This window comes from Culex pipiens, chromosome 1, assembly GCF_016801865.2.
Source record: "Culex pipiens pallens isolate TS chromosome 1, TS_CPP_V2, whole genome shotgun sequence".
In the NCBI taxonomy this organism is placed as follows: domain Eukaryota; kingdom Metazoa; phylum Arthropoda; class Insecta; order Diptera; family Culicidae; genus Culex; species Culex pipiens.
In genome coordinates this window covers 81,412,619-81,484,707 of record NC_068937.1, presented here as the reverse complement: position 1 = coordinate 81,484,707, position 72,089 = coordinate 81,412,619, and the positions used below count along the sequence as shown (strand labels likewise).

Genomic DNA, 72,089 nt, shown 5'->3' with positions numbered 1-72,089 from the left:
TTGAGATTACCTACATCAGCTACACTCGCCGCATCTGCTAGAAGCACTCAGTCGTGCTGATCAATAATTACTACCTGCCGTTCTGTAAGATGAATTATTTTTATAATTTTATACGATTTTGAGATAATCAATACCTTGAACAATCTATTTTTTGTTTAAGGAATATTTACTGGGTAATTTTTAATGCACTGTTTTTCCTGATCTCACTGTCATTCATGAGCATGAGCATGAGAGACCACCCATGGTTGTCCTTCTCCGTTGCTGAACAGGACCGTAATATCCTATCAATACAACTGACCATACGCTTAAACGATCTAATGGTGTTTCCCTTATCAACAGCATGTATGAATGCGTTGAAAAGATAAAACATCAAGATCATCAAAACTAGATCTGGAGCAAAAAGGTAACAGTCGTTGGCCACCAACGGCGCCCGCCATGTCAGTTTGTAGATCTCGGGGGATTGGGACGGGAATGTTAGTTAGCACAGGTTGCTACCAAGGGTGGGTTCTATACGATATCCACACCCCCACGTGTGCCGGAAAACTACTTCTACTTGGGATTTTGTTAGTGGGAAAGGGTAATGGCCAGGATTCATCATAGAGGATGATGATGCGACCCAATAATCAATAAATTTTGTTTAATGATGTGATGTATTATGCATTCCCAAGGCAAACAGTCGGAGGATGCGGATGAGATTATTCCCGGTTATTTGGTGTTAAGTTTAGCATAAATGATTCAATCTTAGACAGCCGGCTGTGGAAAGATAAAACCAAATAAAACGCGAAACCGCACGGACCGAAAAACACACACAAATGGGGGGTGGGGGGGGGGGGAACAAAGACGGAAAAAAATTTTCCAAAGCAACTGTCAAACATCGCGAAATCGTCCGGGTCGAAATACACACACAATCGGGGGGAAAACAAAGACGGAAACGGCAACGAAAATCCGGCTTGTTGACCGCGACGCGAACCGTTCAAATTCTCCAAAGCAACTGTCAAACATCGCGAAATCGTCCGGGTCGAAATACACACACAATCGGGGGGGAAACAAAGACGGAAACGGCAACGAAAATCCGGCTTGTTGACCGCGACGCGAACCGTTCAAATTCTCCAAAGCAACTGTCAAACATCGCGAAATCGTCCGGGTCGAAATACACACACAATCGGGGGGGAAACAAAGACGGAAACGGCAACGAAAATCCGGCTTGTTGACCGCGACGCGAACCGTTCAAATTCTCCAAAGCAACTGTCAAACATCGCGAAATCGTCCGGGTCGAAATACACACACAATCGGGGGGCAAACAAAGACGGAAACGGCAACGAAAATCCGGCTTGTTGACCGCGACGCGAACCGTTCAAATTCTCCAAAGCAACTGTCAAACATCGCGAAATCGTCCGGGTCGAAATACACACACAATCGGGGGGAAAACAAAGACGGAAACGGCAACGAAAATCCGGCTTGTTGACCGCGACGCGAACCGTTCAAATTCTCCAAAGCAACTGTCAAACATCGCGAAATCGTCCGGGTCGAAATACACACACAATCGGGGGGCAAACAAAGACGGAAACGGCAACGAAAATCCGGCTTGTTGACCGCGACGCGAACCGTTCAAATTCTCCAAAGCAACTGTCAAACATCGCGAAATCGTCCGGGTCGAAATACACACACAATCGGGGGGAAAACAAAGACGGAAACGGCAACGAAAATCCGGCTTGTTGACCGCGACGCGAACCGTTCAAATTCTCCAAAGCAACTGTCAAACATCGCGAAATCGTCCGGGTCGAAATACACACACAATCGGGGGGAAAACAAAGACGGAAACGGCAACGAAAATCCGGCTTGTTGACCGCGACGCGAACCGTTCAAATTCTCCAAAGCAACTGTCAAACATCGCGAAATCGTCCGGGTCGAAATACACACACAATCGGGGGGAAAACAAAGACGGAAACGGCAACGAAAATCCGGCTTGTTGACCGCGACGCGAACCGTTCAAATTCTCCAAAGCAACTCTTTTTCCTGATCTCACTGACATTCAACCATATTAAGTAAAATTTGAACTTTTAATATTTATTTGCAAATGCTATAGAGTTTTTAAAATACAATTTCCAACAATTTATCATTATTTATCTATTATTTTTATATTTTTCCTAATTCCTCATTTATCAAATTATCTTTTATATCATCTTTTATTTGAAGCGAGTAAAAATGTAGAGCTGGCTGTAGTAGATGAAATAATTCGTATGGGTTCTAGAGCTTTTGCCATGTGCGGTAGCGAAATAGTGCCATTCAGCAAAACCCCCAATATCTGCCTGAAAGATTGATCAAACCGATTTTTTATATTGTGAGCCAGTTTCATCTGAATAATTGATGATTTTTTTCAATTCTGGTACATTCCCGGGCGGAAAGTGAGTTGGTGGCGATAACTTCGAACTATCTTGGCTTGTTTATTTGCATCTTGTTGTAAACTCCTCGAGTTATGACGACTTTTGAAACCGACTGCGTATCATGGAAAGTATATTCCATGATCATACTGCATTATCTACAGTTGATATTGAGCTGTTAGTGGTAGTTTTTTTGGACTTAGCAAAAATTTCGAAAATTTTATTTTTTCTAAAATTTTACCCGAACATCATGAAATGATTATATTGACTTTATTTCAAATTTATACAGGACTTAGCAAAATTTGCAGTCACTGACAGAATTTTCAATTTCTAACACTTAGAATAATTTTTAAGGGCTGATATTTTAAAGTTTGATTTTATTTTTGCTGGACTTTGACATTTTTGCGTATATTTTTTAATTCTTTACTTTTTACAGAAAAAGCATTTTATTGGGACTTAGAAAATTTTCGGGAGTTTGGAAACATGATAAATTATTTTGATGTTTATTTTTGCTTTGAATCGAAATTTCGGAAAAATCGACGAAATTACAGGAAATTTTTGTCCGATTTTTACATAAACATCAATTTGTTCCTAAAATAATGTCTCTAAAAAACGTCTTCATTGAAATTTTGAAATACGAAAGTTGGTTTTTAATAATTATTGATATGAAACGAAGTTGACTTTATAGCTGTCGGCCACCATTGCTAGTACCAACCACTAGTGTCTTCCTTTTTATCTACAAGGACTTCGCCGCCCTGGGCTCCTAAGTGTATGAAAGTATGGCACGGAGCGACGGCGCCGAATACCCATATTTACACAAAGAATTTTAGAGCGCCCGCTGTGGGATTCGAACCGGCGACCTCTGGATTGTGAGTCCAGTGCGCGGTCCGATTGATCCACACGGGCGGGTATTGATATACCCCCTACAAAAATCGTTCCGGCACTTAGAAAATTTACGGGATCCGTATCACGACAAGATTTTTGGTAGAATTTATTAGATTTTCAGGACTTTGCGAATTTTTTGCTCTCAGGCAGTTGAATATTTTTCAACATTTTGAAAAATTATTTTGATAAGAAACATTACCAGGCTTTTTGAAATTTTACTGTGGATTTTTGGACTTATGCAATTTTAGAAATATTTTCATAAACTTTTATTATTAATTAAAAAAAATGGAATGTAGAGACTTTGGATTTTTCGTGATTTGGAAAATTATTGTGACATTTTGGCAATTCAACGCTTTCTCCACAATTTTTTAATGAGTTTTTAAAGTAAAATAATTTTTCAACTTTGAAAAATCTTGTTTTAATGTAAGTGCGTATATTCCTGCAATATTACTCATATTTGTGAAGAGGATGAAGGAGGGGGGGGGGGAGGGAGGGGGGGTTCGAATTGTGGCGGGGTGCATTAAAAACCAATAAAATTATTTTTGGGATCAAAATCTACTTTACGAACTTGATATGATTTTTGGAAGATTTCAGTTGTTTGCTACTATAAACTCAACTTGATGTGGCATTGTTGGTCAAATAAACTCAACAAGATTTTTCGCAGATACGCCTCGAACAATTTATGTTCGTGGCCATGTTCGGTTATCTCTTAACCATACCCTGGGGTGAACTTGACTTGTTCGTGTTTTTACGAACATGGGTAGATTTTTCCAAGATGCAACTTTCTGGAATATACGCACTTACATCAAAACAAGATTTTTCAAAGTTGAAAAATTATTTTACTTTAAAAACTCATTCAAAAATTGTGGAGAATGCGTTGAATTGCCAAAATGTCACAATAATTTTCCAAATCACGAAAAATCCAAAGTCTCTATATTCCATTTTTTTTTAAATTAAAAATAGAAGTCTATGAAAATATTCCTAAAATTGCATAAGTCCAAAAATCCACAGTAAAATTTCAAAAAGCCTGGTAATGTTTCTTATCAAAATAATTTTTCAAAATGTTGAAATATATTTAACTGGCTGAGAGCAAAAATTTCGCAAAGACCTGAAAATCTAATAAATTATACCAACAATCTTGTCGTGATACGGATCCCGTAAATTTTCTAAGTGCCGGAACGATTTTTGTAGGGGGTATGTCAATAATTATTAAAAACCAACTTTCGTATTTCAAAATTTCAATGAAGACGTTTTGTTAGGGACATTATTTTAGGAACAAACTGATGTTTTTGTAAAAATCGGACAAAAATTTCCTGTAATTTCGTCGATTTTTCCGAAATTTTGGTTCAAAGCAAAATAAACATCAAAATAATTTATCATGTTTCCAAACTCCCAAAAAATTTCTAAGTCCCAATTTTTTTTTGTTAATTTTCCTGCTCTCGAAAAATTTCTAAGTATTGAATATATTTTACCTGGTCGAAAGCCAAAATTTTGCTAAGTCCAAAAAATCAAATAAATTCTACCAAAAATCTTGTCGTGATACGGATCCCGTAAATTTTCTAAGTGCCGGAACGATTTTTGTAGGGGGTATATCAATAATTATTAAAAACCAACTTTCGAATTTCAAAATTTCAATGAAAACGTTTTGTTAGGGACATTATTTTAGGAACAAACTGATGTTTTTGTAAAAATCGGACGAAAATTTCCTGTAATTTCGACGATTTTTCCGAAATTTTGGTTTAAAGCAAAAATAAACATCAAAATAATTTATCATGTTTCCAAACTCCCAAAAAAATTCTAAGTCCCAATTTTTTTTTGTTCATTTTCCTGCTCTCGAAAAATTTCTAAGTGTTGAAAATATTTTACTGGCCAAAAGCCAAAATTTTGTTAAGTCCAAAAAATCAAATAAATTCTACCAAAAATCTTGTCGTGATACGGATCCCGTAAATTTTCTAAGTGCCGGAACGATTTTTGTAGGGGGTATATCAATAATTATTAAAAACCAACTTTCGAATTTCAAAATTTCAATGAAGACGTTTTGTTAGGGACATTATTTTAGGAACAAACTGATGTTTTTGTAAAAATCGGACGAAAATTTCCTGTTATTTCGACGATTTTTCCGAAATTTTGGTTCAAAGCAAAAATAAACATCAAAATAATTTATCATGTTTCCAACCTCCCGAAAATTTTCTAAGTCCCAAAAAAATGCTTTTTCTGTAAAAAGTAAAGAATTTAAAAATATACGCAAAAATTTCAAAGTCCAGCATAAATAAAATCAAATTTTAAAATATCAGCTCATGAAAAATTATTCTAAGTGTCGGAAATTGAAAATTCTGTCAGTGACTGCAAATTTTGTCCAGTCAAAATAATCATTTCATGATGTTCGGGTAAAATTTTGGAAAAAATAAAATTTTCGAAATTTTTGCTAAGTCTAAAAAAACTACCACTAACAGCTCAATATCAACTGTAGATAATGCAGTATGATCATGGAATATACTTTCCATGATACGCAGTCGGTTTCAAAAGTCGTCATAACTCGAGGAGTTTACAGCAAGATGCGAATAAACAAGCCAAGATAGTTCGAAGTTATCGCTACCAACTCACTTTCCGCCCGGGTATCTCCCCGGGCGGAAAGTGAGTTGGTGGATATAACTTCAAACTATCTTGGCTTGTTTGTTCGCATCCAACTCACTTTCCCCGGGCAGAAAGTTGCATCTTGGAAAAATCTACCCATGTTCGTAAAAACACGAACAAGTCAAGTTCACCCCAGGGTATGGTTAAGAGATAACCGAACATGGCCACGAACATAAATTGTTCGAGGCGTATCTGCGAAAAATCTTGTTGAGTTTATTTGACCAACAATGTCACATCAAGTTGAGTTTATAGTAGCAAACAACTGAAATCTTCCAAAAATCATATCAAGTTCATAAAGTAGATTTTGATCCCAAAAATAATTTAATTGGTTTTTAATGCACCCCGCCACAATTCAGACCCCCCCCCCTTCTTCCTCTTCACAAATATGAGTAATATTGCAGGAATATACGCACTTACATCAAAACAAGATTTTTCAAAGTTGAAAAATTATTTTACTTTAAAAACTCATTAAAAAATTGTGGAGAAAGCAATCGCCAAAATGTCACAATAATTTTCCAAATCACGAAAAATCCAAAGTCTCTATATTCCATTTTTTTTTAATTAAAAATAAAAGTTTATGAAAATATTCCTAAAATTGCATAAGTCGAAAAATCCACAGTAAAATTTCAAAAAGCCTGGTAATGTTTCTTATCAAAATAATTTTTCAAAATGTTCAAAATTTTTCAACTGGATGAGAGCAAAAATTTCGCAAAGTCCTGAAAATCTAATAAATTCTACCAAAAATCTTGTCGTGATACGGATCCCGTAAATTTTCTAAGTGCCGGAACGATTTTTGTAGGGGGTATATCAATAATTATTAAAAACCGACATTCGAATTTCAAAATTTCAATGAAGACGTTTTGTTAGGGACATTATTTTAGGAACAAACTGATGTTTTTTCAAAAATCGGACGAAAATTTCCTGTAATTTCGACGAATTTTCCGAAATTTTGGTTCAAAGCAAAAATAAACATCAAAATATTCTATCATGTTTCCAAATTCCCAAAAATTTTCAAGGTCCCAATTTTTTTTTCGGTTTCCTCATCTCTAAAAATTCTAAGTGTTGAAAATATTTTACTAGCCGAAAGCCAAAATTTTGCTAAGTCCAAAAAATCAAATAAATTGTACCAAAAATCTTGTCGTGATACGGATCCCGTAAATTTTCTAAGTGCCGGAATGATTTTTGTAGGGGGTATATCAATAATTATTAAAAACCAACTTTCGAATTTCAAAATTTCAATGAAAACGTTTTGTTAGGGACATTATTTTAGGAACAAACTGATGTTTTTGTAAAAATCGGACGAACATTTCCTGTAATTTCGACGATTTTTCCGAAATTTTGGTTCAAAGCAAAAATAAACATCAACATAATTTATCATGTTTCTAAACTCCCAAAAATTTTCTAAGTCCCAATTTTTTTCAGTTTCCTGTTCTCGAAAAATTTTAAGTGTTGAAAATATTTTACTGGTCGAAAGCCAAAATTTTGCTAAGTCCAAAAAATCAAATAAATTCTACCAAAAATCTTGTCGTGATACGGATCCCGTAAATTTTCTAAGTGCCGGGACGATTTTTCTAGGGGGTATATCAATAATTATTAAAAACCGACTTTCGAATTTCAAAATTTCAATGAAGACGTTTTGTTAGGGACATTATTTTAGGAACAAACTGATGTTTTTGTAAAAATCGGACAAAAATTTCCTGTAATTTCGTCGATTTTTCCGAAATTTTGGTTCAAAGCAAAAATAAACATCAAAATAATTTATCATGTTTCCAAACTCCCAAAAGTTTTCTAAGTCCCAAAAAAATGCTTTTTCTGTAAAAGTAAAGAATTGAAAAATATACGCAAAAATGTCAAAGTCCAGCATAAATAAAATCAAACTTTAAAATATCAGCTCATGAACATTATTCTAAGTGTCGGAAATCGAAAATTATGACAGTGACTGCTAATTTTTCTAAGTCCAGCATAAATTTGAAATAAAGTCAAAATAATCATTTCATGATGTTCGGGTAAAATTTTGGAAAAAATAAAATTTTCGAAATTTTTGCTAAGTCCAAAAAACTACCACTAACACCTCAATATCAACTGTAGATAATGCAGTATGATCATGGAATATACTTTCCATGATACGCAGTCGGTTTCAAAAGTCGTCATAACTCGAGGAGTTTACAGCAAGATGCGAATAAACAAGCCAAGATAGTTCGAAGTTATATCCACCAACTCACTTTCCGCCCGGGTCCGCCCGGGTATCTCCCCGGGCGGAAAGTGAGTTGGTGGATATAACTTCAAACTATCTTGGCTTGTTTGTTCGCATCTTGCTGTAAACTCCTCGAGTTATGACGACTTTTGAAACCGACTGCGTATCATGGAAAGTATATTCCATGATCATACTGCATTATCTACAGTTGATATTGAGCTCTTAGTGGTAGTTTTTTTGGACTTAGCAAAAATTTCGAAAATTTTATTTTTTCCAAAATTTTACCCGAACATCATGAAATGATTATTTTGACTTTATTTCAAATTTATGCTGGACTTAGAAAAATTAGCAGTCACTGACATAATTTTCAATTTCCGACACTTAGAATAATGTTCATGAGCTGATATTTTAAAGTTTGATTTTATTTATGCTGGACTTTGACATTTTTGCGTATATTTTTCAATTCTTTACTTTTACAGAAAAAGCATTTTTTTTGGGACTTAGAAAATTTTTGGGAGTTTGGAAACATGATAAATTATTTTGATGTTTATTTTTGCTTTGAACCAAAATTTCGGAAAAATCGACGAAATTACAGGAAATTTTTGTCCGATTTTTACAAAAACATCAGTTTGTTTCTAAAATAATGTCCCTAACAAAACGTCTTCATTGAAATTTTGAAATTCGAAAGTCGGTTTTTAATAATTATTGATTTACGGGATCCGTATCACGACAAAATTTTTGGTACAATTTATTTGATTTTTTGGACTTAGCAAAATTTTGGCTTTCGACCAGTAAAATATTTTCAACACTTAAAATTTTTCGAGAACAGGAAACTGAAAAAAAATTGGGACTTAGAAATTTTTTGGGAGTTTAGAAACATGATAAATTATGTTGATGTTTATTTTTGCTTTGAACCAAAATTTCGGAAAAATCGTCGAAATTACTGGAAATGTTCGTCCGATTTTTACAAAAACATCAGTTTGTTCCTAAAATAATGTCCCTAACAAAACGTTTTCATTGAAATTTTGAAATTCGAAAGTTGGTTTTTAATAATTATTGATATACCCCCTACAAAAATCGTTCCGGCACTTAGAAAATTTACGGGATCCGTATCACGACAAGATTTTTGGTAGAATTTATTTGATTTTTTGGACTTAGCAAAATTTTGGCTTTCGGCTAGTAAAATATTTTCAACACTTAGAAATTTTTAGAGATGAGGAAACCGAAAAAAAATTGGGACCTAGAAAATTTTTGGGAATTTGGAAACATGATAAAATATTTTGATGTTTATTTTTGCTTTGAACCAAAATTTCGGAAAATTCGTCGAAATTACAGGAAATTTTCGTCCGATTTTTGAAAAAACATCAGTTTGTTCCTAAAATAATGTCCCTAACAAAACGTCTTCATTGAAATTTTGAAATTCGAAAGTCGGTTTTTAATAATTATTGATATACCCCCTACAAAAATCGTTCCGGCACTTAGAAAATTTACGGGATCCGTATCACGACAAGATTTTTGGTAGAATTTATTAGATTTTCAGGACTTTGCGAAATTTTTGCTCTCATCCAGTTGAAAATTTTTCAACATTTTGAAAAATTATTTTGATAAGAAACATTACCAGGCTTTTTGAAATTTTACTGTGGATTTTTGGACTTATGCAATTTTAGGAATATTTTCATAAACTTTTATTTTTAATTTAAAAAAAATGGAATATAGAGACTTTGGATTTTTCGTGATTTGGAAAATTATTGTGACATTTTGGCGATTAAACGCTTTCTCCACAATTTTTTAATGAGTTTTTAAAGTAAAATAATTTTTCAACTTTGAAAAATCTTGTTTTGATGTAAGTGCGTATATTCCTGCAATATTACTCATATTTGTGAAGAGGAAGAAGGGGGGTCTGAATTGTGGCGGGGTGCATTAAAAACCAATAAAATTATTTTTGGGATCAAAATCTACTTTATGAACTTGATATGATTTTTGGAAGATTTCATTTGTTTGCTACTATAAACTCAACTTGATGTGGCATTGTTGGTCAAATAAACTCTTCCCGGCCCGGGCAGAAAGTTACATCTTCCTGAAAACTTGTCATGTTTGCAAAAACACAAACATGTCAAGTACCTGTTAACTTCCAGTTAAGAGTTAATCAAACATAAACGCGAACATAATTTACTCTACGCATATCAAAAAATTATCAACTTAAGTTCGTGTTGGAAACTTCAAATTATCATGCTATGGTGCGGAAAAATATCATCCATAAACATAAAATTATCCCGACCAGTTCATTTTTTTCCTGGAAAAATATGGGGCGAAAAATATCATACAAAAACATAAAAGTTTCATAACAAGTTGTGATGTTTCCAGATATTTTTTTTTCTGTAATAATTTGGTTGCTTTAGAAAGCGTAATACACAGTAAGAAAATATAAGTTTCATATAGACTGTTTTTCAATTGTATTTAAGAGGCAGTATTTGTAAATTCTGCTCGGTTTGTTCTAGGGGTCGTATCGAGGTGCTCCGATTTGGATGAAACTTTCAGGGTTTGTTTGTCTATACATGAGATGAACTCATGCCAAATATGAGCCCTCTACGACAAAGGGAAGTGGGGTAAAACGGGCATTGAAGTTTAAGGTCCAAAAAACATGAAAAATCTTAAAATTGCTCGCATTTCCGTAAAACTTCATCGATTCCAGTTCTCTTAGATGCATTCGAAAGGTCTTTTGAAGCCCTTTAAAATGTGCTATAGACATATAGACAGCTATAGGTAATTTTTGCCCTGTAGGCCAAGAAGACGGCATTTTTTGGTCTCAATTTTGTCATATTCGGAATCCTCAGAAAATTTTACATTAGATTGAGGTGTTGGAATTTTGAATTTGATTTGAAAAATAATTAAATAAAACATTTTTGAAAAAAGAAATAGATCTTATTTACCCTATGATCAATACGTCAAATGCTGTATCAAGTAGGCGAAAACTTGTTTTACCCCTAATCCGACAAAATGCTAAATAATATTTTAATTAATTCTAAATGGCATTTTTTTCAATCAAATTCAAAATTCCAACACCTCAATCTAATGTAAAATTTTCTGAGGATTCCGAATGGGTCCGTGGGTCTCGTGGCGCAGGGGTAGCGGCTTCGGCTGCCGATCCCGATGATGCTATGAGACGCGGGTTCGATTCCCGCCTTATCCACTGAGCTTCTATCGGATGGTGAAGTAAAACGTCGGTCCCGGTTTCTCCTGTCTCGTCAGAGGCGCTGGAGCAGAAATCCCACGTTAGAGGAAGGCCATGCCCCGGGGGGCGTAGTGCCAATAGTTTCGTTTCGAATATGACAAAATTGAGACCAAAAAATGCCGTCTTCTTGGCCTACAGGGCAAAAATTACCGTTGTAAAATGTTTGTTCTAGAAAAATCGAAAAACTATGAGAAAAACTGCGATTGGCCAAAAAGTTAACACCGTAGGCTTATAGTCCATGTAATTACCTATCTTTTGACCTATGGGAGTATGGGTGTTGGAGGCTGTTGCAAAAAGTTATTAAGGTTTTAAAAAAATCCATTTTTAACAGTAATTTTCAAAAGCTATGAGAAAAAGTCAAACCAATCCTGGATGTCTATAGCACATTTTAAAGGGCTTCAAAAGACCTTTCAAATGCATCTTAGAGAACTGGAATCGATGAAGTTTTATGGAAATGCGAGCAATTTTAAGATTTTTCATGTTTTTTGGACCTCAAACTTCAATGCCCGTTTTACCCCACTTCCTTTTGTCGTAGAGGGCTCATATTTGGCATGAGTTCATCTCATGTATAGACAAACAAACCCTGAAAGTTTCATCCAAATCGGAGCACCTCGATACGACCTGTTTCACATCGGTGAAAAACTCGCTCTTAAATAAAACAAATTAATTTAATGATATAATGTGATTTTCTAGTAAATTTTTTTTTTATTGAATAAGCCTAAAATTAAAAACTCTAGCAAACAAACTGCTGGAAGACTCAACATAATGACAATCTAAATTTTTTTTTAATATTTGTATACAGTCATCCCTCATATTCGGAACAGTTTACAGATCGGCCAATGTTCAAAAAATCATAGAAAATCGATAATTGAACATAATGATTCGCTTTTACCTTCATTTGAAAGCTGTTTTTGCGATCTTTCGAATGCTGTATTGAACAACTGCAAATTTTAACATTTTATATCAAGTTTTTGAAGAAAAACTTTGACCCTTGAAATCCACAAATTCGGAACACTTTTTTCTTACGATGTAAACAATCTTTTTTATCGCTCCTGGGGTACATATTTAAAAAAAGTTCAAGATGGTATGTCAGAGACATAACCGAAAGACATAGGACCAAACAATTTTAATTAGATTGTTGATGTTTTTGGATTGCTAGTGAAATTTAGAATAAGATTATTTTATTTTGTTTCATAGATTTGTCGGCAAAATTGTCATAAATGTTCCCCAAGGTGAACCTTCCATGAGGGCACCGACCACTCCAGTTTGTGGCCACCACTGTCGAAATTGCCATTTTCATGTTCAGTATCAAAAACCACGAATTTTGATACCCATATTGCCACAACTTGTATGGTTCTTTAAAAGTCCCCCCGGGCCCCGGGGGAACCTGCTTCGAGGGCACCGGCCACTCCAGTTTTTGGCCATCACTGTCGAAATTTCAGGCCATTTTCATGTTCAGTATCAAAAACCATGAATTTTGATACCCATATTGCCAAAACTCGTATTGTTCTGTGGAAGGCCCTCCAGGTCCCGGGGAAACCTGCTTTGCGATCACCGGCCACTCCAGGTTGTGGCCACTACTGTCGAAATTTCCATTTTCAAAAACCATGAATTTTGATACCCATATTGCCAAAACTCGTATGGTTCTGTAAAAGGCCCTCCGGGCCCCGGGGGAACCTGCTTCGAGGGCACCGGCCACTCCAGTTTTTGGCCACCACTGTCGAAATTTCAGGCCATTTTCATGTTCAGTATCAAAAACCATGAATTTTGATACCCATATTGCCACAACTCGTATGGTTCTGTAGAAGGCCCTCCGGGCCCCGGGGGAACCTGCTTTGAGATCACCGGCCACTCCAGGTTGTGGCCATTACTGTCGAAATTGCCATTTTCATGTTCAGTATCAAAAACCATGAATTTTGATACCCATATTGCCAAAACTCGTATTGTTCTGTAAAAGGCCCTCCGGGCCCCGGGGGAACCTGCTTCGAGGGCACCGGCCACTCCAGTTTGTGGCCACCACTGTCGAAATGGCCATTTTCATGTTCAGTATCAGAAACCTCGAATTTTGATACCCATATTGCCACAACTCGTATGGTTCTGTAAAAGTCCCCCCGGGCCCCGGGGGAACCTGCTTCGAGGGCACTGGCCACACTCCAGTTTTTGGCCACCACTGTCGAAATGGCCATTTTCATGTTCAGTATCGAAAAACCACGAATTTTGACACCCATATTGCCACAACTCGTATGGTTCTGTAAAAGTCCCCCCAGACCCCGGGGAACCTGCTTCGAGGGCACTGGCCACTCCAGTTTTTGGCCACCACTGTCGAAATGGCCATTTTCATGTTCAGTATCAAAAACCACGAATTTTGATACCCATATTGCCAAAACACGTATGGTTCTGTAAAAGGCCCTCCGGGCCCCGGGGGAACCTGCTTCGAGGGCACCGGCCACTCCAGTTTTTGGCCACCACTGTCGAAATGGCCATTTTCATGTTCAGTATCAGAAACCTCGAATTTTGATACCCATATTGCCACAACTCGTATGGTTCTGGAAATGTCCCCCCAGACCCCGGGGAACCTTCTTTGAGGGCACCGGCCACTCCAGGTTGTGGCCACCACTGTCGAAATGGCCATGTTTCATGAGAACCGCCACATCATGGTGACTTCCACCGGTCCGCTTGGTGCGCCTTTGTAAGAATTTCCTCCTTCTGCTGCTGGTGGTTCTTCCTTCTGGTTGCTGGTCCTCTTCTTCTATTGGCTGCTGCTGCTGCTGCTCCGCGCTGGCTCGATGTACCCGGTTCGAGTGCTCGTTCCAAAGTGATTTGCTTTTGCGAAATTTTCTGCTTAAATAGCGGCACAGCCGGAGAACGGCACAAAAGGGGCGCGGCCTCGAATGCATACGCTCGCTCTGATTGGTCATCTGTCCGATTTGAACTGAAAAATTACTCATTTTGATTGCATGTTTTAAGCGCTTTAACTATGTTTAGTCAAAGTTATTATGTAATAAAACGATAGCTTAAGTCTTCCCCTTTCGACTGTTGATTGAATCTTCTGGATTAATCGAATGGGGGGAACGATATAAGCGTTTGAAATATGTCAATTTTTTTCGCACGCTTGTGACGGTTTGGATCGAATTTCTGAACTGGCCCCCCAATATAGTAAGTAGAGACATAGTCCTATGTCAAAAAAGTGACTTCACATTCTGAAACCAATAAAACTCATGCTTCGTAATGTTTTATGAATGGTCTGCTAACTTTTTTTGTGAAAATATCACACAATTATGGAACAGGCAATTTGGATGCAGCGTTTTGCTGCTCTGAATAAAATGGTCTCGAAATGCAGTTTTTTGTTTAAAAGTTCTACTTACATTAATGAAATAGCAAAAGAATGTCCAAATAAAGGTACACAGAAAAGATGCATTTGGCATGCTTTTGACAAATTACATAGCATAGCATAGCATTGGTGTCTACCCGTAGTTGCTACTCTGTTATTGACCAGGACCTCCAAGAATTGCTCCGTGGACCACAGATGAAGAGTAGGAACCAATCATCACCACTTCGCAACTTTCAAATGTCCCTATCATGCTAGCCAATCACAGCGCCGGCCACGACCAGTGGTAAGACACGGGGGAAGTGGATAGGAATTTTAGTCCGATACTTGAGTGATGAAGACCGCTAAATCAGCTGCGTCTTCGACAAAGTATCACGTGAGGTTTGAGGGTGTTAGTAAGATGGGTGTGAAGCCAGGATTCACCGTGGTAAGTGATGCGGCCGGTCAAATCTATTTATAGTCCTTAATTCTTCGTATGTTCTAGGATTCATTGCCAAAGCTTTCCAAATTCGGTTCACCAAGCTTTTTGTGGTGAATTCTGGTCGTGTTGAAAGTTCAATATTCGCCTAACAATTATGCAACCAGTGTCCTTGAATTCAACTTGCATTCAATATTGCATTTTTCCTGTTCTTAAGTTCACACAGATTCCAATCAAGTTTCTTGGATTCTTATAGCATTCTTAATCCTTCTTGACAACTAAGCCTCAATGGTCTGGTGGATAGCATTTTTGTCTGCTGACCCAAAGGACGGGGGATCGAACCCCGCCGCGAGCTAATGAATTTTTCGTTCATATTCAAGTGTTCAGAATTATTCCTTCTTTCCATAATTTCTCGATAGGGGCAGATGGAAATCGAACCCAGAACCTTCCGCTTACAAAGCGAACAACGTAACCATTCAGCCACGCCTACCCCGATTTGGCATGCTTTTGACAAATTATCACAAAAGTGTTCCGAATTTGTGGGTGTTCCGAATATGTGGGATGACTGTATCATTTGCCGTATAATTCGAATTAATTCAAAGTTTAGTGTGAATAAGTAAGGCTGGTACAAATTTTATTTAAAGTTTTCGTCACTTCTCCCTTCGAAGTTTGCCCGAAAAATCAGGGGGCAGCAAAAAATCACATCCAAAATTGCATACTACTAACAATATTAAAACAAATCAAACTTTTTGTAAAGCCAAGTCATAGAAAAAGCTTCGAAAATCTGTACAATTGAACTAAACAAATCAATAATGCACTAATTTATTTGCATTAGCCGCTGAAAATTTTCCTGAAATTCTAGCAAACCTATTTGAAAGTGTAGAAATTTGTAAATATTGTCAAGGCGGAAGCGTTACAACTGGGCAACGTGGCTCGGTCTTATACAAACATTTAAATTTATAAAATTCCCAAACAAAAAAAAAATAAACAAAAATATGGTCTTTAAAGGAAAGAATAAAAAAAATATATGCAATCCTTATCAATAAATAATTTATTTTCAGAATTTTATATCAATCTGTCAAAAGTCAATAATGTGTATTCAAAATCAGCATAAATAACAGAATGAAAAACTGAACTTTGCTAAACAAACATTGAAATGTTTGAAAGAATTTCTAAACTGAAGTGATAGGTTCACTTTGAAATAATAATTCTCGTACATACCTTGTTAATCCTCATCCAATCCATCCAGAGAGCATATGATTGCAGCACAATTCATTTTTGCAGCTGATTGGTCAAAGTAAACAAAATTCTAGAAGCCGAATGTCCAGAAAATGCCCGTTAGTAGATCTGTAAAAGAAAATAAAACACAAAGCATCAATTCTCAAACAAAATTTATGGAATAATTAAAAATTCAATAGTAAACAAAGAAAAAGAAAACAAGCAATACTTATCTGAGTTTTAAAAATCGTCGAAAAATATTTGTCGGCTTGACTAGTAGAAACAACATCTGTAGCCGCTTCAGGTGGACTCATCCTCCTCCGTGAAACTGCTTTCGAGCCACTCAATTGAATCACCTCCTCCGGAATCACAAGAGGAAGGTTCATCCTTCTGTCGCTGACACTCCAAAACGATAGAAACAATGTCACAGTGTCACGTCCAGTCCCCAATCACCACCATGATGCAGAAACGTAAACAATCACACGCACACTCGCGAAAACACACGGATCAAATACGGTTTCCCCACAAATCGCGATTCTGATGACGCGACGACAAAAACCAAAACAAATCGACACTGCTGTTTTCCTCCACCGAAAACTGTCAAAATCGCCAAAATCATTCCGGCGTTGATCCACGTCTTAACATCACCGGAAGGAGGAGGAGGAGGAACGATGAAAAGCGGCATGTAGGCAGGAGGATTTCGCTAACGTAATTTTTTTTTCCACAAACATTTCGCAACTCTCACATAAAACGACACCAACGAACGCACATTCCCACGGCCAAAATACGCACTTACAACCCGCGGCGATTCGCAGGCTGTTGTTAATCAGTGGAAAACTACTGCACCAAAAACGTAAACAAACCCTTGTCCTTGTCCTGGCGAATCCGCCAAAATCCTTTCCTCGTTAATCCACAGCAGCATCTTGAGCAAGAGGATTACTTTTCTGGGGCAGCGGCTTGGCCGAAACTTTCCTTGCACCCGTCAACACGGAGCGAAACTTTTTCTTCGCCCCCCAGCCACAAAAACACAAACAATCACTTAACCACAACATATCACGGTCTCGAACACCACGGAACGAACGAACACACACTACCTCGGCCACAGAACGTACTCACAACCCGCGGCGATTCGCGGACTATAATTCATCCGCGGAAAACTACTGCGCGAAAACGTAAACAAACCAGCCCGCCACGAACGCAAAAGCTGTCTGTCTGCCGATTGCCGATTCCTGTCAAGACAGGTCGCGCGCGTTGCGTGCGAGCAGTGAACGAAAGAAGAGAGAAGAGAGAGAGAGAGCGAGCGCGTGGGCTCATTTTTGCGCTTTGCGATGAAATTTTATATGCGGTAAAATACTTTTTAATGTGATTAGTTTAACTAGTGTATTTGAAGTAAATTAAAGTGAAAAAAAATTCAATAAAAATGTCCATTAACAAAACTGCCATTTTAGGTAAGTCCCGCTTGAAAAAAATTTAATTTTATAAATCATCTCATAATCCAGGGTTTTCAAAAATATTCTAAGTGTCGGAAAAGTGAAATTTTGTCGAGGAGTGAAAATTTTGCTAAGTCCAACAAAAACAAGATAAAACTAGAAAATATCATCTCATGATAAAGAGGTCGAGATTTTTTCTAAGTCCCAAAATAATTTGGCTTTCGAAATTCTGCTAAGTCCAGCAAAATCAAGATAAAACAAAATAATATCATCGCATGATAAAGATTTCGAAATTTTTTCTAAGTCCCAAAATAATTTGGCTTTCGAAATTTTTCTAAGTCCAGCAAAAACATGATTAAACAAAATTATATCATCTCATGATAAAGAGGTCAATTTTTTTTCTAAGTCCCAGAATAATTCGGCTTTCGATTTTTTTCTAAGTCCGGTAATATCATGAGAAAATGAAAGTTTATCAACTGATGATAAAAGGTCTACAAACATAGAAAGGAACATAGATTTCGGCGCGCATTTTAAGAGTTTTTGGAACAAATATCAAACATGCCATGATATCAAAAACAACTCAAGTTATTTTTTTATTCGTCCCATGATGCGACTTTCTGCCCGGGGGGCAGAAAGTTGCATCTTGGAAAAATCTACCCATGTTCGTAAAAACACGAACAAGTCAAGTTCACCCCAGGGTATGGTTAAGAGATAACCGAACATGGCCACGAACATAAATTGTTCGAGACGTATCTGCGAAAAATCACATTGAGTTAATTTGACCAACAATTCCACATCAACTGATGTTCGCAGTGGAAAACAGCAATAATCCCAAATAAATCATGTCATGATCGTAATTTAGATTTTGGACCTAAAAATATTTTTAGTGGTTTTTAATGCACCCCGCCGCTATTCAGACCCCCCCCCCTCCCTCTTCACATATCTGGGTAATATTTCAGGAAAATTCGCTCTTACATCAAAACAAGATCTTTGAAAGTTGAAAAACTTTCAAATTCAACTTTCAACTATTTAGCGAAATTTTGCAAATTTTCAAAGCACGATACCATCATTAGGGCGAATCGGGACTACAGTCTGAATTAAAATATGGAAATTGATGTACACATTTTGTTGGTCTGAGTCTATTCTAACCGAAACCAACCAGAAAAATAAAAATATTGTGCTCCTACATGGTTAAATCAGCTGTCCCAATTCGCCCCATGTGCTCCGATTCCCCAGTTGACGGTACAGCTTAGGGTAAAATGAGGTTGTTAAGTTCATTAAAGTTTTTTAGGGATTTAGCAAAAATGAAATATTATCTAAGCTTTCTCCATTGAGCCAAAAATGAAAAGAAGTATCTTGTTTTAAAAATTTGGCTGGGTTCCCACAAACTTTACTTTACTTTAAAAACTCATTAAAAAATTGTGGAAAAAACGTTGAAAGCCCCTTTAAGCTCTTGAGGGGAGACGGAGGAGGTGGGATGTAGCCTGATACGGGGAGCGATATTTGAGCATTTATATGTAAATTGGGTGGTACCCGGACCCGGAGGAGCGTAAAACAGTGTTTTGAGGTACATTCTCTGAAGGTTTAATCTGGTCTGACTTACCTTGTCCATCGTCATTGTCCACTCAGAATACTTTGGATTTACTGATGCAAACGTCTTTCTTTTTCCCCATCTTTAGCTGCTTTTTTTTGTTGTTTTTGATCCACGTTGAGTTTTAACCTAAAATATAGAAAATTATCACAAAGTGTCTAAATCTTTCAATTAAAAAATTTAGCACTTATCTGACTTATCTGTTTTTTCTGGTGATATTCATCACAACCGAGAAAAAAATCAGCACGCAGTGTGCGTAATTTCTTTGATGGTGCTGCTGCCGTACGTGCCTTTGATGAAAATTTGGACGATCTGGAATGTTTGGAAAGGTTTAAATATATTTTTTATATTTTTATTAAGAGGCAGTTCTTGTAGATTTAGCTCGGTTTGTTTTAGAGGTAATAAGTACGCGAACTCCCGTTTCCCCTCCTAATTCGTCAAATTGGTAAAAAATAGTTTAATTCATAACAATTTTTTTTTTTCATAATCAACGTGAACGTGGAAGTTTCCCAAAGATCCCGATTATGTCATAATTTAAGCCAAAAATTTACCACCTTGGTCTACGGGTTAATGTGCTTCAAATGCATTTCAAATGCAACAAAAACAATGGAAATTCATAAAGTTTTACGAAAATGTGAGCTATTTTAATATTTACAATGTTTTTCGCTGCTTCAATGCTAATTTTACCCTAATTTCCTTTGTCATATAGGGGAAATATACCCATTATAATCACTCTAAGCCGTTCGACAAATTATCATCACTTTTGCCGTCTAACGCTATTAAATCAACATTTTCAGATGTATCTACAATGGAAAGTTGCTTGCTCACTTTTATTTGAGCTATTTATTACTCTGGAACAGTCAAGAACACTTTATGAAAGCTGTAATTCATGATCAAAGTGCTAATAGGCCGATAATAGAAATGGGCTGATAAAGGGTATAGTTCCCCTAGAGCTCATATTATTTGGCATGAGATTAGACAAACAAATGCTGAAAGATTCATCAAAATCTATAACAAATCTGGAGCAGCATTTGAAAGGGCCGGTACGACATTGCTCTTACGGCCTATTAAAAAAATGAAAAGCCCTAGGAGCAATCTCGTACCGCTCCTTTCAATTGTTGCTTCAGAAATCGAGTAAAATTTACGAAAACTGCCTCTTAACTAAAAAGTACTTAACTGAGTTTCCGTCTCCAGTTTTCCAAAGGCTCAACTGCACCGAACATTCTCCAAAAGCAACAAACTCCTGACAGAGCTGTTGAATCCGTTGAATCAGGCTGCTTATTACTCCGACTCCGTGTCCGATACTGATTCCTCACAGCCAGGGATGATGATTTCATGTTATACCTGAAAAAGGAGTAATGGACAAGTTAGATAAAATCCCTTGGTAAAATAGTTGCAGCTGTCAAAATGATTATGCGCACTTTTCAATTGTCGCTCCAGAGTTTTTCAATCAGCAGAACTCTAAAAACACATTTGCCCATTAACATGCCAATGTGAGTGAGAGTAAACAAAGACCTGCTGCTCCTGCTCACTTCTTATGTAAACATATACTGACGTAATCAGGAAACAATCTATGTCTACAAACTCACAATGGTTTTTGGAAAAAAAAATCAAAACAAAACAAACTAAGCGTAAACAATACCTGACATTTTTCTCAATTAGTGAGATTGAAACAGAATTGAAACTCCCCAAGCAAAACTTACCTTGAAATATATCACGAACTGCGTGTCCTTGTAGATTCCCACGTCCGAGAAGATCTGCTCCGGGTCGAAAACTAGGGAGCGCCTTGGGCAGGATCAAACAAATAGGTTTGTTTTGAACGCACTTGCTGGATTAGAAAAAAGGCTATTAAATCAGACGTGGTGGAGGGCAGGAGGGTTTTCCCTCCTGATTATTCAAATTTTTCACAAACCTGCACTACTCCTTCTTCATTTTGCCCAACACCGATTGTAAATAAACAAACACCACACACGCGAAAAGACTAGAGAGCCTATATGGAGAGGCGAAATGTCACTCTCAGGGTTCCAATCGAACTGTCAATTCGGGGTTCCAATCGAGCAACAAGGTCATGTAAGAGCAAGGTCGGAATCAATTTAAAATCATTTTGGCAAAAAAACGAGACTTATAACAATCAAAAGTATTGTAAAACTGTTGTTGATAATAATCTGATAGTTTTTGTTATATTTGTGCTTGTTCGGTACAAGAAAAGTGCCAGCACCAAAGAAAAACTACAAGGTTTTCAACCTTAAATTTGAATGACTTTGAGTGTTTGAAATTTCTCCCAGAACATTTCATTTCCCTATGTAGGTCCCTAGAAAAGACGAACGCGAAGTTCGCAACAGCTCGCGGCGACGACCGACGTAAACAAAAAGCCAGCTGCGATTGTTGTTTTGACATTTTCCTGTGCGAGCGCTCGCACACTCGTCGGCTCATGGCCTATCTACAATCACTTAGCTTAGAACATCTAAGTAAAGTAGTTACTTAGGAAAGTACGCAACTTACGGCCGTCATCCACAATCAACTTAGAAATTTTGCTGGGCTGATATACGTTGCTATGCAGTTGTTTGTTTACCTTTGATATTGAAACGTCAACTTACCGTAGATTTTGAAATTTTTCAAACCATACGTCAGTTTCTAATTTGATTACTTTTCCATTGTAGAAGCTCGGCTTCATTTCCATTGATTCAAATTCCTAAGCTAAGTGAAATTTTCTATGCTAAGTGATTGTAGATAGGCCATCAAACGATGCGCGGGGGGCAGAAAAAGACAAAAGAGAGAGAGCGGTATTGCGCGTTGCACGAAAAATTTTACTTGCGGACATTAAATGATTTTGATTATCTAATAATTGCCACTGTTGTTCTGACTAATGTTTATGTTTATTTTTATGTAGAAAATGAAAAATAATATTTTGACTATTGTATTCAAACCAACAAGTTGCCAGATAGTTTTGTTTATGAAGCCAACTGTTACTTGACTTAAGTAAAATTTATTGCTTCTTGAAAATAATTGCAAAGGACAATACCACCATCATGTCACAGTACTGCCATCTTCGGTCAACATTTGATTGAGGTTTGTATCTTGGCTTAACGTTATCGATTAGTCTGTTTAAATACGACATGAGGTGGCAGCACCGTTTCGCACAGTTGAAGATTTTCCAAAACAAATGGTCAAAATAGGTCCAAATGAGAGTGGTAAATTTCAAAATTATGTTATGCCATATTAGGATAACCAAATTGTGGTCTAGTTTTCTCCAGTGTCGTCGTGGTAGTTACCAAAATTGTGAAAATACTTCCCGCAACAATAACAGTAGGTAGGTATTGTACGGGGTTTCGTCCAGAAATTTGTTGATCTCATTAAATTTAATTCCGTCTGTTTTCTTTGCAGTGACGGCAAGCGCCCGGCAAGCTGAAGGCTCGCGACAACCGCAAGCTGTTCGGCACGGACAAGGGGAAGACGGTGCTGAATGAGTGGAGATATATCTTGTAGGAGAAATAGTTGGTTTAATTGAGTCCTTCCCCTTCAACAGCGCCCCAGTCGCCAGTGTACAACGAGCTCGGCCAGGAGTGTGTCGTTGCGGACGTTTCCGTAGATCTGTTTACCATGAGCAACCCGTACATCGATCTGGCGACCATCGGACAGGTGCCCGAATGACCGGACGTGATATCTACAAGTACATTTTCTACCAGATAAGCCTGAGTGTACTGTTTCGCTTCAACCTTATTTTTCGTAAGCCGATATCGCACGCAGCGGCTGAAGAACGACCTGATCAAGAACACTTGCGGCTGATCGCGATCGACACGGAGATGCTCGTGCGTACGTCCACCGGCATTCGGGCGACCGATTTCTTTGGGCACTTCTCTATGTCAAACACGGATTGTGACTAGTCGGTGGCGATCGAGATCAAGTACGACGACAAGCTGACCGACAAGAACGTGTTCTAACAGGTGGTGCTGCTGTTCACTTCCTACTCGGACCAGCACCAGCTGCGTGTGCTTAAGGGGGCGTGAGCCGTTATTGTTAGTTACTCGATTTATCAAATGATATCAATCAAGTTGACTTTGACACTTGTCAGTTACTTTTAGTTGGTCGTGATTGATATGTTCCGAAATTAAATCTTCAAATCTTCAGGGTTCATGAATTATTTAAAAAAAAAATAGGTTTCGCTAACATTGAAAATATGTTTGTTTAATTTTAAATATAAGTCATGAGTTTGTCGGAGAAATACTAGAAATTTTATCCCAATTTATAAGTCCAGCCAAGAAAAAGTGGTTGTTTTTGTCTTTCAATGAGCCAAAATTTTGCCAAGTCCAGAAAATCTCATAAATTCTAACAAAAATCTTGTCGTGATACGGATTCCGTAAATTTTCTAAGTGCCGGAACGATTTTTGTAGGGGGTATTATCAATAATTATTAAAAACCTTCCCATGCGTCAGTGCCAACGCACACCGCGGGTTTGGTTTTCTAGCTTCGGTACGTGCCTGAACCCATTTGTGTATTGGTATCTTGGTACATCGTACCAGCGCACCACGACACTCTCGGCTCGCCCCATCGGTTTTGTGTCTGGCACTCACCCATGGCATGAACCCAGCGTGCCGTGGTACGTGTCGTGGTATTGAACCCGTTTTGTACCGCCAGCGCGTACCACGGCACGTACCTCGGCTCGTAACGAGTGAAGCACCTTGGCTCATATACCGGGTTCATGCCATGGGTGAGTGCCAGACACAAAACCGACGCGGCGAACCGAGAGTGTCGTGGTGCTCTGGTACGATGAACCAAAATACCCTCGGTTCGTGTGAGTCGGGTACGGGTGTAAACCGAACAAAGCAGGCGCAAAGCAAACCCGAGGTACAAGCGAACCGCGTGTACCGCACGGTGCAGGGAAGCTTGTTAAAAACCGACTTTCGAATTTCAAAATTTCAATTAAGACGTTTTGTTAGGGACATTATTTTAGGAACAAACTGATGTTTTTTGTAAAAATCGGACGAAAACTTCTTGTAATTTCGATGATTTTTCCGAAATTTTGGTTCAAAGCAAAAATAAACATCAAAATAATTTATCATGTTTCCAAACTCCCAAAAAGTCCCAAAAAAAATGCTTTTTCTTCAAAGTCCAGCATAAATAAAATTTAACTTAAAAAAAACAGCTCATGTTGAGAGCATATGAAAATTATTCTAAGTGTCGGAAATTGAAAATTCTGTCAGTGACTACAAATTTTGCTAAGTCCAGCAAAATTTGAAATAAAGTCAAAATAATCATTTCATGATGTTCGGGTAAAATTTTGGAAAAAATAAAATTTTGGAAAATATTGCTAAGTTCAAAAAAACTACCACCAACAGTTCAATATCAACTGTAGATAATGCAGTATGATCATGGAATATACTTTCCATGATACGCAGTCGGTTTCAAAAGTCGTCATAACTCAAGGAGTTTACAGCAAGATGCGAATAAACAAGCCAAGATAGTTCGAAGTTATCGCCACCAACTCACTTTCCGCCCGGGTTAACCATACCCTGGGGTGAACTTGACTTGTTCGTGTTTTTACGAACATGGGTAGATTTTTCCAAGATGCAACTTTCTGCCCGGGTTTGATTTCAAAAACAAATCCATATACTTCTGATACATGTGGACAGCAGCTGTATCGTTTTCCAAGATTTCGAAATGGTTGAAAAACAAAAAAAGATTATTGTTCGGACGGAGTCGAAATCAACACAACTGAATTTGATCTTCATCAGGTAATAAATCAGATTAATCTTTGTGATTTTCTTACATTTTTCAGTTTTATACTTTCCAGAAATCCTCCTCATTAATCAGGCGTCACAAGAGTTTTATTCATATTAATTCATAATTTTTAATACGATAATGTATCGTACACTTTTTCTTAAGTGTTACTTACAAGATCAATTGCAATTTCCTGCTAGCTCTGCGGGAATTCCATTCTGCCCTGTATTGCGTGTTGTTCTTGCTCTGTCCTGTGGGCTAATTTACTAATGATAATTTGGGATGAAATCTTATTTCAATAAATAACCAGGTAGCAGTTATTGATCAGCGCGCCCGAGTCTAGCAGATGCGGCGAATAAAGCTAATTTAGGTAATCTCAAAACTTTAAAATTCGATATCTCTGGAACGAAACATATTCCTTTCTGTCGATAAGTGATTCTTAAGTAAAATTGGCCTGGGAATACGATGGTGAGGTCAAATTTATGAAATAAATAGGGCTGTTTTGAGATACGGCCATTTAAAGTTTTCAATTGCGCAATACAGGTAGAAACAATATTTTAATCTAAATGTTGATCATGGAAATGGATTCTACGTCCAATTTCCATCAAAATTGAGTCTAAGATTTGTGGGGTTTTGCTCAAAAATCGTCAAAAAGTCGATTTTTTGGGAGGGTACAAAAATGGAGGGGGTGGTCCGATTTGGAACGAAATTCGGGATTTTTGCATGTTTTGATAGCCTCAACAGCTCTGCCAAATTTGAGCAGAATCGGAGATGGTAATTTTCAAATTTGCATTTTTTCTTGCACACTTCAGGTGGAATGACCCATATATGATAAGTAGTCAGAAAAAGCATTGTGGTTTGAAACCCTGACCTTTACCCTTTTATCAGACAGAAGCCGTGACCACTACTGCGACACATCTTTTAGAATGTAGCAAGTTAATAGTCAGGACCCGGTGCCTGCGATTCCCGTTACAGTTTATATGGAATTCCAATAAGAATGTAACAGCAAAATCAGGCATCGGGTCCAGACTGTTGATACACATAAATATGGTATTTTTTTATTTGCCAATCATAAGAAAAGCAATATGCACTATTTCACATTTTATAACATGATCAAACCATCTGACAACTAAAAGTTAAACCCAAATTGGCTGCACTAACTAATTTTAAACTAAGAAAATTGTTTTCTGACATGAAAAAAAAATATATTGAGGCACCCAGTTTTCGTTTTCAAAAACAACATTGTTACACAATTGTTGACCGTATTACTTACTAGCATTTTCTTCTTGTTTAGTTGTTTCGATACTTTTTCCCAATAAAATGTTGTTAAAAGAAGTTATAAAAGTCTGACACTACTTAAATTCTGTCTATAGTTTCCAGCCAAGGCTGTCAGCAACCAATGTCAGCTTCCATCCATGGATTTCTACCTAAGGTACTCGCGATTTAGTATGTAGTGGTGTGGTTGTCAAAATCGCTATATCTGACTCTGTCACTCCGATGAAGGTGACTTTGTTTATTTTTTGGTATTCTTGGCACGGTCCATTGTTCGTTTGTTTTTGTTTTGGTTTTCGTGGCACAGCAAGGCTGTATATCATAGGTACTCGCGATCTTGCTTTGCATTAGTGTGAGTGCATGGCTCCGTGCCACTAAAACCAAAACAATAACAAGCGAACAATGGACCGTGCCCGGAAAACCAAAACATAAACAATAGGTCTATTCCCGTACTGCAGAATTCGTCGCTAACATTTCAAAAAGCTTCATAGGCTTTGCGTGAGACTGAGACGCTTATTGAAATGTTAGCGACGAATTCTGCAATTCTGCACGAAATTGGCAGCAGAGCGTTCCCGTACTTTTCTGCAACAAAAGTAATTTTTCTCTCAGGCAGAACTTCTACAATGAGAGAGATAGAAGTTGCAGCGAAACCGTTCCCGTACTTTTCTGCAAGCTCTCTCTTCTCTTTCGTGCTGAAAAGTATCTGCAAGTTTTTTTTTTTTTTTTCATATCTTATTTTTATTAGGTCCTTTTAGGTGCTGTGACCAGGTTAGGACCGAGGATCAGAAGTACAAAAAATAAAAATAAATAAATAAAAAAAAAACGTCTTAGATGATCATTTTCTTGTGCCATGTGTCAGCAAGTGTGCGATCACATCAATCTGTTCCTCGGGTGTCTTGCACTGCCTCAAGCGAACTCTGTACTCTCGGTAAATGGACCACAGCTACGACTCGCTGTACAGCTTCGGTTCGCCTTGATCCTCCTTCGGGGTTGCACCGGCGCCGGCGCCAGTATTATCTGGACTTCTTCCTGCGGGACGAGGAGGATGCACCGCTCCAGGTAGCGGAGGAAAATCCGCCGCGGTGAACGCGGCTCCTGCCGGAGTCTGTTTGTCCTTCTTCCATGCTGGCGGCTTCGGCGTGGACGCCTGCTGCCTCGACTGTATGAACTGCGCACGTTTGGGACAGCTGCGGTCCAGACCCTCGTGAGATCCAGAGCAGTTGACACACTTCTTGGCTTGGGCTTCTTCTGCTTTGCACTTCTCTGTGCTGTGGGCACCCCCACAGCTGCTGCACCTAGGCTTGAGATGGCAGTTACTGGTTCCGTGACCGAACTGTAAGCAGTTCTTGCACTGGGTCACGTGCGGTTCCTTGTTCCGGTAGGCCACCCACCGGACGACGACTGGTCCCACTTTCTTTACCTTCATTCTCAACTCCTTGAGACTGGTGTGTCCCTTGGGGAAGAGCACGATGAAAGGCGTCTCATCGATGGCGGGAAGTTGTTGCTTCCGCTTGATGGCGTGTACTGCCAAGGCGTCCAGTTGATGTTCCGTCTTGAGCAGCTCCTTGATGTAATCTGGTTCCACGTTCGGGAGACCTCGCAACACTACTCGGTGCGGTCTTGCACTGCGCTTTCCGTGCGTGTAGAACTGCACCTTGTTCTTCATCAGGTGGGCTTGCACCGTGTCAAAGTCGTCGCTCGAGAAGCACGTAATTTGGGTGCCGTACCGCGTCAGTTTGTGTTCCGGCTGGACATCACATGACGACATCACCTTCGCAAGGCTGGCGAAGCTCCCCAAGTAACCATCCAGCACTAAAACAAGCTGTTGTTAAGCATGAAAAGCGCTTTTACAGCTACGAGCAAAAGCTAACATGTTTTCACATTTGCATTAAATGCGCTTTTACAGACGATTTGCAGCTGAGTTTGGACTTTATGTTTCTGATTTAGTGCTGGGCCCCTACTGTTGTTGATCCACCCCTGTAGAAATGTCAAAATATTTTTTTGACAAACGTCACAAAATTTAGCGCGGCGAGAGTGAGAGAGGCGACAATCGAAAAAAAAAACTGTCTTTCTTTTGCCAATTCTGTTTTCTGGTCTGTTTCGCATTTTCGAGGCATTTTTTTTAGCTAGCTTTCTCCCTCCCACTAACTGCAAACTCTTGCGGCTCAGTGTGTTGCTGCTGTCACGTTTCGTAATTTGAAGTTTTTTGCTGCTATCTGCTGAGTAACGGTCCTGATCCTTCGTCCTTTACATTACCTTTTAGGCGCTCGTTCATTTGATCCATCCGGGCTCGGTTGGGTTCACTTAGTAGCTGGAGATATTAGTACTTTCACGGTGAGTAATAAATAGATCATTCATTATTTTCAACTATTTACCAAATGAATTGATATTTTTCCAGAAAATCATGTCGGCCAAGAAGAAGGAGCCTACGCCGGAAGAACTTTTTAAAACGATTAGAGAGCAGCAGGCTAATCTTGCTTCCCATTCCGGCGAACCTATTTCGGTGGCACAATTGGCTGAAATCGTGTCAAAAACTCTAACAGCTGTGACCGGTTTGGAACCATTGATTAAGACCCACACCAGGATGCTTTCTGAGCTCCACGTAAAAATTGACACGATCGGTGAGAACGTGGACAAACTCATAAAATATTTCGGCAGCGTTGGAACCGGAAGTGCCCACATTACCCCTCAAGCAGAACATCGAGAACCGAAATTCGCGCCGGTTAAATCTCTTGAAGGATTGAAATCCCTCGAATCCAAAAGCGCGGATCCAAAGTTTGTGCAGGAGACTGTGTGGCATTTTTCGCGTTTGCACGGTAAAGATAGATTTGTTGGAAAAGGTTTAGACGTGTGCCATCAAATCGTCAACAGCTTTTTTGATCCCGAGTTTTTGATCAGCTGCTCCTGGACTGGAGGAGGCCGAAATGTGAAGAAGATTCCATTCATGGTGTTTGGGAAAGTGATTGATCTTTTCCTACAAGTCGTGCTCAATTCTGACCCACAATTTTCCATGGATCAATTGAAAGGATTCTTACACCAATGTTTGCGCAATGCAAAGCAGCGCGCTAAGAATTTGGGCGGCAAAAAACCCATGTCCCGGAAGCGGAAACTCCCAGATGGATTACTGGAAACGTCGTCGGAGCAAGGACCGGAGCTCCCAATGGCTGATGAAGAAGGATACGACGAAGTGGACGATGAAGCGGACGACGAAGAAGAAGCATTTGGTCAACAAGACTTAAGCGAACCATCGTTGAAGATAGAGATCCTCGACGAGGAGATCCTTTAGTAGGGCGGCAACAATTAAGTTGTTCTTTTATTATAACTAACCATAAAAACTAATTTTAAGTTGTTGTTTTTTTATTATTATACGGACCATAAGATCAAACTAGTCAAGATCCATTGCAAGTAATACAGGTTGTATTAAATCTATAAGTAGTTCTATTTGTGGGAATAAAACTCATCAATTCAATTCAGTGCATTTTATTTTAACTCATTCATGACAATAAATCGATCCATTCACGGTAATGAATGAACAAGCGGTACAAAGGTAGTTTCTGATCTCACAGTTACAGCAACTAGTTTACAAAATATATTCTCTAATTTGTACTCCACTTCTGGTTCAAACTTATCAATTGTCTTAGTGCAGTACACGTTAATATAATCTGACGGCAAAGGTTTTTCGAAAACTTTATAAGTATACTTTAATTGTGAACCATAAACAGAATGGTTGTTGGTAGCAAAGTTGATTGATGCAACCTTAAAATCGTTAGTAAGAAACCATTTGTCAGCAAAATGATTAGCTTTTAGGGTAAATCCATCCCTTATAACAATGCACGAAAATTTAGTACAATCATGTTTGAATGGAACTACAACTAGCGGGAACTTAAATATTAAAGGTTTTGTTTTCTGGGCAAGTAACTCTTTCTCGTGAATTCTGTTAATTATCTGGTTAAGGGGTAGCCTACCAGACCGTACCATATTTTTCAACTGGTATAAATGATTTTCAAATGGATAAGACGAATTTTTTGGTAACGGTCCAAACCTTTCTACCTCTTCTGCGACGTGAATCAAGTTGTGTGTGTTACTTGTTATACATTTGAAAAACTTCTTGTAGTTCTTTACATAGTTTTCAAAGAGAGTTTTAGCGACTGGAATAAATGCTTTGTAGTGATCTGACGAGCATATTGTGTTTGCACAAAACAAGCTCAAAAAGTGTTCGTAGTGTTCAGTACTAAGAAACGGTTTAAGAATAGCAATTCCAACATAGTTAAGAAAAGAAGCTAACTCTGTCCCTTTCCAGTGGCATAAATAGTTTAGGCTTCGCATCTGTCTGTGTATTTCTACTGGTAACTTGGTGTAAGCTAAAATTTCATTTAGTTCCTGCAGCGTAATTGGTGTCCATTTTTGCAGGTACATATTGCCATCTTTATACATTGAAAGCAATTTCTTCATTCCTCCCAAATGAAGCAGGTGCAGCGAATCCCCCACAATAATGTCTTCGATCATGTTGATGTTAAGGCGCAACAAAGGGCTCTCCACGTACGTTTGCTTTATCTTGCCAGCTTCTTTGTATTTGTACACTTGGTGATGACCGTCGTAACATTTGTTACGGTAGCCCTGGTCCGTCCTCTTCGGGGCTAATGCTAGCGGGTAGGTATTAGTTCTCTGTTCCGGGCAGCGTTTTCCAACCGCTGTGCACTTGATGCACCCGTGGAAGGAGTTAAAGTTGACACAACCTGTTTGTAAAAGTATGGTTTAGAAATTAGTTATATAATACTAAGAATTACTTTCTTACCTTTGATAAATGATCTCGCCGGAGAGTCACAAATAAACATTCGAATTTCAACAGAAAGCAAGTGTCCGTTAATCTCGATTCCATTTTGAAAAATTAATTCACATTCTGAAACAAACTGATCCAAAAACTGTTCGATCAGTTTTGGTTTCGTACGACCGCAATAAACACCAATTATCATGGGCTTCATGGTAGGTTCCTCGTGGACGTTGAACAGTATTGGCCAAAGTTGGTCTGTCCCGTTCTTGAAGATGGGAAGGCCATCAATATTGATGTTGATCGAGATGTTCCGAGGATTCGATAGTTTGTTGAACGCAATCCGTAGACTGTGCTCTGAAATATGTTTTTTTAATTAAATAAAAGTTTTTAACTAAAAATAATGCCAAGTTTTACCCAATCCATGGTGCCAGTACTGGCCACCCTCAATCTGAATCAATTCAGGTTCCTTTCGGGGAGTCCCCAGCAATCGTCGCGGGTCTGTTGATAACGTTCGATCTACCAAACTCAATCGATCTAGTAAGGGCTTCAAGGCAGAGTGGGTGATTTTGTGTTCCAGACTCCAGCGTTGTAGAAAAACCTCCAAACTCTCAGGTTCAGTGTCCTCGATAGTATCTTCCTGGTCAGACCATTCATCTGGACTGTAATCGGCGGAATCGTCCGCAGGCTCCTCGGCATCGTCCGCTGGCTCCTCAGCATCGTCGTCGATGGTTTCGCCGGAGTTTTCAACAAAAAAATCGTCGACTGCGGCGGCGGCGTTCTCAATAAATGCAGATTCCTGAAGCGATTCTTCGTGTTCCTCTGGAGAATCCGGAACCTGGGTGTCTTCGGAATAACGCGTCTTCGATAGATATTGTTGCACTTTCCGTTTAAAGTTGGTACTTTTCACGAATGTTTCCCAGCAACCAGAGTTTTCCATGGTCGAAAAAGTGTGAAAATACTGGAATTGAACAGACAGATTTGCTCGATTTGCTGGATTTTTACGGTTTGACAAGCGAGACAAAGTTGCCAGTTTGTCAAAAATCTATATCGCTAGCAGTGTTTCCAGTTTTTGCAGGTAATCAGCAATAAATCAGCTGAGGGTAATGCAAATCGATTTAGAGCTGATTAGCTAACACTGTGCTGTTATATGACTGATTTGCTTTAGCGTGCTGGTTAATTACAGATTTATTACTAATCGTTAGTGCTGGATGGTTACTTGGGTCGTGTCTTTCACCACCAGCGGCGGCTGCTTCTTCTCCCTGGCCGACTTGCCGGGTGCTGGTACCACGGGGGTGGTTTTTTCTGCTGCTGGGTTCGCATTGTTGTTGTTGATCTTCTCCGCAAGCGGGCTGAACTTGTTGTTGCTGAGCAGTTTCTCCACTTCCTGGCCATCACCGACGTTGATCTCCTCCTTAGCCTTCCTGCGCCGAACCTTGATCACGGGACGAAATTCGCCCCCGTCCTCTCCTCCTCCTTCGGAGTCTTCCACCTCCATGCCCGTCACCGCCTGCTTTTTGGGTTGGAACCCGTCCGGTTTCTCCCACACACTTTTCTTCATGGCCGCGTTCCAGTAGAACGGCCTTCCATCCTCAGTTCTATGCTCCGTCCACTCACTCTCCGCCGTCGCGGCCGCCGCCATGGCCGTCGGCGAAAGTTAAAAAAAAAACACCGTCAAAAACGCGCTAAGCTCCAATCAAAGGACACACGTCTGCTCTGGGCGAGCTGTCAAACTGGAATGAAGGATTTGTATCTGCAAGTTGGTGTGATGGATGTTGAGTACACGCTTACATAAAATATGCAAATTAGGTGAATGCATGTTATTGTGGTTATTACGGTTATTATGAGTTATAATAAATTTGATGTTTTATTATTACTTAATTGAGGTAGTCTTTCTGAAAGGGACATTTGTATATTTTGACTTGATGGATTTTGGGGTAGTTTTTTTTAATGCCTGGTTTTATTGAGAACGATTATTATTTTTTTTTAACGGTACACATCAACCACAGACAAACAGACGGGACACTCGAGTGCCGAACCATCGTCCTTCTAAAACGGTTATTTCAAATGCAATTTTGTTTCGGCATCCACTCACCTGGCGCTGATGGCGCTGCTGTCGTGACAGCTCGCCCGTCTTTTCTCAGTGTGTGTGATGTGTGTTTTTAAGTTGAGCGTGAGCACGTGTGAGGCAGCAAATGAAAACAAAACAATTATGATGGAATTCAGGAATTCTAACGATGATCCACAATCCAGGCTTTGCTGGACAAGATTGGGGCAGTCTTGGTCAGGGTCATATGAGCGGCTGACTAACGAGGACATACCTTTTGTCCCACTATTAACCCGGGAGGACTCCTCAACAGCCCGCCGATGTTGAGGCTGCTGCTGAGCCGCCCGATACTGCGGAGGAAGCCGGATCATATGGTGGAGTCATCTCCTTCGGAGCAACCTGATGCTTATCCTTCGTGGACTGCTGCTCAGATTGCTGCTGCTGGTCGTCCTTTTGGCGATGTTGCGTCGATCGTGGGCGCCACTCAATCTTCTTCTACAGTTGAGTTTCTTTGATTCTGTTTCGATGTATGATTTTGTGGTAGCGTTTTTTGGAATCTTTGCGACTTTTTGCTTTTGTTGTTTGGCGCAACTTAACTGCTCCGTGGACACGTTCCCCGCGGATGTTTCCAAACACCCATCATGGGGACCAATTCTGGTAGATTTGAATTGGATTTTTTTTCTATTCCAGCGGCCACTACTGGTGTTTTCGTGACCAGGGGTATCGAGATTTCGGTGGAGGAGGAATCTTCGACAGAACTTGGAGGCATCGGGAGGACCAGTTTTTTAGCCTCTGTAGTTGCGGTTGTGGTGCGTCGTTGATGATGCTGCCGCATGATTTGGCACATGAAGTTCTGCCATTGGAAACAGAACCAACCATGGAACCGACCCACCGTCATCTTCGGCCATTGGTGTTGATTTTTTATGTTTTTCATCGGGTACTGACGATCAGCAACAACAAAATTATTTCGATCAGCTGATTATGTTTACAATCGTTATGGCTTGATTGTCTCACGCATACATTGACATGACACATGACAGTGAAGGGTTTGTATTGGTATGTTTGGGCTGCGCTTCGGCATCAGCTCACCAGGCAGCGCTGGCGTCGCCGTGATTTGGTGGTTTGATGAAGGACGATGGATTTCAATAATAATTTGTATGGAGAGTCACGTCTGTTTGTCTGTGCATCAACCATCGCTTTTGCACCCAGATTTCTGTTACAGACATTTTAGTATCTTCAAAAATACGGGAACTATCGATATGATTTTTTATTCATCCCGTAAATTACATTCTTCAAAGTTATTTACAATAAAGTTTGACCATTTTGACAATCAGATTCTTTCAGGATTGGGTCCGTAAGTTTGACAAATTTGGAATAAGAAGACAACAACTTCTTCGGTTGCTGTGCACCCTTAATGTTAATATTTTATTCTGATAAAAAGTCGATAACTAAAGCCAGTATTACAGCACGGTTTGTCGTGTATGCAGTTATTCTAAAAAGTGGTGAATGTCTAAGAGTACGGCTTGGTTCATGAATACTATTGCGTATTTCTGAAAATAATGCTGCTGACTGTATGCGTTGAGAAATAATGTCGTTGATGAAAGAGAGCATGGCAAATTTACGACGTTCTTGTAATGATTGTATGTTTATGAGCATGCAGCGTGCTTCATACGATGGGAGAGGAAATGCAGTCCAGTTAAGTTTACGTAGTGCGTACAGTAAGAATTGTTTTTGGACAGATTCAATACGTGCTTGGTGTACGGCATAGTATGGATTCCAGAAGATACTACAGTATTCCAAGAGTGGCCTGACATACGTTATATAGAGTAATTTAATAGTATACGGGTCCTGGAAGTTGAATGCAATGCGCTTTATAAAGCCTAATGTACTTTTTGCCTTGTTTATTATTGTGTTATAGTGTTCTACAAAAGTTAGTTGTGAGTCTAGGATGACACCTAGATCACGTACTACTTTGCATTTTTTAGTTGTTTGGTGTTTCATGTTTTCTGCTGAAGGCAATGGAATTACATTTCTTTACATTCAATTGGAGTAGGCTTTTACTACACCATGTGTAGAAAAGATTAATTTCGTTTTGGAATACATGACTGTCATTGGCATTTCCTATTTCCATATACAATTTCATGTCGTCTGCATATACAAGTACGTTAATTTTTTTAAGAATGAAGGAAATGTCGTTTACATACAAGATGAAAAGAAGAGGTCCTAGATGGGATCCTTGCGGAGCCCCAGAGGTGACGTGAATTGATTCCGATAGTACATTTTGGAAGCGAACAATTTGTTCGCGCTTAGTCAAATATGACTTAAGCCATTCCAAAAGATTCGGTTGAATTCCAATTTTCTGCAGTTTGAAGATTAATAATGGTATGTCGATTCTGTCAAATGCCTTACTAAAGTCTGTGTAAATTGCTTCTACGAAATTGCGATTATGCATTGCATTCAGTGTAAAATTTACAAATTCTAAAAGGTTGGTGCTAGTAGAGCGGCCTTTAAAAAAGCCGTTCTGTTTACATGTGATGCGGTTTTTTACTTGCTGAAAGATTTTTTCATTTATAATAGATTCGAAAAGTTTTGGAATGCAAGACAAAAGGGCAATTCCGCGATAATTACGTAGGGGAGTGTGGGGTAATTTGTACACCCTAAGGAAATTGCCCTGCCACGGGCTGTATGGATATTTTAAAGGAATGTGGATGACACCAGAGGATAATAGAGACCATATGGGTCATTCCATCTCAACTGTGCACGAAAAAGTGCAAATTTGAAAATTACCCTCTCCGATCCTGCTCAAATTTGGCAGGGCTGTTGATAGTATCAAAACATGCAAGAATCCCGAATTTCATCCAAATCGGACCACCCCCTCCATTTTTGTACCTCCCCAAAAAATCGACTTTTTTGCAATTTTTGAGCAAACCCCTATTTTCAAATGGCGATAGCTCAGGAACCACAAATCATAGAAGGTCAGTCTTAGACTCAATTTTAAAGGAAATTGGACGTAGAATCCATTTCCGTGATCAAAATTTTGACTTATTATTTTTTCTACCTGTATTGCACAATTGAAAACTTTAAGCGGCCGTATCTCAAAACACCCCATGTTATTTTTTTAATTTGACCTTACCATCGTATTAGGCGTGGGTCTCGTGGCGCAGGGGTAGCGGCTTCGGCTGTCGATCCCGATGATGCTATGAGACGCGGGTTCGATTCCCGCCTTATCCACTGAGCTTCTATCGGATGGTGAAGTAAAACGTCGGTCCCGGTTTCTCCTGTCTCGTCAGAGGCGCTGGAGCAGAAATCCCACGTTAGAGGAAGGCCATGCCCCGGGGGGCGTAGTGCCAATAGTTTCGTTTTTATCGTATTCCCCGGCCAAATTTACATAAGAATCACTTATCGACAGAAATGAATATGTTTCGTTCCAGAGATATCGAATTATAAAGTTTTGAGTTTTTGAGATTACCTAAATCAGCTTCATTCGCCGCATCTGCTGGAAGCACACAGGCGGGCTGATCAATAACTGCTACCTGGCCATTTATTGAAATAATAATTCGTCATAAATAATCTTGATCACATTGAGCAAAAATTAACTGCATAACTGTAGGAAACTCGAGTTTAATCGCGAATGTTTATCTGCTCAAAAAAAATTAGGTGAATTTATGTGCTAACCCACAGGACAGAACAATAACGACACACAGTAAAGGGCAGAATTGGATTACGAGGGAGCGAGCAGTAACATGCAATTGATCTTGAAAGTAACACTGAACAATAAGTGCACGATACATGATTAGTAAAAATATTAATTAAAATGAATAACATTTGTTGATACGTTGTACTCTAGTGAAGGATTTGTTGATACGTTGTACTCTAGGAAAAGGATTTCTGGAAAGTATAAAACTGAAAAATGTTAGAAAAATTTGAGAAAAATACAAAGTTTGATCTGCTGCCAAGCGGCTGATTCCCCAAATTTAGTTGCGATGATTTCGACACCATCCGAACAACAATGTTTTTTTTTCTTCTATCATTCTTGGATTCTTGGAACACAATACGGCTGCTGTCCACACGTATAAGGATTTTTTAATTAAATGTACCTTGACCAAAATCATCTTTCAATCAAATGGAGCTGGCTCACAATATAAAAATCGATTTAATATGATCAAACTTTTAATCCATAAATCAGATTTTGGGGGTTTTGCTTAATGGCACTATTTTGCTACCGCCCATGACAGAGGCCCTAGACCCATGGCCTCGGGGGTACTCTAAAACGGTTAGCAACACGTAAAAAACGGTGCATTCAAAATAACCCAATAAATATTCCTTACACAAAAAAAGATTGATCAAGGTATTAGCTATTTGAAAAAATATTTGCGTAAAATTATAAAAATAAAAATTAAATTAATCATCTCCCAGAACACCAGGTAGCAGTTATTAAACAGCCCGCCTGTATGCTTCCAGCAGATGCGGCGAATGAAGCTGATGTAGGTAATCTCAAAAACTCAAAACTTTAAAATTCCATATCTCTGGAACGAAACATATTCATTTCTGTCGATAAGTGATTCTTATGTAAATTTGGCCGGGGAATACGATGGTAAGGTCAAATTAAAAAAATAACATGGGGTGTTTTGAGATACGGCCGTTTAAAGTTTTCAATTGCGCAATACAGGTAGACAAAATAAATTAATCAAAATTTTGATCGCGGAAATGGATTCTACGTCCAATTTCCTTCAAAATTGAGTCTAAGACCGACCTTCTATGATTTGTGGTTCCTGAGCCATCGCCGTTTGAAAATAGGGGTTTTGCTCAAAAATCGCCAAAAAGTCGAATTTTTGGGGAGGTACAAAAATGGAGGAGGTGGTCCAATTTGGATGAAATTCGGGATTCTTGCATGTTTTGATAGTATCAACAGCCCTGCCAATTTTGAGCAGGATCGGAGAGGGTAATTTTCAAATGCTGTTCCGCTTCAGATGGAATGACCCATATTTGATAGAAAAATGTCATTCATTTCGATAAATTTTGATGAAAAACCCATTTTTATCGCAAAAATTAAAAGGTGTCCAAATTACCCCCACATTTTTGTGTGGGGGTAATATGAACACCCCTATGGGGTAATTTGGACATGCCTTGTGGGGTAATATGGACATACATTGTGGGGTAATATGGACATACCTTGTGGGGTAATATGGACACCTTTTGTGGGGTAATTAGAAGAATAAGTTTAACATTTGATTTTTTGAGCATGTTTGAAGGATAATCTGGTTTTATAATTGCTTTATATTTTGAAGTGTTGTTTTGCTCACAATATTTCATAAAAGGTTTAAATAATGATTTTGTGATACAACTATATTTCAATAGGAAGATAACAAATTGTTCAGTGCAGTATACATAATTTAATCATTCTTTCTGAAATGATTTAAACATTGATTCTGGATTAGGTGGGCAGATTTTCATCAATTCGAATATTGGAATAAATTTATCTAAATTAAAAAAGGGGTTTTGTGAAAGTTCTCATTGTCCACATTCCTTTTTGAGTGTTTTTTCATTTTAAATCACTCTATAAATTTAACCAAATCCCTTTAAAAACTCAACCAACCATGAAAGTTACTTTTTTTTACCTGACAGGTAGACTTTCAGGCATGTCCAAATTACCCCACAAGCCATGTCCAAATTACCCCCATAGCATGTTCTATCATAAATTGCAATTTTTGATGAAAAATATGGATAAAATGCACAATTTTTATACGTACATATCTCAGGCATCGTCCAAGCAACCCCCTTAAACAAAAATTGACTTCTTTATTGCCATATAACCCCTGCAAAACCTTATTTCCCAACCCTCAAATATTAGAACATAAGGCGGGGCAAACCGGCCTTTGGAATCTTTTACATATTATACCAAAACTACTTAACCTATTCCAACTTTTTTGGTTTATTCATACTCCTAGGCCATTACTAGTACTAGCCTTATCACTTAAATTGCCGTTTTCACTTTATATCCGAAGAAAACGTGATTTTTAAAGGGGTGTCCAAATTACCCCACTGTCCATATTACCCCAAACTCCCCTATGTCTGATTTTGGGCCTGACTTGAAAATAGGCACCAAAAAAGACTTTTTCCATGTTTTTGGGAATTTTCCAGTATTTATTGACATGTTGAAAAGATGATGCAGTGGAAATGTCAATTCTTCTGCAAGGTTCTTTAGGAATGCAGGTCAATGCCTGGCGTACTTCCGTTTCTGACAAAGAATTGACTGAGACGTCATTTGGAAATTCTGGTATATATGAAAAGTAGTCGCGGTCGCGGTCTTCTTCGGAAAATGAGGTGTATACTTCTTTGAAAAATTTTGAAAAAAGATTGCAAATTTCTTTTGAGTTACTGCCTACATTTTCGTCCAGTTGCATTTCCGATGGGAAGTTACTACTTTTGGATTTGGATTTTACGTAATTAAAGAAATTTTTCGGGCATGATTTGACCTCAGATTCGACTTTACTATTATATTCTTCGTTGGCAGAATTGAGTGCTCAAAAAAAAAATGGTCGGAAATATTCAGATAATTCAGAAGATTTGTGTCATTTGTATTGTTTCTGTATAGTTTGTAGGCTTTTTGTTTTCTATTTTTTAAATTTCTTAGTTGTGGAGTGAACCACACTGGGTATTTATTGCCTGTGTTATTACGTCGTCTTCTTCTAGTAGGTACGGTTTCAGATGTTATAATGTTAATTTCCGTATAGAATTTTCCTACTGATTCGTCGACATTTCCTTCATTATTAAATAAATTTTGCCAGTCAATTGCAAGTAGTTTACGTTTGGCTTCTACAAAGTTTGTTTTATTGTATTCCAGGACTTCTTCATATTCCCAGTCAATGGGCAAAGTGTTTTTATGGACATAAATAGAATATTCAATTGCTGTATGGAAGACTTCATTCTTCCAAAGGGGGGTTACAGATTCTTGTACATGAAAGTCTTCAATACTGTTAGTGAATAAAAGGTCTAAAAATGAATTTCTTTGGTTTTTACATATGATTGATTTGGAAAAGTCCATAATTTGCAATATTGTCAAAGAGAAAATGCAAAGTTTCATTTTCCCTAATGACTGGGAGAAGAATTGCTTCATTTTCTTGGTCAGATATAAATTCGACTTTGCTTTGATTAAAGTCGCCATAAATGTGAAGTTTTACTTCCGGTTCCATTTTTGATGTTATGATTTCTACTGTTTTAAAGAATAGTTCATACGACTGTTTATTTGCATGGTCCGGCGGAAAGTATACTGAAGCAAAAATGTGTACTTGGCCTGCAATAGTGGCTTTGGCCCAGACTTGTTCAAATTGAAAATGTTTTTCAGTTACAATTTCTTTTGGATTAAGTCTGGCATTTATGGCTAAGAGGACGCCGCCTCCTGACTTTTTTTGACTGAGATTTAAATTTCTATTGCCTAGGAATACAAAATAATTGTTTCCAAAAATTTCTTCAGGGTGGACGCTTTCGTCCCAGTTAGTTTCAGTTCCAAGAATAATGTCGAAAGAATGTGAGAGAATGTTTAAAGAAATTTCCTTCATTTTGCCTGCACAGAAAAAAAAATCATGGTAATATTACATCTGGGAAGGGGTACATCTTTTATGTCAGAAAAAGGTGTAATTTTACCTCTGGAAATGTGTAATTTTACCACTTTTTTGGTGTAATGTCACTTTTTCAGTCTAAAATGAGGTAAAATTACATCATAAAAGAGGTAATATTCAACCTTCCAAAATTACAGCTTCCAAATTTACATTATTTTTTACTGTGTGGGCTTTTCATGCGATTGAAATTCTGACAATAAATTAGAATTTCATTCGCATTCTGTTGTTCCGTTAAAGAAAGTTTTGGAGACATACTTAAATTATGATTAGTACTTACTGCCTCATGCGAGGGTGTCATTTCTTCTTCCGTGTTAGAAGGCGTCAATGCTTGTAAAAATTCGACGATGTAGTCGGCAGGTAGAATTTGTTGGTGGTTTCGCGCGAATGCTGCAGGTATTGAAGTCTTCTAGTTGTTACATATTTCCTGTAGGTTTCCAGGTCGGTGAGGGTTTGCTTAGGTGAAATTCCAATTGTTGAGTTGAAACTAATGACTTTGGTCAGTTATCAAGGACGGCTAGCTCAGTCCTTTCCAGGACAAAAGACCATCAACTCAAAAGTAGTCGTAGACCAAAGCTACTGACTACTCATCACTCAGGGTCAGCACGAACTACTAAGCGGATTCAGGTAGATACGGATAGGGAATTAAAAATCAAAGAACCACACTTTTCAAATAAAACGTGTATTTCTGTGTAAAGTGTGTGTGTGTGAAGTGTAGTGTGAAGGCAACTCGGGAACCAACGTACCAATCTGCTGCAGGTGATCCTCCTGACTCCTCTACGAAGGCCGGTCACAGGAGCGTCCTCGACTGTGCCGCCGGAACTCCCAGGGGGGGGGTCGTTGCAGCCCGGTAACGGTTGTAGGCTGTTGCTGGGCTGGGAACCGCGGTCGGATGCCGAGCGAGCGTTGCTGGACTTCCGCGCGGGCAGGCGTCTTCCCTCTTTGACGAATCGGCAAGCCCCGGAATCCACCGATGTGGGCTCGCCGAGAGGGGAACCTCCTTGGCGATTATGGCGCGTTCCGCGCCAGAGGTCTAGGGGTCTTTGACGATTAAATGTAGGCAACGGCACCGCCGCGCTTACAAGCCTAGATTGACCAGATCCCGTGTATCGTTGAGGTCCAACGGATTGACTTCCGTCGGGCACTTCCTCCAGGAAGGCGTAGCGAGTGCAGCACAGGACGACACTGACACTCAAGGACACTCAACCGAACACACGGACGCCTGAAGATTAAAAGAGCCCGATCTTCGGGATCGGCGAACCAGGTAGACTTCTCCCTCCTGAGCAATTCTCTACGAAATCGGTCTTTTTTCTTCAATTTTAATATTTGTATTTTTGAATCCGACTGAAACTTTTTTGGTGCCTTCGGAATGCCCAAAGAAGCCATTTTGCATCATTAGTTTGTCCATATACTTTTCCATACAAATTTGGCAGCTGTCCATACAAAAATGATGTATGAAAATTCAAAAATCTGTATCTTTTGAAGGAATTTTTTGATCGATTTGGTGTCTTCGGCAAAGTTGTAGGTATGGATACGGACTACACTGGAAAAAAATAATACACGGTAAAAAAAATTGGTGATTTTTTTATTTAACTTTTTAACACTAAAACTTGATTTGCAAAAAAACACTGTTTTTATTTTTTTTTTTATATGTTTTAGAGGACCGAAAATGCCAACTTTTCAGAAATTTCCAGGTTGTGCAAAAAATCATTGACCGAGTTATGAATTTTTTAATCAATACTGATTTTTTCAAAAAATCGAAATTTTGGTCGCAAAAATTTTTCAACTTCATTTTTTGATGTAAAATTGAATTTGCAATCAAAAAGTACTTCAGTGAAATTTTGATAAAGTGCACCGTTTTCAAGTTATAGCCATTTTTATGTAACTTTTTTCAAAATAGTTGCAGTTTTTCATTTTTTTTAAATTAGTGCACATGTTTGTCCACTTTTGAAAAAAATATTTTTTAAAAGCTGAGAAAATTCTCTATATTTTGCTTCTTCGGACTTTGATGATACGACCTTTAGTTGCTGAGATATTGCAATGCAAAGGTTTAAAAACTGGAAAATTGATGTTTTCTAAGTCTCACCCAAACAGCCCACCATTTTTCAATGTCGATATCTCAGCAACTAATGGTCCGATTTTCAATGTTAAAATATGAAACATTTGTGAAATTTTCCGATCTTTTCAAAAAAAATATTTTCAAAATTTTCAAATCAAGACTAACATTTTAAAAGGGTGTAATATTCAATGTTTGGCCTTTTTGAAATGTTAGTCTTGATTTGAAAATTTTGAAAATATTGTTTTCGAAAAGATCGGAAAATTTCACAAATGTTTCATATTTTAACATTGAAAATCGGACCATTAGTTGCTGAGATATCGACATTGAAAAATGGTGGGCTGTTTGGGTGAGACCTACAAAACATCAATTTTCCTGTTTTTAAACCTTTGCATTGCAATATCTCAGCAACTAAAGGTCGTATCAACAAAGTCCGAAGAAGCAAAATATAGAGAATTTTCTCAGCTTTTCAAAAATATTTTTTTCAAAAGTGGACAAACATGTGCACTAATTTAAAAAAATGAAAAACTGCGACAATTTTGAAAAAAGTTACATAAAAATGGCTATAACTTGAAAACGGTGCACTTTATCAAAATTTCACTGAAGTACTTTTTGATTGCAAATTCAATTTTACATCAAAAAATGAAGTTGAAAAATTTTTGCTACCAAAATTTCGATTTTTTGAAAAAATCAGTATTGATTAAAAATTCATAACTTGGTCAATGATTTTTTGCACAACCTGGAAATTTCTGAAAAGTTGGCATTTGATGTCCTCTAAAACATATCAAAAAATAAAAAAAATTAAAAATAGTGTTTTTTTGCAAATCAAGTTTTAGTGTTAAAAAGTTAAATAAAAAATCACCAAATTTTTTTTACCTTGTATTATTTTTTTCCAGTGTAGTCCGTATCCATACCTAAAACTTTGCCGAAGACACCAAATCGATCAAAAAATTCCTTCAAAAGATACAGATTTTTGAATTTTCATACATCATTTTTGTATGGACAGCTGCCAAATTTGTATGGAAAAGTATATGGACAAACTAATGATGCAAAATGGCTTCTTTGGGCATACCGAAGGCACCAAAAAAGATTCAGTCGGATTAAAAAATACAAAAAAAATCGAATGACCGAAATCCTAGAGAACTGCTCTCCTATTATCCCTGGAGGGAAAACCACCATTTTCCATCCCACCCATTGTGTGCCGTCTCGACGCGACGCCGCCAAGAACGGTCTTATTCGCAGCGGTACGAAAATCCCTTCGCTGCTTTGTAGCATAGACTAAATATATATAGATACGCCACTCCCCTGTTGGGGCTGGCGACACTACCGCCACGCCAAAATAGCACCTGGTGGCAATTCACAGGTACTATTTTTCGATGTTTCCAAAGGGAAAATGAGTTTTCCCCAGTTTCAGTTCAAGTGTTACGGTTGCATCGTAGCAACAGCTGCTTTTCAAACTTTGTTTATTTTCTGTCAACATTTCAACTTCAAAGCGTTGGATCAACCCGTTGCGGGCGTTTCCGACCACCAGAAATCCCACGCGCAGGACCTCCGACGACACGGAGTGTGTTCGCAGTGGAGACGTGTCAGCAAGTGAGTAGAATGAAATAACAGAAAAAAATATTTATGGAAAAGTTTATTGTTTACAGGCCTCGTTAAGATGGACCTGTCACCCATTCCACCACGGCAAGAGAAAACTGCACAGCGATCTAGATGACCTTCGGCGCTTCTAGCAGCCACGGATTCCTTCGTGGGAACAAAACTCTAGGAAAGCCTGATTCCTCAAGAACCACTCTGCGTGGCTACCTCCGTTGCCGGAATAGTCGCCCATTTGTCGGGCAAATTGGAACACGTCCAATCTAAATCACATCACATGCTGGACACTAAGATGAACCAAATTGCATCGATTTTTGCTGCAACGGGTTTCTTTTAGTATTTTATTGATTTTTAAGCATTCAATATAATAATCATGACCCAAATAGAAAGATTATCCAACAAGCGGATTGAATTTTATTTGTCTAGACTTTGGAACAGCTCCTCTTTTTCCAAGCGATTAAAACATGTTTATTTTCATTATATTCACAAAATTGTGCAAATTGTAGACATACGAAAAAAAGGTTTCGGAAGTCGCCATTTACGAAGGAAACCATCTTTGATTAACGCTGACCCTGAACTGGCTTTTTATTTGCAAAAATCGATCATGCAACCGTCGGGAACCCAGCGCCAAGGCCGGCGGATGGTTTGGACCACAGCACAGCAAAGTAAGGTAAAGGGGGCCTAAAACAAAGCAACAATGAATTGTATTATTGGAAATCAACTTTTAAATACCTTAGAACTCGATCTCGCCAGCGAGATGCTCCTTAAACTCCGAGATGACTTGGCTAATCTTACCCTGGAACGCATTAATCTAGGCGAACATTTTTGCACCGCTGAATGGCTGCTGCAAGATCCACACCGGCAACGAGAGTGACTTCCGGCTCAGTTGCTATTACATCACTCTCGACGATCGGAATCTGCAGACGGAACTTGAACGTTTCGCAAATCACCAGCAGGCTGATGTACGGAAGCAGCGGTGAAGCGATCATGGTCCGCGAGGGGACAAACTGCAACTGGGGGATCCGTACCTAGTTCGGGAGGAGGCAGCACTCATCCAGCATAAGATCGTTGGGATTGAGGGCACGTTTGGTGAACAGCCTGCCTAGCGAAACTAGGATGTCCAGCTTATTACGGGCAGTATCCAGATGCGGAGATTCGCGGATACTGTTGGGTGCGACGATGTCCTGGCTGATGTCGTAGCCCTGCTTGTTGGACATCAAAATGCAATTTTTGGGTGGTTTAGCTAATGTTGATCGCCAAGTCGGTGAACTACTGGATCGGCTGCTGCAGACTCGGCTACCCCATAGAAATGTTCTTGGCCGCAAGATTAACACCTAAACTCCCAAGCTCGGTAAAAAGGAGGAATTTCCATACAAATTCCCCCTTATTCTCGAGCTTAGGTTTAGGTGTTTTTAAGGAGCACCTTGTCGACGTCCTGTACCGACTTTGACAGGCCACTGAAAAGAAACACCCAAGTCAGATACTTCTAAGAACACAATTTAAAACAAGTCTGTACTTACTGGACTAATTTTTCACTGTAAATTATCGTGCGAGGCCAAATTTAACGGTGATAAAGGTGGTCAGGATCGAGTGCAGAGTTAGCATGTTAAAAGATCAATATGTTAGACCAAGCCGGGAGCACGCCGATACGGAGGATGATTGTCACGCTACGGGAATTTCGGTGGCCTTGTCATAACACCTGCTTGCTTCGGGCCTCCGCAACGGCTTTTTCTTCGCCAACAATGCCTAGAGCGAAAACGTTCCTTCTCCTAAGCCCCGCTCCACCGCCGGTTTTGCCTCTACCACCCTCTGCCTCTGGCCGGGGATTGACGCAAACCTGAAGATTTTCCCCCAGTGGGGTTGCGATCGGCTTGAAGAGATGACCCTTATCGGTTCCTTTATTATGGCCAGAGTCTTCACTGCTACTGCCGTTGCCACTTGCCCTGCAGGCCAAACATTTTTCACGATTTCGGGGATACGTTATAAAAAAACAGATTGTTCAAGCGCGTGTTGAACCAAATTGGGTGACACTTTTTTCAAAACCAAAACAATCGGCAAGTGCACAGAGTACTATGATTTGTTTACCCAAATTAGTACCTGTAACTTGACTGTGGTGGCGCTACAGCCGCTTCTCCAGTCCCAGGAAGCGTTTGATGGCTGTTGATCTGGACTCACCGAGACGCTGAACAGCATACTTCTTCTTGGGCAGCGTCACAACAAATCTGCCAGTTTCGTCACGAACCGTCGTCTCCTCGAACAGCTGCTCGCACGTGGATTCTTCGATCGAGTGCGTGCTCTTGGTGCGGCACGTTTCCAGTTCCCAAAATCTGGTCAGCAGCTCGTCGATTGCCGTGACGGATACGAGAGACGTCGATTCTGGAACGCTGCCAGGAAGCCGGCCGGAAATTATCCAACCAAACACCGTGTTGTGCAGCGTGGGGCCGTCTGCAACTGGTTTCACCCGTTCGTCCGTCAGCAAGTCGGAACTCGGCACCGATAATGACGTCCACTGGACCGGTTTTGTGGAACTCCGGATCAGCCAGGAACATCCAGTCGGGCAGCTGAATTGTAGACGGGTCGATGTACGACGTCGGCAACGAGATGTTGAGCTTGGGCAGGACGTGGAACTGCATCTCCGACTCGTACGCTGAAATCTGATCAGAACGCGGACCGACATCTGCACGCACGAGCTGCGTCGACACGCAACGGGAAGTTCCGATCCCTTGGATCGGCAAATACGACGATTGTCGCACAAATTTGAGTCGTCGCGAGAACTCTCTGGTCATCAGACAGTGCTGTGAGTACGAATCAAGAAGCGCACGCGCTAGCAGCGTGTTTCCGAAGCGGTCTTTAATGCGGATGAGCGCGGTTGACAGGATGATGTTGTGTGTGGGCGTGACGGGTAGTGCAACGTAGTTTTGGCTAGTGGTTTGTGGCAGTGTGGCTTGAGAGTCTGTAGTCTGTAGGTTAGTCGGATTAGCAGGTGCATTGTTGGCTGGAGTGTGTGTTGTCTGATTCGTGTTCTGTGGTCTGGGTTGTTGTCGCTGTACTGAGGTCGTCGCGGTCGGTCTCGACTGCTGTTGTGGAACGGAGGATCTCATCTGATCGTTGTGCAGCATCGAGTGATGTTTCTGGTGACAGTGGTGGCAAGTTCCTCCTTCGCACGTCCGCGGGTAATGTCCAGGCTTCAGGCAGTTTCTGCACAGCTTGTTTCTCGAAACAGCGTCGTTGCGCTCCGAGATCGTCATCTTCTGAAACTTGAAGCACCGGAACGGGGTGTGCCACGGGCCGCTGCAAAAGTGACACTGGTTGCTGCTCCGCACAGCAGTGTGACAGACTGCTGCTTTCGGAGGGCGCTGTTCCGACGGTTTCGCTTTCGCTCGTTTGATCGACTGAAGAACCGAACAGTGGCCGCGCAGGTACTCCAGTAGTGCTTTGTAGGTTGGGACTTCCTTGCTGTTGTGGTGGGTCTCCCAATTCCTAAGCGTGGCCGAGTCCAGCTTTGAGCACAGGACGTGCGCCATAACCGTACTCCAGTCGGCAGTCTTTTCGCCCATCTTGTCCAACATCTGCAGATTTTTCTCAAACTCACCGAGCAGGTGGCTGAGACCGTCGTACGACTCCTTGGTCAGCGGTTCCAGATCCAGAATGACATCGAGGTGGGCTTTCACGATCAGCTTCTTGTTTCCATACTCCTCCTCCAGCGCGGACCACGCGACGGAGTAGTTTTCTTCCGACAGATCGATGCCACTGATCTTGTCCAACATCTGCAGATTTTTCTCAAACTCACCGAGCAGGTGGCTGAGACCGTCGTACGACTCCTTGGTCAGCGGTTCCAGATCCAGAATGACATCGAGGTGGGCTTTCACGATCAGCTTCTTGTTTCCATACTCCTCCTCCAGCGCGGACCACGCGACGGAGTAGTTTTCTTCCGACAGATCGATGCCACTGATCTCCAACAACGCAGGACCAGAAAGAGACGATTGAAGATAGGTGAACTTGTCCATCGATGTCAGCTTCGAGTTCCGGTGGATGAGACTTTTGAAGGTGTCACGGAAGGTCACCCACTCGCGCAGATTTCCGCTGAAGTTCGGCAGATGAATGTCAGGCAGCTTGACGCGCAACGGAAACGAGGTATCCGCATCACCAACACTTGGAACTGTCTGCGCGACGTCCTTGACCGGCCGCTTCGCAATCAGCATCGCCTTGATCTTGCAGAATTTGTTGTCAAACTCCTGCACCACCTGTAGATTGGCCTCTTCACGGTGTGACACGACCTCCTGCTTGACCTTCGGCTCCGCATTCGCGAACTTGGCCGCATCCTTTTCTTCCAGCAGCAACTCCAGCTTCGTCCGTAGGTCCGTGAACTCCTGGTACACGTCGTTCAGCATTCCGAGTCGAACTTCCAGCTGGCACTCGTGTTCTTCCGCCTTGTAGTGCTCGACGAACTGATTCAGCACCTCCAGTTTGTTCAGCAGGATCTCCTGCTTCTTCCGCAAAGTCTGCAGATCGCCCATCGTGACCACTGATCGCCAACTGAATAACATCCACTTTCACTTTCAGATTCACCAAAAACAGACAGATCGACTCGACGTTCCACGACGCGACCGCGCAAGACAGATTGCAAACTGTACGACCCAGTATTTTTTTTTTTTTTGGTTTTATTATAGAGACTTTACACCATTGTGCATTCATCTCTTCAAGGTGGATAGTGAAAGAGGAAAGATTACATAGTTTAAAATCACTTGTCTGGCAATATTTCAATAATTGTGACCATGCCTTTTTTCTAACGATTTCTGTCTATGTTTCAAATATTTAGCAGAATATTTAGAGAGTGAATTATCAAGTTCTTCAAGTTTATCTTCGTCCTCTTCTTTCAGGGATTTAGAAGTTATCTCACAACACTTTTTCTTATAATATTTAGTTTTTATGACATCTTCATCTTCTTCATCTGTTGTTTCTTCTTCAGCCATCTCTCTTTGTTTTGTTGTTAAGGCGTAATCCGCGTCCAAATATGCTTGTAAGCGCTTCCGGGATTTGCGAGTGTGCTTCCCACTCTAACTTTAGGGGGGCTGCGGGCGAAAATCGGGCATCCCCAGTGCCAGTTCAGACCCTCTATCCAAGACTCAATCCGCGAAAATGTTGATTTTATATTTGCACACGCACACCAATAAACTTCGTGCATGCCAAAACGCACACTCTCTCTTTTTTCATAACGCGCGAACTGTCAAACTTTTTCGTTTGAACTTTTCAGTTGGCTAGAAAAAAAAAAATGTTGTTCTGGTGTGTTTTGGTCGGCAGATTAAAGGTAAGTTTTTATCTTTCATTTTCATTCCACCATTACCGTCACTACTACCGCCTCCAGGACACGGTCATCGAGGAGGAGCCGGAGTGGATGGCCGCGGAAGTGAATGGCCGCCGGAGGTTGGGCCAGCGGAACGGAGTCAACTTGGAGAACCGCCCAATCCGGACCGTGCTCCAGTGATTGGTTCCGCCGTGCCAACTGGTGCTGGTCATCATGGTGACCCGAAATCGAGCAGGCAACTAACTCCTGGCCCAGAACCAGCAGCACAAAGCAACACCAGCCGCACATTCCGACCCCGCAAGAGCTGTAGATTCACACCCAGAGCATCATGCAGAATGAGCTGCTGCGCAAGATGTTGTACGAGTAGGCCGTCGAACCGGCCGCCGCCAACCCGGCCGTGCAGCAGTTTATCCCGTCCGCCTGCCCCAACATCCAGCGCAGTTTGTCGGCGCTGAGCCAAACGGCCGCCGGAGGGAAACAGTTCTCTGCGCCGCCACCGCAGCCGTCGGTGGCCAACTAATTGTTCCCCGTCGGATCAACCGTGACCGAGCTGACCAACTCGAGGCAGCAGATGCAACCACTCACAACTTCAGGGACGTCACGCCGCCGGAACCGGCCGAGGTCGCTACGGCAAGAGTACCGTCAGCGGGAACATCAACTGACCAGCGTTGATTTGCTAGAGTATTCCGCATTTTGTCCCATTTCTTCTTCCGAGAGAGAATTGACTTCTCGTACTCTTTTTGTTCTGCTTCATCTGCAGGAAAGTAGCTTTCATTTTTTTACTACTCAAAGTTCAATGTCATTTTTTTTTTATTTTATTTGAATGTCCCCCCAAAACATTTTTTAATCGATTCTTTACTATGTTTCGTTCCCTCAGTATGTCTTTTACGACATAAAGTTTCCATCATTAATACATATTTTTTTAATGATGTAGAAATTCCCAATTATATAAATACATCGATTCAAAGATACAAAATACAAAAAATCACTGCTACGAATATACAATTAAACAAAAACACTAAACAACTATAATATTAATATTCTCGACTGCAATAAAAAATATAAAAAACATAGATTAAAAAATCAACAAAAATAAAAAAAATACAAAAATTACAGAAGTTCAAAAATACAAAAATATAAATTAGTAACGTCATGTTGTTTTACAACATCAAAACAGGACACCATTTGTTAAGAAATTTCAACTAAAGTTAACTAAATTTTAATTGAACATAAAAAATTACCAAAATTTTGATAATTTAACTGAATAATCTTAATAAAAAAAATTAAGTTAATTTCTTTAACTTTTGCAATTTTGAGTGATTCTTACTACAATTTACGAAAATTAACAAACTGAAACTAATTTAGGTAATCATTTTAAATTATTTTACTTAAATTAAACTAAATTTAACATAATTACATTAAATTAAGTTTAAATAAATTTTACTAGAAATAACTAAATTCAAACAAATTAAAAATATTTGTAACTAAATTGAAATTAAATAAGCTAAATGTAAACAAAATTAACTAAGTTTAAATCAATTTTACAAAATTAAACATTATTTTACCAAATTTAACAAAATTTTCAAAATTCAGCTAAATTCTACAAAATTTAAAGTTTTGTTAAATTTTGATTAATTGAGGTTTAAGTTAAATTCTGCAAAATGAAGTAAAAATTAGTAAGATTATGTTATATTAAGTGAAATTTAGTTGAAGTTAAAAAAGTTAAACTTGGTTAAATGAAGTTAAGTTAATTTAAATTTAAAAAAGTAGTAAAATTAAGGTAAATTTAGTTTAATTAAGTAAAATTTATTTAAATTCAGTTTAATTTAGTCAAATTTAGTTAAATTTAGGTAAATAAAGTTAAATTAACTTATATTAAGTTTAATTAACTTAAATTTAGTTGAAATAAGTTTAATTAAGTAAAATTTAGTTAAATTTTGTTAAATTAAGTTAAATTTAGTTTAAATTTGTTAAAATGAGTTAAATTTAAATAAACAAAGAAAAAGATAAGTAGAAGCAAGTATATTAAGTTTAATTAGGTAAAATTTAGTAGAAATTAATAAAAAAATAAACTAGGTTCAATTTAGCTCACGTAAGTTTAACTAGGTAAAAAGTAGTTAAATTTAGTAAACTAAAGCTAAATTCAGCTAAATATGTAAAATTTAGTTAAATTTAGAAAAAAAAAACAAATAGCTGAACTCTACTAAATTTAGTTCAATTTAATTAAAAAGGGTTAAATTCAGTAAAATGTTGCTGAGTTAAATAAAATTTTGTTAAATTTAGTAAAATCTGTAAAACTTAGTTAAATTTAGTTATATTAAGTAAAATGAAGTTAAATTTAGTGAAATTAGGTTGAATTTAGTGAAATTTAATTAAATTAAGTTTTAAATTTGGCGAAATTTAGTTCAATTAAGTCAAATTTAGTTGAATTTGGATAAAATAAGTTAAATTAGGTAAAATTAAGTTGAATTTAGTAAAATTAAGTTGAGTAAAGTCAAATTAGGCTAAATTTATCTAAATTTAAGTAAAATAAGGTAAAATTATGTTAAATTTTGTTAATTTGATGTCAATGTAGCCAATTGATTCAAATTTAGTTATTTGTTTAAATTTAGTTAATTTTTATTTAGTTTAGTTAATTTCAATTTTGTTTAATAAAGTTAACATTAGTAATTTGATTTTAGTTAATTTTAGTAGTAAGATTTAGTTAACATTAAGTGAAATTTATTTAAATTTAGTTAACTTGAGTTAGAGTTAGTTAAATTTAGAAATTAATGATTAAAATGTTGCACAATTGATTTTATTTAAGTTGAATGTAGTTGATTTTAGTAAAATATATGTGAAATTTTGTAGAAGTAAATTGATTTATGCTTCATAAGATTCAGTTTAATTGATTTAAAATTAATTTATCTTAAATTAGTTTATTTGATTTAAGATTAGTTAAACTGATTACAACTTAGTTGAATTGATTTATATTTAGTCAAATTGATTTTAATTTATTTCGATATCAATTTATAGTGAAATGTAATTAAATTTAGCAAAACGTGTTTTTTTTTTAAATTTCGTTACAGTTATTTACACTTTGTTACAATGAATAAAATTTAGTAACAATGAGTAAAATTTAGTTACAATGAGTAAAATTCAGTTACAATTTGTTAAATTTAGTTGAATTCAGTTATATTTTGTAAATTTTAGTTAAATTTAGTAAAATCTATTAAAATTTAGTAAAATTTTACTAAAATTTACTAAATATTTCTATATTTTACAAATTTTGCAAAATATAACTAAATTTAACTAAAATAAAATCAATTGTAAACAATTTTAATCATTAATTTCTAAATTTAACTAACTTTAACTAAAGTTAACTATATTAAACAAAATTGAAATTAATTAAACTTATTTAAAAAAATTAACTAAATTAAAACAAATAACGAAATTGACATCAATTTAACTTAATTTTACAAAACATAACTTTTTTTTCAAACTTTATATAAATTTAATTATTTGTTATTAATTTGTTTACTAAATTTCAATAAATTTTACATAAATAAAATCAAATTGAGAAAACTTAACATAATTTTAATTAATTTTACTGATTTTTACTGAAATATAGATAAATTCAGCATAATTTAACTTTATTCAACTTAATTATACTTAATTTAACAAAATTTAGTTGAATTCAACTAAAATTTACTCATTTTAACCTAATTTCACTAAATTTAACTTAATTTAATTAAATTCAACTTAATTTCACTACAGTTAACTTAATTTAACGAAAATTTACTTAATATAACTAAATGTAACTTAATTTTACAGATTTAACTAAATTTTACTAAATTTAGCGATATTTAACGTAATGTTACTTTGTTTATTTTTATTTAACTGTATATAAATGAATTTAACTTTATTGAACAATATTTAACTTTATTTAAGTTTATTTAACTCAATCTTACCTTAATTCAACATAATTTATTTAAATATATTTTAATTAACTAAATTCACTATATTTAACTTAAACTAAACAAACCCAATTTAACTTTATTTAATTTAATGAAATTTAACTTAATTTATCTAAATTTGACTAAGTTTAACTGAATTTAACTAAATTTAAAATCAATCTTAAAATCATATCTTAATTTAACTTAATTCAATTAAATTCACTATATTCAACATTACTTTAAAACTTTAACTAAATTTAAAGTCAACTGATTCTTACTAAATTTAAAGTCAACTGTTTCTTACTAAATATAACTAAATTTAATTGAAATAAACTTAATTTTAATAAATTAAACTAAATGTAACTAATATTAACTAAGTTAAACTAAATTTTACTAGATTTATCTTAATTAAACTTAAATTTACTTGGTTTAACTTAATTTAACCAAATTTTGCTGAATTTAACTGGTTGTAACTAAATTTAACTTAATTTTATTTTATTTAACTAAATTTTACTGAATTCAACTTAATTGAACAAAATTTCAAAACATTTGACTTAATTTTGTCAATTTTTTTCTAAATTTTACTAAATTTATCTTAGTTTAACTGAATTTAACTTTTTTTAACTGATCTTAACTAAAATCAATTTAATTTAATTTACCAAAATTTAACTAAACTGAACTATTGAACTAAATTTAACTTAATTAAGCGAAATTTAATTAAATATTACAAATTTCAACAAAATTTTACTAAATTTAACTAAATTTTACTAAAATTAATAAATTTTACTTAACTTTACAAAATTTAACAAAATTTAACTAAATTTTTGAAATTTTACTAAATTTTACTAAACTTAACTAAATTGAACTAGATTGAACTAAATTTTACTAATTTTTACTAAATTTACTAAATTTAACCAAATTTTACTAAATTTAACTAAATTTAACTGAATTTAACTAAATTTTACTAAATTTAACTAAATATAACTAAATATAAATAAATTTAACTAAATTTAACTAAATTCAACTTAATTTATTTAAATTTAACTAAATTTTAATAAATTTTACTAAATGTTACTAAAATTTTACTAAACTTAACTAAACTTTACTAAACTTCACTAAATTTTACTAAATTTTACTAAATTTTACTAAATTTTACTAAACTAAACTAAATTGAACTAAATTTTACTAAATTAAACCAGAATAAACTAAATTTTAGCTAAATTTAACTAAATTTAACTTAACTTAACTAAATTTAACTAAATTTTACCTTTTTTTTAATTTTTCTAAATTTTACTAAACTTAACTAAATTTTACTAAATTTTACTAAATTTTACAAAATTTTACAAAATTTTACTAAAATTTCCTAAATTTTTCTAAATTTTACTAAATTTAACTAAATTTAACTAAATTTAACTAAATTTAACTAAATTTAACTAAATTTAACTAAATTTAACTAAATTTAACTAAATTTAACTAATTTTAACTCATTTTAACTCAATTTAACTAAATTTATCTAAATTGACTTTATTTAACTAAATTTTAATAAAATTTTACTAAACTTCACTAAATTATACTAAATTTTACTAAATTGTACAAAATTTTACTAAATTTTAATAAATTTCACTAAATTTTACCATTTTTTTTTTGAAATTTTACTAAATTTTACTAAACTAAACTAAATGGAACTAAATTTTACTAAATTAAACTAGAATAAACTAAATTTAACTAAATTTAACTAAATTTAACTAAATTTAACTAAATTTAACTAAATTTAACTAAATTTTACTAAATTTAACTAAATTTAACTAAATTTAACTAAATTTAACTAAATTTAACTAAATTTAACTAAATTTAACTAAATTTAACTAAATTTAACTAAATTTAACTAAATTTAACTAAATTTAACTAAATTTAACTAAATTTAGCTAAATTTAACTAAATTTAACTAAATTTAACTAAATTTAACTAAATTTAACTAAATTTAACTAAATTTAACTAAATTTAACTAAATTTAACTAAATTTAACTAAATTTAACTAAATTTAACTAAATTTAACTAAATTTAACTAAATTTAACTAAATTTAACTAAATTTAACTAAATTTAACTAAATTTAACTTAACTTAACTAAATTTAACTAAATTTATCTAAATTAAACTTAAATTAACTTAATTTAAATAAATTTTACTTTTTTTTGAAATTTTACTAAATTTCCAAGGTAACTAAATTGAACTCAATTTTACTAAATTAAACTAAATTTAACTAAATTTTGCTAAATTTTACTAAATTTTGCTAAATTTTACTAAATTTTACTAAACTTAACTAAATTTTACTAAGTTTTACTAAATTTTACTTAATTTTACTTAATTTTACTAAATTTTACTAAATTTTACTAAATTTTACTAAATTTTACTAAATTTTACTAAATTTTACTAAATTTTACTAAATTTTACTAAATTTTACTAAATTTTACTAAATTTTACTAAATTTTACTAAATTTTACTAAAATTTACTAAATTTTACTAAATTTTATTAAATTTTACTAAATTTTACTCAATTTTACTAAATTTTACTCAATTTTACAAAAATTTACTAAATTTTACTAAATTTAACTAAATTTAACTCAATTTATCTAAATTGAACTTAAATTAACTTTATTTAACTAAATTTTATTAAATTTTACTAAATTTTACTTAACTTCACTAAATTATACTAAATTTTACTATATTTTACTAATTTTAAACGAAACTTAACTAAATTTTAATAAATTTAATTTTTTTTTCTAATTTTTTCTAAATTTAACTTATTTTTAACTTATATATGAATTCATCTGAATTTCTTCAACTTAATTTAACTTAAATTAACTTGATTTAACTTAATTTAGTTTTATTTAACTTAATTAACTCAACTTAACTTTTAACTCAATTATTCTAAATTAACCTTAATTTAACAAAATTTACCTAATTTCAACTAAATTTCAATAATTACTACTAATTTAAAGTTATTAAAACTATTTTGATTAGTTTAGTAAAATAATTTTATCAAATTCAGTTATTTAAACCAATAGGACCAGTTTAAATTAATTTAAACATATTAATTCAACTTTTATTCATATAGGCTAGTTTTAAATAGGTTAAGTGGCTTTTATTGTAATTTTAAAAACTCTTTGAATAAACATTTTAATCTGTTTTGTTTTTTTTGTCACCCTATTTGTATTGATCATCCTAACCGCTCTAAACTGAATCCGGAAATACTAAAGAAGAAGAAGAAGAAGAAGCACCCCCAAAATGCGCCCCGTTCCGCCATCGCTTTTTTGCCCGTTATCGTGGTCAAAACGGGCCAAAAAGCGTGCCACAGACGGGCGTAACACAGCGGCCAAAATGCGTAACGCCCGCCTAAATGTTGCATTCTGGCACGCAATGGGCCACAACGAGGGGAAAAAGCGTGCTGAAAATCGGGCCCGCTTTCAGGCAAAACGTCCCCGCTTTTTGGCCGTTTTCCGCCCATTTTTCTATGTGGGTTAGAAAGCACGGTCTCGAATCCATCGTTGTCTTTTTCATCAATTTCCAAGGGGAAAACCACTCTGCTCATTGCCCGCGGGTAGGCTGTGCCCGAAAATTGCCCAAACGTGCCCGAGGGTGCCCGATTGAGCGATGAAGCCAAGATAATAAAAACATAGCTTAGCAACCGTGTTAAAATGTTTGTTTGTAAATTTTGTCAATCCTGTCAGTGTTGAGTTATTGGTTTGGCTTAGAATAAATTAATTTCCAGTTTAAAATCACTGAAATAATTCTAGTATTGCAAACATTTCTTATTTCTTAATTGGTAAGAAGCATTATGTGAGCTAAAGAATTTATTTGATCGGAAACTTTGTCTTTCCAGGAAAAAAAATGAAGCAAGTCATTCTACTACTATTAAGAACTGATCCCAGCCAGCTCACCCTTTTACTAAATATCTTGGTGATGACCAAAAGCTGGTTTCAGATCTGTTCCGCGTGGCCGAAAAGCCCTAGACAGATCCTGGACATGGTCGAGTTCGGCATCAAGCAGTACAAAAGCCTGCAGGACTTTAAAAGCGAGAAAATCTCAGCCTTCGTCAAACCCGTGATCGTGTACAAGTGGAAAATCACCGAGCAATTGCGCCGAATTCGGAGACTGCTCCTGGTTCCACATTGACAACGTGTCCACGATACGGCTGCTGGGCCTGGAACACGTGCCAAGAAAAAAAAAACAAAATCACCATCATCGATACTATCAATAAAATTTTAAGAAAAAAACTCGTGTTTATTAGAAATAACAAGAATATTGAAATTTTACTTGAATCAAAGGGCCGATTTTACAATATATGGCAATGTTCTAATGATCAACAAGGTTACATCTATTTCATCATATTCAACACAATGTAATTAAATTGACGATCTCCAAAATTAAAATTTGAAGTCGATATAAGATCATTTTGACCGAAACCCGTGGTGTAGGAATAAGCGTGGTTACCTCTTAACCAGTCGGTCTGGGTTCGATCGCAGAAGGTCCCGGTGGCAAATTTCGAGACGAGATTTGTCTGATCACGCCTTCCGTCGGACGGGGAAGTAAATGTTGGCCCCGGTCTAACCTAGAAGTTAGATGATTTTAGCTCAGTCCAGGTGTAGGAGTCTAGGTAGGAGTCGTCTCTATTCAGTCGCTGGTAGGCAGTCTGACTTACAATCCAAAGATCGTCAGTTAAAATCCTGGTGAGGATGGAAGCTTAGGTGTAAAAAGAGATTTGCAATTGCCTCAACAATCAAGCCTTCGGACACCTAGTTTCGAGTAGGAATCTCGCAATCGAGAACGCCAAGGCAATGCTGTAGAGCGAATAATTTGATTTGATATGATCATTTGCTGGACTATGAAACGATTCGCACAGACAAAGCCAGTTTCAAAACCATAAACCTCGTTCTGACTCTTTTTCAGTTTCGTTAATGGTACACCTGAAGCTTGCCATTGATATATTTATTTTTGTACAATTTAAATACATTATAAAATATTAAAGATTAAGCTCTTCCGCAGCCGGATTTTGAAGCGAATCCAGACCTGAAACAACAGTACAGTGATTTCATTCACGAGTACGAAGCCATGGGACACATGAAACGGGTTGCCGGCGACACGGCCGGGGGAGAGTTAGCGTATTACCTGCCACACCACTGCGTCTTGAGGCCGGACAGCACCACTACGAAGCTCCGCGTGGTGTTTGATGCTTCGTGTCGCACGTCTACCGGAGTTGCTCTGAACGATGCGCTCATGGTGGGACCAGTTGTGCAGGACGATTTACTGGACATTGCGCTACGCTTTCGACTCCACGCTGTTGCCATCGTCGCTGACATCGCCAAGATGTACCGCCAGATTCCATCAGATCGACCATTTCGGCGACTAGCTCTTTTCCTTCAGCGACCGTGTGCGCACCTGCCAACATGTCGTCAACGTAGAAGTCACGTTTGAGGACCTTGGCAGCGGATGGGTGCGCCTTTTCTCCGATCTCACCGAGTTTTTGCAAGCACTTGGTCGCTAAATACGGCGCAGACGCCGTTCCGTACGTGACAGTGGTCAGCTCGTAGATTCGGATGGGTTCGTCCACATTGTTGTGACGCTGCCCAAGAAGAAGTATGCTGTTCAGCGTCCCGGTGAGTCCAGATCAACAGCCATCAAACGCTTCCTGGGACTGGAGAAGCGAATCCAGACCTGAAACAACAGTACAGTGATTTTATTCACGAGTACGAAGCCATGGGACACATGAAACGGGTTGCCGGCGACACGGCCGGGGGAGAGTTAGCGTATTACCTGCCACACCACTGCGTCTTGAGGCCGGACAGCACCACTACGAAGCTCCGCGTGGTGTTTGATGCTTCGTGTCGCACGTCTACCGGAGTTGCTCTGAACGATGCGCTCATGGTGGGACCAGTTGTGCAGGACGATTTACTGGACATTGCGCTACGCTTTCGACTCCACGCTGTTGCCATCGTCGCTGACATCGCCAAGATGTACCGTATGATTCGCGTCCAGCCTGCCGACCAGAGACTGCAGAGGATTGTTTGGAGAGACAATGTGGACGAACCCATCCGAATCTACGAGCTGACCACTGTCACGTACGGAACGGCGTCTGCGCCGTATTTAGCGACCAAGTGCTTGCAAAAACTCGGTGAGATCGGAGAAAAGACGCACCCATCCGCTGCCAAGGTCCTCAAACGTGACTTCTACGTTGACGACATGTTGGCAGGTGCGCACACGGTCGCTGAAGGAAAAGAGCTAGTCGCCGAAATGGTCGATCTGATGGAATCTGGTGGATTCTCGTTGCGAAAGTGGCATTCAAACTCCCGAGACATCCTGCTCGACGTCCCGGAACATCTTCGCGACGAACGGACCCTGCTAGAACTGGACACGTCTGACGCAACCGTCAAGACGCTCGGGCTCGTTTGGGAGCCCAGTACGGACTGTTTCCGTTTCAGATCGCCAAAGTGGAACGACGTTGCCGTGATCACGAAGCGTGTCGTGGCCTCAGACATGGCCATGATCTTCGACCCGTACGGGCTGATCGGTCCTGTCGTCGTCCAAGCGAAAATCTTCGTGCAGAAGCTGTGGCGCATGGAACTAGACTGGGACGCCGCTCTGCCAGAAGATCTGCAGGAGTACTGGCGAGAATACCGCAGAAATCTAGCCGGTCTAGACAGCATGTCGATACCCCGCTGGATTGGCACAGGCGCAGATGACCAGAATGTGCAGCTTCACGGGTTCTGCGACGCTTCAGTCAACGCTTACGGTGCGTGCATCTACATCCGAACCGTTTCAGCCAACGGCGACGTCACCGTCCGCTTGCTGGCCTCCAAATCCCGCATCGCACCGCTCGAGAACCTGAAGAAGAAGAAGCGTAAGCAGTCGATTCCCCGCCTGGAGCTGGCGTCCGCTCTGCTGCTGGCGCATCTGTACGAGAAGGTGGCCAACGCCATCAACTTCCGAGGCAAAGCGTTCTTCTGGACGGATTCCATGATCGTACGCTGCTGGCTTGCGTCACTGCCGTCCAGATGGAACCAGTTCGTGGCCAACCGTGTGTCCGAGATTCAACACCTGACAGAGAGCGGATCTTGGGACCATGTGCCCGGAATAGAGAACCCAGCGGACATCATTTCTCGCGGCATGACACCGATGCAGCTGCAGTACTCAAAGCTTTGGTTCAACTGACCCGATTGGCTGAGTCTCGACCACCAGCACTGACCGCACGCTCAAGTGCCGAACGCAGCAGACTTCGACCACGAAGAACTGGAGGAACACAACGCTGTCGCTGCAGTTGCACATGACGCCGAGCCCTGCAGACTGTTTACAGCGAGTTCGTCGTACACCGTGACAATACGGACGACCGCTGTAATCTGCCGCTTCTGTTTCAACAGCCGTGCGGCGAACAAGCACTGTCGCAGAGTTGGTCCGTTAACGGCTGAAGAGCTCGAGATCGCTTTGAAGAAGCTGGTGCGCCTCGCTCAACGAGAATGCTTCCCGGAAGAGTGCGATGCTTTGTCCAGAGATCGCGCGATTCCAAGCAACTCCCGCATAGCGTGGTTCACGTTTCTATGAAAAAGACAAAAGTTGTTATTTTGTCTTGCATCAACCGGAATTTCGTTCTTTTATGTCCCCAGAAGCACTCCTGAAAATTTGAGCCCATTTGGTAAGGTCTAGGAGCTCCAGTTTTAATTTGAAATTTATATGGGATTTTGATTTATTTTCCATGGGAAACTATCTTTTTTTACATTGTATTAGGATTTTTTTTTATAAATCGATGAAATGACTTGATTCTTATAGTAGGAGATAGGTTTTGAACTGGGGAACAACTTTGTAGAACATACCAACATGCTAGGAAGTGACCCTTTAAAGATACAGATACTAGCCCGTTTCACCCCACACAGTAAAGCCCCTTCAAAAGCCACCATCTAAAAGTATCTGTATCTTTAAAGGGTCACTTCCTAGCATGTTGGTATGTTCTACAAAGTTGTTCCCCAGTTCAAAACCTATCTCCTACTATAAGAATCAAGTCATTTCATCGATTTATTAAAAAAAATCCTAATACAATGTAAAAAAAGATAGTTTCCCATGGAAAATAAATCAAAATCCCATATAAATTTCAAATTAAAACTGGAGCTCCTAGACCTTACCAAATGGGCTCAAATTTTCAGGAGTGCTTCTGGGGACATAAAAGAACGAAATTCCGGTTGATGCAAGACAAAATAACAACTTTTGTCTTTTTCATAGAAACGTGAACCACACTACTCCCGCATTGCTGCGCTGAACCCAAGAATCGTCGATGGAATCCTGTGCGTCGGCGGCCGGTTGCATCACGCCGCAGTCTCGGACAGCCGGAAGCATCCGTACATCCTCGACCATCGTCATCCGTTCACGAAGCTTATCGTCACACACTATCACGAGACCATGTTTCACGCTGGACAACAACTGTTGATCTCTGCTGTGCGTGAACGGTTCTGGCCGATCAACATCCGCAACCTCGTTCGCGAGTTGATCCACAAGTGTGTCGATTGCTTCCGTGTCAAGCCGAAGGTTCTGGACCAGCTCATGGCGGATCTGCCGCCCGAACGAGTCACTCCGTGCACACCGTTCGCACGAGTCGGAGTTGACTACTGCGGACCTTTTCAGGTCGCGTACCCGCAGCGCCGAGCTCGCCCAGTGAAGTGCTTCGTTGCCATCTTCGTCTGTTTTGTCAACAAGGCCGTTCACCTAGAACTAGCAGCAGACCTAACGACGCAGGCATTTCTGGCGGCCCTCAAACGGTTTACTGCCCGGCGTTGCAAACCGAAGCTGGTCATGTGCGACAACGCCAAGAACTTCGTCGGCGCAAGACGTGAGTTGAACGAACTCGCCAAGCTGTTCCTAAGTCAGCAGTTCGAAGAGGAGATCATCCGCGAAACAGCGAACGACAGCATCGAATTCAAGTTCATTTCCGCTCGCTCGCCGAACTTCGGCGGCCTCTGGGAGTCCGCGGTGAAGAGCTTCAAGTTGCTGTTCAAACGCACGATCGGACTGCACACCCTGCTGTACGATGAGTTCCAGACTGTGCTGGTCCAGATTGAAGCGATCCTCAACTCGCGACCGCTCACGCCGCTCAGCAACGACCCCACAGACTTTGAAGCGCTGACCCCAGGACACTTCCTGATCCAACGTCCACTCACTGCGATTCCTGAGCCAAACCTCGACCACATTCCCGAGAACAGATTGTCGGCCTGGCAAACTGTCCAGCGGTACACGCAACAGCTCTGGAAGAAGTGGTCCAACCTCTACCTGTCGGACCTGCACAATCGCACGAAGTGGACAAAGCAAAAGGACAACGTTGCTGTCGGAACCATGGTCCTGCTGAAGGACGAAAACCTCCCGCCGCTAAAGTGGCAGCTCGGACGCGTTTCCGATATCCACCCGGGAGCTGACGGCAACATCCGTGTCGTCACGGTGTGCAGGACGGTAGCTATCAGCGTGCGATCTCTAAGATCTGCATTCTGCCGATCCGTGACAACCTTTCTATCGCGCAAGGGGAGAACTAGGACTCCTCCAACGGCGGAGGTCGAAAGGCCTCCGCACACCAGTTAAGTTATGTGTTGTTTTGAATTTCAAAAAGTTCACCGAATCTTTTTCCTCCAGAGTCGCCACCCTGTCTGCGCCCAGACCTGCGGGTCGTTCTGCGCTCGGAGGCCGTTCAAAAGATCGGAACTTTCGAAATGCTCTGAGGTAACCTGTTTTGTTTCGGTGGTGGTTTTGCACGAAGGATGTTTGCTTGCGATTTCGCTGGACAATTTCCAGCACAGCACGGTTACGGATTAACATATATCAGCTGCGCCCAGCGCCATTTCAGTCGCAAGACTGCTCCCAATTCTGAACCCAGCTAAATCCATTCCACGTTTGGAACTCTTCGAGGTACACGCACACGATGACAACAGCGGAGGAGACGTCCTCCCGGTCCCATCTGCCACGACTAGCAGCGAGCTTGGCCAGCTCGTTCCCAATCGCAGCCCGATGGAGCCAACCCCCGTCATCGCAGCATCGTACACCCGGAGAACCATCGTGTCGGTAACCGCTGAGGGTCAACAGCGACGCCAGGAGGCGTCGGGGAAGGCCCCGGAGGTCTCCCCCAGTTCAGGCAAGTCGTTTTTGAATATAATTTAACTGATTAAAAAGCACCCTCTCATCTGATTAGGGAGAATCGCATCGCATCGACGCCGACACCGGCGTCACCGATCGCATCAGATAGAAGAGCAGCAGATCACGCACGGCGCCACCCACGCACGGTGGCTTTGCATTCAGCAGATCAGCGCACAGATCAACAGCAGCAAGCAAGCAGACAGACGAACCGACAACCGACGTCGGCGGCAACAACAACCGCAGCACATCGAAGCATCCACCCCCGCAACGAGCAGACGATTAAACCGATCGAGCAGAGCAAGCATTTCAAAACAACACCAGCAGACGGTAGCAGCACACCCCAATTTCAACCCAAGTTCAAGGTCGACCTGCTGTCGATCGACGCCATCATGAAACAGCACCTGAAAGAACCAAACATCAGCGATTTGCAGAGCATCACGACACCATTCAACCGCAGAAGTGTCCCCAGCAGCAGCGCGGCATCCTGATTGATGGTCCAAGGTCCAGTCCTGTCCAGAAAACAGCAGATTTCGACGAAAAATCGGTGCATTTTCGACTGCAGCGCAATGCACGATGTTTACAGTCCAGCAGAAGAACAATATCTATTGTCCGTGTTCGATCGACGGCCGCAGCCGCGATCGTAGTATATAAGCAAACAAAAAATCTGACTTGACCTAGGGTAACAATAGACACAGTAGAAGTCCAGAGTTTTTTTTTGAAAAGGACCAATAAACTATTGTCTTTCATATGTTTATAGGACCTAATAAAAAAAACTCTAGAAGTAGTATATAAGAGACGAAGATAAGAATCAAAACAGACGGGAAGAACGTTTGAATCAGAGCGATTCCAAGGCGGCCGGTATGATCGCGCGAGAGATCAAATTCTAAATTCTACTAGCCTAAATGTAATCCACAAATAAATGTTATTCCGTCCCTGTCTGTCCCTGGAGTGAGCAGAGGTGATCCTCGCTCACTTTGATCTCTCCCCGGCTCACTTCTCATGTACTGTTCCCTTTAGATTATAGTCTTAAATAAACCGTTGACTACACCCGACCGTTTGCACGTTAGAATAAACGTTTTTCTGTTCGCGTAATAAAGTGTTTTATAATTGTGTAAAAACGGTGTTTTTTTGGGTCCGAAATTCCCGAACCGACCACACGCGCGAACACTACTAACCCAGCTTCGACGGTTTGTTGGGCACCTTGTAGATCGACCAGAACCCACATCCACCAGCAGTGGCCTCAACTCCTTTCGTTTGACCTTTTCCTCCCGAGCAGGGGTAAATAACACGGGAATACCAAATTTTGGTATTACTTGGGCAAATAACAGCGACCAAAATGTGCCCTTGGTTGCCCAGTAATAGATGGTAAAATACCATGAAATCATACCAAAAGCTTGTATGTGGAAGGGCACAACAATACCATACCATGTTATTCCAAAGGTAAAATAATACCACAAAATAAAATCATTTCAATACCAAGTTGAGGTCTTCTGGATTTTTGAACATTGCTTGAATACCAAAACTTGGTATTGTCATGGTTTTAATTTTAGGTATTCCCGCGCTCTTGGAAAATCATATTTTGGTATTCCTGTGGTCTTCCACAAACATGATATTGGTTTGATTTCATGGTATTTTACCATCTATTACTGGGCAACCAAGAGCACATTTTGGTCGCTGGTATTTGCACAAGTAATACCAAAATTTGCTATTTTCATACCATTTTTAGTGCAGCAGTTGCAGTTAGTGAAAAAAACGTAAATGATCCTTATGCAATATCCAAATCTACTCACCTGATGATTCCATGTTGTTTTTAGTGATATTCTTCACCACACCGAATGCATTTGTCATTGATGAACGGCTGTACTTGAAGTTCTTGAAGCTTCTGAAAAATAACAAGATTGAAAAATAAGTATTATTAAAATGAAACTGGATTGAAATTCACCAAAATTCAATAATCTGTTGATTGACTCGTTTTTCAAAGTATTTGGTTATCCCAACTTAGAAAAATTTCAACGTTTTTGAAAAAAATATTAGTGGGTATATCACAAAAAAAAATTTAAATCAGCTTTAACATTTTTGGGTTTCAAGTCATTTTAGCGCAAAATTAATTCTCTCGTCAAAAATTTAAAAAAAATCCATAGTTTCAGAGAAAATTGATGAAACCTTTCAATACCAAAATAATACCAAAATATGCCATCCTGACTTAGAAAATTTTCCACAATTTCAAGTCATTTCTGTAGGGGGTATATCAAAAATGTTTAAAATCAAGTTTGAAATTTCCGGTTTTCAATGAAAGCATTCGCTTTGAGACATCATTTTAGCGCAAAATTAATTATTTTGTCAAAATTGGTCAAAATTTTCCCATAGTTTCAGAGGAATTTGATAAAACACTTTAATACCAAAATAATACCAAAATGTGCCATCCTGACTTAGAAAATTTTCCACAATTTCAAGTCATTTCTGTAGGGGGTATATCAAAAATGTTTAAAATCAAGTTTGAAATTTCCGGTTTTCAATGAAAGCATTCGCTTTGAGACATCATTTTAGCGCAAAATTAATTATTTTGTCAAAATTGGTCAAAATTTTCCCATAGTTTCAGAGGAATTTGGTAAAACACTTTAATACCAAAATAATACCAAAATGTGGTGTTCGACCATTGACAAATTCTGCAATTTTGCAATATCAAAACAATACCTTAAATTGGTATGATACCACATTTTGCTCTTGCATAATCCTTAAGACAAATTTTTAAGGGTCTAGGAATACCAAAATTTGGTATTGATACCAGAGAAAGGTATTATTACGCATTTCCCTTGTTATTTACCCATGCTCGGGCTTGCCGCAGGTTCTTCATCGTACAGCATCGTTGACAGGCTCTTCGCACCCAACACCGGTCTCATCGTGCGACCCAGAACAGTTCTGTTTTCATTAAGGTTCTGTCTGGAAGCTGCCAACTCGCTAAAGCCGGGCCGCTAGTATCCTTCTTGGTCGGCACAACACGGCGGGAAACCTGCTTGCTCCTGTCCGGGTGCCCCCGTTTTTTTTAAATCGACAATCGAGTCCGGTGACGAAGAAAAATTCTGCAAAACAAACTGCTCGACTGATTTGACATTGAGAACTATCATTTGCTCTTGACAGTTCTCGCTGTCAAAAAAATCGAGCAGTGTGATGCGAAAACGCGAGAAAAGGAAAGCGAAAAAGCGAGTTATCGCGGTTATCGCAAGTTAAAGCAAGAAAAAGCGGAAAGGTTATAAGAAACGCCGAAAAGGATTGCAAAGGATAGCTTATCGCTTGGTCAACGCAGAAGTGACGCCCCCCTCGTGCAAAGCAAGATCGCGAGTACCTATGATATACACCCTTACCAAAAACCATGATTTTTTGAGTTCCAAATCCCACTTTTCATACGAATTTTTCAGTTCAACCCATATAACCATTTTTATGGTGGTAGTATCTGAACTCGAAAAATCGTATGAAAAGTGGGATTTGGAACTCAAAAAATCATGATTTTTGGTAAGGGTGTACAGTAGCCCGGGTCAAAAAAATTAAAAATGCTCAAATCAAAAAGTATATGAGATTGCCCGAAAGAGTACTCAAAATGGGGCCTCCAGCCCAAATTTCAGCCCATTTGGTTGAAAATTAGCTTGCCATGAGCAGGAACAAGTTTAAATGGGAATTAACCCGTAAAACTTGAGCAATTGGGTACATTGCTCTGTACAAGTCTGTCTTTTAATTTTAACGACTTTTGCATACCATGGGGTCCAAGGGGATGGTCTGGGAAACAATTCCTCTGAAGGGTGCAAGATGATCCGAGGCCTCTAATCTTGCCTAGAAGCAGAATCATTCCGGCGTCGCCGAAATTCTCATGGTCCCAGCAAAATGTACAGGGCTAAATCAAAGCACACTAAGAAGGCTACCTCGATCAGAGGCAGGGATGCCAGATTTGCAGATTTCTCTGCAAATTTGAAGATTTCCGAAATTTGTTGCAGACAACTTTTTTGTTGCAGATTTTTGCAGATATTTTACCGGCGAGGTTTGCAGAAAAAAACTATAACCCTTATGTGACATTTTTTTTTTGAATAAGTTGAGTAACCCAACTGTACATAGCATTTACAAATTTAGAATCAATCTTCTTAGACCTATGTCAAGTTTGATAACTGTCAAAATATGCAAGTATTCCAAATTTTACCAACCATTTGTCGCAAAAAAAAAATACAATTCAGATTGCGCGCTCTACAACATGGCTTTGGTGTACTGTAAGATTCCTACTCAAATCTAGGTGTTAAAAAGGTTGAAATTGCTTGGCTTCAAGATAATTCAATTGTAATTAATCCTTTTTAACATTCGTTTAAACAAGCTCAGTAAATGTTTTCCAAGATTTTGGCTATTGTTGAAAAAACGCTGTCCTTAATTATTTGAAGCAAATATTGTTGTTAACTTCATTGAGTTTTCAGATTCTTATATGGGACAATTTTGAAAACATAATGAGATGAGTTTTGGCATTTTTTATATTAATTTCTTTATGTTTTGTAAATGTTTATGTTTATTTTTCAGAAACAAAAAAAATGGAAATGCGAAGTTACATAAGATTTTCAATGCGGTTTTCAAAATATTTTTCTATCGGATGGAGAAGTAAAACGTTGGTCCCGGTCTCAGATGTTTTTAGGCCGTTTATCCTGGTATATTGCTATTATAAGATTTGAAGAAGAATTTTCAATGGCAAATTCTGAATTAAACATTCAATTTAATTTAATTTACATTCGTTTTTACCTTAGTCGCCAAAAATATTGACCAAAAAACTTAACGAGCTTTTCCTTAAATCACGCAAAAACTCAATTTTCAACCGAAAATTGCGAAAAAGTCAAACAGGCTAAACTGTAGCGATTATGTATACATTCTTTTTAAAAGTCCAGTTTTCTTTTTGCGGGAAGCACAGGTACAATATTGTTCAATCTACATGACATTTATGTGTAAGAAAATATTCCGGGGTTCTTTTTTTTATTGAGCCGGTACAGTCAAATTTGTCGATGATTTGTTTCACAGTGAGTTTTGGTTTTGATAACTTATTCAGTTTTGTAAGCTTATAAAACGTATGACAAACAGCTAATTTCAATTTTCCAAAAAACATAAACTAACAAGTTATAAAAAATATTATCCCAATTCAATCAACAATGATGTTGCAAATATTTTCTTTTGTTTTTGTCCCCTCTTTTTTTCATAACTTATAAAGTTGAATAAGGAAACGACAAATTACCAACGAATCATATATGAATATGATTCCAAAGAAAGCTGGTCACTTTTTCTAATGAATTTTGTAGCACTTTCTGCATTACTGTTTGTATCACAATAAATATCTGCAGATTTTTTTCGAAAAGGTCCTATAAACATATGAAAGACAATAGCTAATAGGAAAAAACTCTAGATATAAAAGAAAAAATCTTGTATGATTTTGTCTGATGTATAAAGAACCTAAGGCGTTCACATATAAAGAATGATAACCGTTATAAGGGGTGACATTGCTGAAATTTGTATGACCCAATCTCATCCCCCAGACCCAATGTCACTCCTGATGACGGTAGTTTAGTATTTTCAAGTCAAATGTTCAAACATTCTAAAAACATTTCAACATATATTGTTTGCCTTGTTTTTAATTTTGGGTTTGTGTTTCGAATCATTTCACAATATTTCTTAAATTGCACAAAAACGTTAGTTGCATACTTATTTATCTATGCCTATTATTTTTTTTTATTTAATTGGATTGATTTAAATAATTATGATTCGAAATTTCTGAAAGACTATTATTTTAGTTTTAATTGTTTTCCCATTGAAAATTCAGCAGCAGTGCACACAAAATAAATTTTTAAATAAATAGAATTTAAAAAACTAATGCAATTGATATTTAAAAAGAAATTTTGGCTCACATAAGGATTCAATGGAGATAAACTTAAAAACTTATAAAAATAAAATAAATCAAAGCGTTTCTAGTTTTCTGTTAGGGCACAAGGCTTTAGTTTTGATTTTTTTTAAATATTTAACACGAAATGCACGATTTTGCAGGTCTGATTTTTCGGATTTTTCTGAAGCTGTTCGGAACTAATGTTTGATAAAAGTTGAAAATGCAATAATTTTTTTTTCATAACAATATTTTTATCAGATTCTTTTAAAATAAACAAATAAACTAAATAGTGTTGCAAATAAGATCAATTTATTTGGATTATAAGAAAGAAAACAAAGATATCTTACAATGTGTTTATTTGATTTATTTTTATTTTGTTTAGAATATTATTGCAATTGTTTGGTCGATTGCATTTGAATACAAATGGTCGTAGCAAGTGTATAAAGTTTAATTTACTCAGCACAACAATATTTATGAAAAAATCGAAATGCACTTTTTGCGTTATTGTGCATTTTTAACACTCAAACGCTTGGGTAGTCATTTGACCCCTATTTTTTTTCTTAAAAATTTCATAACTTTTGGTAGAATTGACCAAATTGGATGCTTCCGGTTGCAAAAGATCCAGATTTGTCTATATTTTGAACTGTCAGATGGGGGACAAATATGGTCCACTTTTACCGGAGATATTCCGGATTCCGTTGGGGTACCTCGACCCTCCTATTTGGAGTGTTGGTCAATAGAACAAAAACCATTGCACAGAAAAATGCCGGAAATGATGCAAAACTTCAAGGCATCATTCTAATACATCATCCTGCATAGACACATGGCATGGCCAAGACCTTCGGGCACCGAAACAGGTTCCAACCGAAAACGGTTCACTGAGCTGATGTCGATTGGTGCCCAGATGGAACCGGTTCCAGTGCCCCGTATGACTTAACCATGTCAATTATTTTTGCTGGATGATGTATTAGAAGGATGCCTTGAAGTTTTGCATCATTTCCGGCATTTTTCTGTGAAATGGATTTTGTTCTATTGACCAAAACCCCAAATAGGATGTCCGAGGTACCCCAACGGAATCCGGAATATCTCCGGTAAAAGTGGACCATATTTGTCCCCCATCTGACAGTTCAAAATATAGACAAATCTGGATCTTTTGCAACCGGAAGCATCCGTTATAGGGGTCAAATGACTACCCAAGCGTTTGAGTGTTAATCAAATATTTTATAAAATGTTTAAAAATAATTTAATTGCAGTTAATAATTTAAACACCATTTAAAAAAAAAACTATTCTTCGAATTTCTTCAAACAATTGAATTTTATTTACTCAATATATTTTAAGGTAATTTCTTGACACATTTTTGAACAATTTTTTTTTAAATATTGGCTTTTTAAAACTTTTTCAAAATATTCCTCAAAATAGAAATTTCAATTTAAAATTTATGTTTTAAATAAACACATATAAAAAAAAATATTAGAGACATTCTGAACAATAATCCGAGTTTTTTTTATTTTTGATATATTTATTTTTGTTTTGTTCAAGAGTCAAGCTTATTGAGGAGGAATATCGCCAATAAAGTGTTGACTTTTACATGTTAACAAAAAAAACATTTTTTAAGAGAACACATACAACTAGAGCGTCCAATTTCCCGTCCCAGGAATTATCGAGATTTCCCGAAAAAAAAATCCCGAAAATTGTTGATTTCCCGGGATTTCCCGAAATTCAATCGAAAGTATACATTTTCTTATCCTTTTGGAACATTTTTTTTAAATAAAAAATAGTTAAATACCATATACCATTTGAAAATAAAGTACCCCTTCCCACCAAGATCAAAATTAAGTTTCCTCTACGTTTTTGTTTACCATGACCAAATAAGATGAAAATTGAATTGATAACATTAAATGTCTAAAAGAGGGCTGTGCTAGGAGAATTAGGTTAATTTGTGAATTTGTTCGAGAAATTTCAGTTTAAAGTTGAAAATGTATATGGCACTAGAGCTACCAAGGGCGTAAGAAGTTTAAATATGAATCTAATGAACTACTTTTTTACTATGAAAATGATTTTAACCGAAGGTTGCATAATTAAAAAAAATCATTGAAAAACTTTTTCGTATTACACAAAAGTGCCCAAAACATGCAAACCTTTTTTCAAAAAGCTCGCTCCAAATATTTGAAATTTTTGAGGTGTGATTGCATAAAAATTGTATTTTAAGTGAAAAGGATTATTTTTAAGGCAAATTTAATGCTTATTTATTTATTGCTGAGCTCAAACCAGTAAATTTTTTTCTGGAAAAAATATTTGCCATGAAAAACATATTTTCTGCATTATATATTTTTCATTGCAACTTAATAATCAATATTATGCTTCAGTATATTCTCTCGAGCTGGTCACAGAGATAAATTTAAAAGCATTTTAT

General features: G+C 38.0%; 4 protein-coding genes across 6 annotated transcripts; 2 read left to right on the top strand and 2 right to left on the bottom strand.

Moving 5' to 3' along the window:
* The first annotated feature begins 28,419 nt into the window (after positions 1 to 28,419).
* On the top strand, positions 28,420 to 29,713 carry LOC120426998 (uncharacterized). Its single transcript, XM_039591815.2, has 2 exons — positions 28,420 to 28,635; positions 28,700 to 29,713. Exon 2 carries the CDS (start codon positions 28,706 to 28,708, stop codon positions 29,585 to 29,587), a length of 882 nt encoding a protein of 293 aa, XP_039447749.1. The 5' UTR covers positions 28,420 to 28,635; positions 28,700 to 28,705; the 3' UTR covers positions 29,588 to 29,713.
* Positions 29,714 to 29,817: 104 nt separating this feature from the next.
* On the bottom strand, positions 29,818 to 32,781 carry LOC128092525 (transcription elongation regulator 1-like). 3 transcript variants are annotated; one of them, XM_052706499.1, is made up of 2 exons: positions 31,487 to 32,245; positions 29,818 to 31,426 (listed from the first exon to the last, which is right to left on the bottom strand). In XM_052706499.1, the coding sequence occupies exon 2, from the start codon at positions 30,805 to 30,807 to the stop codon at positions 29,818 to 29,820; it is 990 nt and encodes a 329-aa protein (XP_052562459.1). In that variant the 5' UTR covers positions 30,808 to 31,426; positions 31,487 to 32,245. The 3 variants fall into 3 exon arrangements, with proteins under 3 accessions (XP_052562459.1, XP_052562461.1, XP_052562460.1); XM_052706501.1 differs by having other exon boundaries at positions 30,768 to 31,426; positions 31,487 to 32,781; XM_052706500.1 differs by having other exon boundaries at positions 30,768 to 31,426.
* A 13,722-nt stretch (positions 32,782 to 46,503) lies between these two features.
* LOC120426988 (uncharacterized) lies at positions 46,504 to 48,901 on the bottom strand. The gene is made up of 2 exons (XM_039591804.1): positions 46,879 to 48,901; positions 46,504 to 46,835 (listed from the first exon to the last, which is right to left on the bottom strand). Exons 1-2 carry the CDS (start codon positions 48,899 to 48,901, stop codon positions 46,504 to 46,506), a joined length of 2,355 nt encoding a protein of 784 aa, XP_039447738.1.
* A 10,477-nt stretch (positions 48,902 to 59,378) lies between these two features.
* LOC120426987 (uncharacterized) lies at positions 59,379 to 63,233 on the top strand. The gene is made up of 3 exons (XM_039591802.2): positions 59,379 to 60,805; positions 60,858 to 60,975; positions 61,890 to 63,233. The coding sequence occupies exons 1-3, from the start codon at positions 59,379 to 59,381 to the stop codon at positions 63,231 to 63,233; spliced, it is 2,889 nt and encodes a 962-aa protein (XP_039447736.2).
* Positions 63,234 to 72,089: the final 8,856 nt, after the last annotated feature.

Excerpts from the sequence above, each read along its gene's own strand:
- LOC120426998 (XM_039591815.2), top strand. The coding sequence starts at position 28,706 with ATGTCGGCCAAGAAGAAGGAGCCTACGCCGGAAGAACTTTTTAAAACG.
- LOC128092525 (XM_052706499.1), bottom strand. The coding sequence starts at position 30,807 with ATGATCGAAGACATTATTGTGGGGGATTCGCTGCACCTGCTTCATTTG.
- LOC120426988 (XM_039591804.1), bottom strand. The coding sequence starts at position 48,901 with ATGGGCGATCTGCAGACTTTGCGGAAGAAGCAGGAGATCCTGCTGAAC. Across the intron at positions 46,836-46,878 it reads TCCAGTGGACGTCATTATCG|TTGCAGACGGCCCCACGCTG; the intron begins GTGCCGAGTTCC and ends GGGTGAAACCAG.
- LOC120426987 (XM_039591802.2), top strand. The coding sequence starts at position 59,379 with ATGGGACACATGAAACGGGTTGCCGGCGACACGGCCGGGGGAGAGTTA. Across the intron at positions 60,806-60,857 it reads ATGACACCGATGCAGCTGCA|CACTGACCGCACGCTCAAGT; the intron begins GTACTCAAAGCT and ends CTCGACCACCAG. Across the intron at positions 60,976-61,889 it reads CTGCAGACTGTTTACAGCGA|AAACGTGAACCACACTACTC; the intron begins GTTCGTCGTACA and ends TCTTTTTCATAG.